At 35.0% G+C, this 72,089-nt stretch overlaps 2 pseudogenes; both read left to right on the top strand.

Annotated features, from left to right (window-relative positions):
• The first annotated feature begins 24,596 nt into the window (after positions 1 to 24,596).
• On the top strand, positions 24,597 to 53,824 carry LOC110217934 (large ribosomal subunit protein eL33 pseudogene; annotated as a pseudogene).
• Positions 53,825 to 54,759: 935 nt separating this feature from the next.
• Positions 54,760 to 57,839, top strand: LOC110217933 (protein aurora borealis pseudogene; annotated as a pseudogene).
• The last annotated feature ends 14,250 nt before the right edge of the window (positions 57,840 to 72,089 follow it).

Raw genomic sequence — 72,089 nt, 5'->3', positions numbered from 1 at the left:
GGGATGGATCTAGTTGCCAAGTAGTCCATGAGGTAGTAGAATTACCAAGGGTGGTAAGTAGCCTGGGGCCATAGGAAGGCAAGATAATAGAAGGGAAATTGGATGTAGCCATAATGAAAGGCCATTTGATGGGATTATAGCCTCAAGTGAACTCCAGAGATTTGGCTATTTGGGAAAGTCCAGGTTTTTTTCCTTTTTGGGGTCTAGATCCCAACCCCATCATTAGGCACTGATATAATTACCTATAGGCTAATACTAACAAAGCATTGCCTGACTATTATAAATCTAAAGCTTCCTTTGCCTAGAGGATAGATAGGACAATATGTGTGATTATATCCCTTCAAATCTTTATGTCTCCTTCAAGAAATCATTAGTGAGATGTGCTTATTGAACTAAAATTAGTATGAACACCTTCAATTTTCACCTCTACAGAGGGCTATATACTTTTATCACTTCATTCAATAATCCAAAAACCCCAAGAGGAATCCTTATTCTATTTTCATAGATAAAGCAACTGAGCCTTAGAGATGTTAAATAAGTGCTCAAGGTCATAGTTAAAACTTACCCATTTCGGGATTAGAACCTAGATCTTCTTAGTCCAGTTCTTGATACTGCATGGCCTGAGGCAGCATGATTCCAAAGAACATAATATTTGGAGTTATTGGACCTCAGTTTAAATTCTGCTTCCAGTTTTGTGTCACCTTGAAAAAGTTGATGCTTTTTTTGTTGGCCTTAATTTTGTCCTTTATAAAACAAGAGATTTGGATTCAATTTCAATGACACTTTAACAGATGAATTTTGTGATACTACCATTGTAATACTTTCTATCTCCAAAAAAGCTACATATATGTGCCACTAAATTTTGTTATGCCATTATTTCATTAAATGATAAATGAAGGAATTTTTAGCATTATTATTTTTATCATTACCATCATTATAATGAGTTGGGAGATGGCTAAACTTCTGTCTCCAAAAAAAGTGCACTGTGTAGAGAAGAGAGAGGAAATGTGGGGAGGAACACAGGATTAGGAACCATCACTATCTAGGTTGCTTATATTGAAAGGAATGCTATTATTTCTAAGCTTAGTAGAAAATTCCTAGAACATAGTTGGTAATGATGGTTATTGACTCAACTTATATTTGTATTGAATATTCATATTCAATATTCAACACATCCTATTCATGTGTGGGTCCATGCAAAAAATCACCACAAAACGTCTTTAGAGAGATTTTAAATGGCTTTTATTGTCCTATGGAAGGCCTTTATGCTAAAAGTGCCATATTTCATAAATTCATTACTAAGCACCTACTAGGTGGCAGGTAATGTGTTCATACATTGGATGGAATAAATAAAAAAGATAGGTGATCCCTACTTTTTCATATTAAAATTATTTCATTTTTTATCCAATTACATATAAAGAAAATTTTTAACATTCACTTTCTATAAAATTTTGAGTTCCAAATTTTCTCCTGCCCTTAATTCTCTCATAAAGGTCTCATTTCTCAAACATATAGATAATTGAGTCAAATTTATAAAAATGAGAGCCATTCCCCAATTTATAAATGATCAAAAGATGTGATCATTTTTCAGATGAAATAATCAAAAATGTCTATAGGCATATGAAAAAATAATCTAACTCACTATTGATTGGAGAAATGCAAATTAAAATAATTCTGAGAATTACCTCATAACTATTAGATTGGTTTATAGGACAGAATATGTGAATGAGAAATGTTGGAGAGGATGTGGGATAAATGAGACATTAATGTAGTGATTCAACCATTCTGTAGAGCAATTTGGAACTCTGCCCAAAGGGTTATAAACCATGCATATCCTTTGACTTAGAAATACCACTACTTGGTCTTTATCCCAAAAGAGATACAAAAAGAAAAGAACGTACATGTACAAAAATATTCATAGCAACTCTTTTATTAGGGCCAAAAAAATAGAAATTGAGGGGATGCTCATCAATTGAGAAATGGTTGAACAAGTTATAGTATGTGATTATGAGTGGATACAATTGTAGTATAAATAATGATGAGTAGGGTGCTCTCAGAAAACCTGGAAAGACTTATATGGGCTGATGCAAAGTGAAGTGTACCGTGTACAAAGTAACAGCAACATTGCAAAAAGATCAGCTGTGGATGACTTAGCTTTTCTCAGCAATACAATGATCAAAGATAGCTCTGAAGGCCTTATGATGAAAAATGTTATGAAGCTGCAAAGAAACAAAAAAAAAAACAACCTGATGGTGTCTAAATACAGATTGAAGCATAAAGTTTTGACTTGTTTTATTTTTCTTGATTGTTTTTTAGGTCTATGCAAAGAACTGAGTCAAAATTATAGGAATACAAATCAACCCCAATTGATGAACACTCAAAGGATATGAGCAGGCAGTATAAAAATGTTATTAAAAAAAATTAGTGATGAGCTTATGATGAGAGAGTCATCTTGTTCTTTGGAGCTGAAACTAAGGAAGGCAGCAGAAAATGGTATTGGGTCATTAAATTATATTGTCTCACATGTATCTATCTACTTTGCTTCTATATGCACTTTTTAGTTAGTAATGTATAAATGAACATTTATGCACATATGTGTATGTGTAGGTGTCTGTCTATACAAACATAAATATACATATTGTTAAATTATTCAGGTTGTCTCCTATACCTGAAACGATCTCCACTTTTACCTGATTCTCTTAGAATATCCAGGTCCCTTTAAGGTTCAGCTCAAATGTCACTGAATTTGGGATGTATTTCCTTACTCCCCCATGTTTTGTGTTCATAGACATTTACCATCAGCTTCCTCTTCTTCTCCTTTGTCATTTCATAACTTTTTTATTCCTTCTCCCACTCACTTTTTCTTTTACCCCAGTAGCTAAGAAAGAGATGGCCCTTTCCCTTTTGAAGACTAATCTCTCCACATGTTCCCTTAATTACATTTACTTTCATCTTCTCTATCATATTGTTCTTTTATTAAAACCCCCAGATTCTCATACTATACCTCCCTTCAATTACACAGCCAATTTCCTTTGAAAAGCCATCTAAAAAAGCTGTCACTATATTGTCTCCTATTACTCTTTAAGTAAACTGCTGTAATTGGGTTCAGACCTAAATATTCAACTGAGACTGATCTCTCTAAAGTCACCTATTAACTTTTAACATCCATATCTTGTGACTTTTTTCTCAGTGCTCATCCTTCATGATCTCTTTGCCACATTTCACACTGTCTGACAACTTCTTATTCTAGACACCCTTTCTTTTCTGGCTTTTTATATCACTGCTCTCCTGGTTCTTCTTCTACCTATCTGTTACTTCTCAGACTCCATTACTTGGTCATCATCCATTTCTTTCCCACTAAGAGTGGGTATAACTCAGTTCTCTGATGGAGGCTTTTATTTTTATCTTTATACCCTTTCATTTGGTGACCTCATCATCTCCTTTGATTCAATTATCTCCATCTAAATGACTTTCAAACACATATATCCAGCTGTAATCTATATCTTGAGTTTAAGTCCTATATAATAAACTACATACAGAATATTTTAACCTAAATGTTCTGGTATTCCTCAAAATCAACATGTTTAAGACAGAATGCATTTTATTTCCACACAAAGTCATTCCTCTTCTAAATGTCCATGTTTTTATTAACAGCATCACTATTCTTTTAGGTGCTCAGGCCCACCAATTTGAGGAAATCTTCAATTCTTCACTCTCAGTCATGTCACATAACCAATTGATTGAAAAAAATTGTATTATTCCTCTCCAATTTCTCCTGTATACATTTCATACTCTACATTAACAAAACTACTATAGAGGAAGCCATCATCACTTCTTACTTGTTCAACCTTAATAGCTTCGTAGTTTGTCTCTGTTCTTCAAATCTCTATTATTCCAATCTATCCTTCACATGGCCACCAGAAAAAAAAAAAAAAGCAAACAACTTTCCTAAATAAGGGGTCAGACTACATATTCCTAATACATATCCTTACCACTATCTACAGTGCTTGATGCGTAACAAATGCCTATTGAATAATCTCATTTGTTACACAGAATTCAATTAGATTGAAAAACAAAATAATTCAGATATTTTAAAACAAATTAGTTTTAAAATTATTTGCTTAAAATTGTATGAAAAACTTGTACACTCTTTAGCACAATTCATATATTAGTAAAAATCTCCTATTTGAATACGTTCAGTGCATGTACAAAAGTGGAAAAGAATGATCTATCTTGTTTTGGCAGGTGAATGTAAAAGGGTGACCTAATAGGTCTTTTTCCAACTCAGTGATCCTATAAAACAAAGGTTCCTTCTGTCTGCACCAGTGAATGTTGAGATGGAAATTAAGATCCTTTTGTATTATTCAAAATGACTGACCTTGGTCTCCTGCCTAACATCTACTTTCTCATTAAAAACATCTGAGGCAAATATTCAGAACTGACAGAAATATGTCAAGCTAATGTTAAAAAACCAAAAAACCGCAATCTTTATTTACTCTAGTGACACTATGACCATGTCATGACAAACAGATAAGTTATATCTTCTAAATACTTGCAAGCAAACTAAATATATAATAGGTTGTCGTGAAAGACAGCTTAACTGTTTGTTTGCTTAATACCTAAAGAGCTGATTTTTTTTTCTCAACATGTGGTCCCTTAGAAACAATTTTGTTGTAACCTTGCAACCCTTGGGTGTTAACTGTTTATTGAAACACAATCCCTGTTGTTGACAAATTGCATTAGTGAAATTCTCTGCAAAGTGAGTGGTGGCATAAGGTTAATATAAAGAAGCTATTAATGATGATAGAGAATGAAAGAATATTAATAGTAAATAATACAGGTAATTTTAAAAAGTTAAAATAGGTTAAAATATTTAACTTTTTTTAGAAAAGGATGATGTTGCATGGGAATGTCTGCCATATCAACAAAGGGAACATGATTAACTTCTACAACATAAAATTTTCCCAAAATTTTATATCATGCAAATAACATATTTTGTGAGAATAAAATTTTTTTCTTGTAATTTGATGTTTAAAAAAACACCTTTGGTTATAAAAATGTTGCCCCTAAAATGTCCTTTTTCCTTTACTTACAGCAAAAAGTTCAATTTCCTCCATCTAAATCCTGTGTCATGCATTTAAGGGATTATCTCAGGCACATTGAAGGGAGTTTTTATTTCTAAAAACCAAAGTAAGTTGAGGTTTTCTAGGTCATTTTTACTAATCATTGGCTCATACGAGTCTGGTAACCCAGGAGACAAAATGATCGAGAAAATTAAAAAGTAGTCAAGATACATGAAATGCAACTGAAAGGAAAATGTATAATGCTCATTTTTTATTTTACCAAGTTATGATGATTAACATGCGTTCATAATTAGAGTTATAACAGGAAAATCAATGTTCCAGGTGTATTTAGAATTATTAATAGTTTCTTCCTATTGTACCTTAGACGTGTTTTAAAACACATTATTCTTAGGCTAACGAGGAATTCATGGTAAGTGTATCTTTAGATCAACGTGACTTTTACAGTAAGCTTTATTCCAGGGCATGCATTACAATATTCACATGGTCATAAGTGCTTGAGTGACACATTGCTGCTAAATATAACATGCTGTGTGCAGGCCATTACTCAATAGGTCTGACATAGATCATCCATCAATTTTATTTACTAACTTTAAGAAACTGTTTTTATACAAAATTAATAAATGCTTACAATACAACACAGAAAAGCCTAAAACTAGGCATTCTCCTATTTGACATAAATGGGCTTTTCATTGAAATTGTCTTTTCTTTTTTTTAAAATCAAGAAACTAAACATTTTTCACTCTTTTATGGATTCTTAGTAGATAAGTTGGCATGGGATTGTCAGAATTCAAAAAAACAACTAATCTAAATGGTGAAGGGAGACCAAATGAGGAAGTGATAAAAGTAGGCCTGGGAACCAACAACAAACATATATCACCACAGACATGAAATCATCATGTTATCCCATTCATCTCAGCTCTACCTGTCAGCATGCACAGTGTGCAATAAATCTTTCCCTTAGCAACAGTTTATAGGATGAGATCACATTTCCAGAACCTATAAATCAAGCCAAAGTGTGACATTTAAAGGAGGATACACTGCTACAATTAGTATTAGAGAACACAAGTAGCACATAAGCTACATTATAGACAGAGTTGTGTTTAGGGAATTGTGGGTTATATGTACTTTTTAAACAAATAAGTTAATATTTATGTGGAATGTGATGAAATTCTATTTTGTGGAGCAGAGTGGGGATAGGAGGGTGGAATAGTTTGAAAAAGGATTTAAATAGCATTTATAAACATCAATTTCCCACTTAAAGGGCTAAGTTTGTACATAGGAGAATAGCTTGCTTTAGTAACACTTTTGAATAGGGAAATGAATGTTAATCTAATGAATCTCTACAGGAATTTGACTGTGTTAAATGCAGTTTTTAATATTGTAGAAATGAACAATTTTATATGGATACAAAAAAAGAACAGATTGGCAAGCAGAATAACTGCCTGTTCCCACTCCCAGTATAATGATGAAAACATTTATTTTGATTTATCTGAGTATTACCTACTAAATTGTCCTTTAAAATATTTTTTTCCAAAAAAATACTGAGTCTGTATAATGATTATCTGCTCAGATGATGTAACTACATATGAATTCTTCATTAGTAAATAAAGATGAAAATAAAGCTCTACATGAAACCCTGCAGCTCTGTTGCAAAAGAATTAGAGATATTACTTAATTAAGGGGAGGAAGTGTAGACTGTTGGATAGAGGGCTATTCTTAAGAGCACGAAGACCTGGTTTCAAATTTTGCCCGTGATATTTATTAGCTGTGTCTCTTTGGAGAGGATGCTTAATATCTATGTGCTCCATATAACAACCTAGGACTTCTCTATTAAGTCAAGGTGATGAAATCTTTCTTAATGGAGCCAGTCTGCATACTAAGCTGCCACTTGCTGGAATTGATCAAGTACTGGGCCTGGAGTCTGGAAGATCTGAGTGAGTTCAAGTTCAGCATCAGACACTTATTACCTGAATGATACTAGAGAAGTTGCTTAACTTCTATCCCCCTTACTTTCTTTGACTGCAAAGTGGAAATAATAATAACACCTAGCTCCCAGGGTTGTTTTGAGGATCAAGTGAGATAATATATGAGGTAGTGTGCACTATGTACCTGGCACATAGTAGATGCTTAATAAATCTGTGATCCCTTCCCCATTATCATGATAAGAATATTGATTCTGACTTAATTGTGTATTACTACTTAATATTACTTTTCAAAAATGTAATGTTTCAAAAAAAATTCTGAAAGCTTGCAGAATAATTGTCCACACAGTGCCTATTTTTTCCCCACCCCAGTTTTCTTATACTTGACCATTTTCCATACTATAAATGTGTAAGAAGTAAAAATCAATCATGTTTTCATGCATACGTGCTTGCACACATAGGCACATACATACACACACACAAACATGTAAACACAAAAAAACCCATTGCTAATATTCCAAAAACAAAAAGAACTTGGAACTTGTATCCTTTTATAGTATATCTAACCCTGAATCAGCTTCATCTTCCATGTCTCAGGTCTCTCTAATATATACCTTCTGGCAACTGCTTTAGTATATTACATTGTTTTTGAACATTTTCTTATCCTTACTGGTTCAGAGTAACTGTCATGATAAAATATTTATCCAACTGCAGATACCTTTACAGGTTATCTGCTGATTGACTATCACAGATACATCTCCTTTATGGGAAATTCTAAACCCTAAGGATCTACAAATATAAATCTAGTTCTTTTCCATGCTCCAAATCACTATTGATGAGAGAAATTTGAATTAAAACAACTCTGAAGAACCACTTCACAACTATTAGAGTTGCTAATATGACAAAAAAAAAAAAGGAAAATGATGGATGTTGGAGGGAATGTGGGAAAACTGGGACATTAATACACTGTTGGTGGAGTTGTGAACTGATCCAACCATTCTGGAGAGTAATTTGGAACTATGTCAAAAGGCTATAATACCATGCAGACCTTTTGATCCAGCAATATCACTGGGCTATATCCCAAAGACATCAAAAAAAAAAAAAGTAAAAGGATCTATTTGTATAAAAAAGTATTTATAGCAGCTCTTTTTGTTGTGACTAAGAATTGGAAATCAAAGGAATGCCAATAAATTGGGGAATGACTGATTAAGCTGTGTTATATGATTATAGTGGAATATTATTGTGCTATAAGAAACAACAAGCAGGGTGACTTCAGAAGAACCTGGAAAGACTCATATGCTCTGATGCATAGTGAAGTGAACAGAACCAAGAGAATATTGTACACACTAACAGCAATATCGTTTAATAAAGATTGAGGATTACTATTCTCAGCAATACTATAACCCAAGAAAACCTGAAAGGACTAATGATGAAGCATACTATCTGCCTCCTGAGAAAGAACTCATATAGATTTAATACAATTTGAAGCATACTATTTTTCACTTTCATTTTTTCATTTTTTTCTTTTATTTGAGACTTTTTGTGTGTATGGAAATGTTTTATGTAATTGCACATGTATAGCCTACATCTGATTGCTTACCATCTCAGAGACAAGGGAGGAGAAAGAAGGACAGACTTGGAACTCAACACTTTAAATAAAAATGTTTTTAAAAATTGGAAAAAAATAAATCTATTTCTTTTTTCACTGTTTCTCCACCTCCATACAAATGGACAAAATATTTTTTCCCTATTGGTTCCTCTAAAGAAGTTCAGGGCAATAAATCTTCCTGATGGTCATTATGTTATTTCTTGCTACTAATTTCCCTGAATGAGATACCTCAAAAATATGAATTTGTTACAGGTGAATTCTTAAAATTGGTAAAAAACTGTTATCTATGATTCATTACAGCAGTTTGAAATATGAGAGACAAACATAACATAGTTGGAAGAACTGAGAATAGGGAAACATGGATTTTAGTACTGATTTTGTCAAGTCCTACTTATATAACTTTGAGGACAGTTAATGATTTGGAGTCATAAGAGTTGGTTTCAAATCTTCGTGCTGCTACTTATTGTCTGTATGACTATAGTCAACTCATTTAATTTCCTCACCTACAAAATTGTCCCACACAATACTGCCTCAAAGTCACTACATCATACTGCCTTTTATATATATATATATATATATATATATATATATATAATGCAGAAATAATGCTGTTTTGGTTTAGTACTAAAGAAGAAATAACTTAAAGAAAATCATTTTTTTTACAGTGAAAAAATGGGAACTGGTTAGGAATAAAAATATGCTTAGGATATTTATGGTATGTGATATTTAAACTTTGTAAAGGAACAAATAGGCATGAAAATGCACCCTTTGACATACCCTTTTCCCCAAAACATAAACCTTATTTTGACTTACAAAGTAAATGTAATTACAGGAAGTATGTGGTATTTTTTCAGTATACTGAAATCCTTCTTGATAAGTGCTAGAATTAGACTTGATAATCTTTAAAATCCCTTTCATTGCTAAGATTCTGAATAAAAGTAATAGGTTCCTTCTGTATTCTTGATAGCTTAAGTTTACATACTGATCTACAATGAAAATAAATTTCAATTCTCAATTCAATTTTTTAATCTCCTATCCATATTGATTCAACAATTATAAATGAATACCTACTGTGTTTCAGTGAATGAGGTAGATATAATGATGCTCTTTAGTCTCAAGTTATTTATAATCTAGTAATAATCTTTGAAAATGCTTATTTGTGCTGTAGAATTTGATTTAATATCTCAATGTTTTGTTAAGTAACTTTTACAGGCTATCTAACTGGAATCAAGAAAAGATAATGAAAGTCATTATATAAGTGATTAATATTCTCTAAAATTTAGAAACATAAATACTTTATATGTTACTATATTACCTAATGAAATGCTCCTTCCGAAATAAATTCTAAATACTTTAATTATTTTAAAGAATATTTTCTGACTTAGGCTAATGACAAAGTATAAAGGAAATATAAAAAAAAGTATAGTCAAATTCAAAATAAATCATATAATTTCAGAATTATCTGTATTCATTACCTGCTTTTTTTTGACATAGGACAAATTAAGTTAAGAAAGAATTTTCATGCTCTAGTTCTTAAATATTCATTCTCTATTTTGGCAGATTATTTTTCAATCTTATTCTTTGATCACTTTCCTTAGTAAGAAATATAGCTTATGATTTTTATATTTGATAGACACATATACATGTGCATAAATATGTAGATCTATCTATCGATCATCTCTCATTCTGCATCTTAAGTCAACCTTCTCTCTGTAATGAATATCATGTTTCATTATCAGTCCTCTGGAATCATGAATACATTGTATTGATCTTAGTACTTGTAAATTTCAAAGTTATTTCTTTTTACAGTATTGTCATTATTGCATAACTCCATTTTCCTTGTTATATTCATTTCATGTTTCATCAGTTTATTAAGTCCTCAACATTGGTCATTTTTACATTATTGACATTATAGTAAAAAAAAATACGCTTTGGCTTTTGCTTGACTTGATACATTTTCATCATAGCTATCTTCTTCCTGGTTCATTTGCTAATTTCAATTTTAGCGAGTTTCAGATTTTAGCCATAGTATTTTAAATGCAAAGTATTCATATTTTTTTGCCTCCATTTATTCAGATATTGTGTTAATATTATCAGGAAAGTCTTTGAGTTTCTTTTAAAATTGTCTAAGAAATATCTTGCTAATCAAATGAATAGTGTAAACATTGTTTCAGAGAATATGTTCAACCTTTCAAAAGTATTTATAGAATTTTAGCATATTAATTGATGCCATTGAAAGCTACAATGTTAATTATAAATAAGAACCCAATTTACTGAATCAGTTCTTGTTACCATTGGTATTTAAAATAACAAATACATACATACATACATACATATGTATTTGTTTGCAGGTATATACATATATAATTAAAATAATTTGTAAAATAATCACTTTACAAATTAATATGCTTGAAGTGTACCTCTGCACATATCTTATATACCTGTAAATTTCTAATTTTTATTAATTTTCAGAATGTAAAATGTCTATTAAATTGCTAAAATTGACATAATAATTCTATCAGTATAGAGTTAAAGGAAAATGTCAAAACTGAATTGAAGAACATTTTGTACTGTAATGATCTCAAACTTCTTAGTGAGAAGTTGAATGTTACTTATTTTAGGAATTATATTGATAGTGAATAAAGAAAGTAAAGCAAGCATTTGCAATCATAACTTCAAGAAATTTCTTGAATATACACAAATAAGTAAGATACAAAGGAGAGAGAGATGAATTCTGAGAGTTTCAAGGAAAGCATTATGGTAAATTTGGGAAGAGAGAGGCACAGTGTAGTCCTGAAACCAGGAATAATTTATCTTCCTGAGTTCAAATCTGGCCTCAGACACTTACTAACTGTGTGACCCTGGAAAAGTCACTTAACCTTGTTTGCCTCAGTTCCTCATTCGTAAATGACTGAAAAAGCAAATGGCTAACTTTAAAAATAATTAAAATCAAAACATGATTTATGCCAAGTTATCTATGGAATATGTCTTCTTCCATTCAGTGATCTTTTAAAGTCTATTTTTTTATCATGATTTCTCCTACATTCCTTAAATCTAAATTTCACATGGATTCCCAATAATATGAATGAGACATTAGGGGATATAATCTAGAACCCTGGGTATTATGTACCTTACCACTGAGGAATGGTACCTCAGTAATCATCAGCTTCTTTTTACCAAATATTCTATTGGTTATAATAATAAAATTTAAGATAATAATTATATAAGTTGCACACACATGAATGTTCACGAAGAAATAGTATCCTAGTTACAGCCTACCTTACAAAATCAAACTGCAGCTGTTTTCAGAATGAAGCCTGATAGACATAAAGTTTTAATAGGACCTATGACAATGAACTAGAAATTTCAATTGATCATTTTTTTAAAGGTTGTTAGCCCTTAATTAAAGAGACATATATCATCAAAGCTAAGTTGCTTTAAGCTGTCATACTAATTAGGTATAATGTCTTGAAACACATACCTTTATTGAATCAATTTTATTATTAAGCATATATTTAAGGTGATTAAAACACAAATTTAGCAGTATAGATAACATTGATAAGGGATATTTTAACCAAAACCATAAAGCAAAATTAGAACGTCTTACCAAGAGAGACTGTTGTCAAATGTACAGAAAACACAAACTTATGCCCCCCTTAATATTTAATAATTGGTAACCTTAAAAAATCATAATGCATAATGAAATTTTAGGAAAAGTAAATTAAAAAAAAGAAAGAAAAGCAAGCTGTATCTTCCTTGTGTTACTATGGAAAAGTATTGTCGGGGGGATGGAGCTAAGATGGCAGAGTGAAAGCAGTGACTTGCTTGAGCTCACCCTAAACCCCTCCAAATACTCATAAAAAATGGCTCTAAACAAATTCTGAAGCAGCAGAACCCACAAAAAGATACAGTGAAACAAATTTCCAGCCCAAGACAACTTGGATGATTGATCAGAAATGTGTATCGCGCAGGGCTGGGAGCGCAACGCAGCGCAGCGTGGGTGCTCAGGCCCCGCAGCAAACCTGGAGTAGACCTCAGAGGACTGAATTGCGGGCAGCTGTGGAGGTTTCCAGACTCCTCAATCCACCAATGCCAAAGACAACTTAGAAGGTCAGTGGGAAAAGTCTGTTTCTGTCGGTGGTCAAAGAGGAAGGCGGGGTCTCAACTCCATTTCCCAAGAGTCTGGCCCTGGGGCGGCAGCTGCTTCCAGAGCTTCTGGCCCACAGACTGAGGGGGAATCCAGTGGCTGATCAGGGAGGGATTGCAGGGATCTCTTTGCCAGTGCTGAGGCAGGAATCTCTTGCTTTGCCCCTGTGTGGATCTGGGTCACAGTTCTGGGCAGCAGTGCTGCGGTGAGGAGGAGCGCTGGTGTGATGGAGCTTGTAGTGGCTGTGGAGAGAAAACCCTCCTCACAGTTACGGGAGAGAAAGGAATACTTGTGGTCACAGGCCAGGAAAGGAGTAAACACCTTGCCACTTATCATACCACCTTGGAAGAACTGAAAATTTATGGGTCCCGAGAAGTATCTCTGAAAATAGCTACACAAACCCCTGAAGCTTGGGACAGTACACTCTCCACATTGCAGGCAGACTCTTACCTTAACAAGGAGTTTAAAACTCAAGTAATTGGCTGGGATCATGAGAAAACAGCACAAAAAGAGTCAGACTATATTATCTTACTTTGGTGACAAAGAAGACCAAAATATACAACCAGAAGAAGACAACAAAATCAAAGCTCCTACATCCAAAGCCTCCAAGAAAAATCTGAATCAGTCCCAGGCCTTGGAGGAGCTCAAAAGGGATTTAGAGAAGCAAGTAAGGGAAGTAGAGGAAAAACTGGGAAGAGAAATGAGAGTGATGCAAGAAAATCATGGAAAACAAGTCAACAGCTTGCTAAAGGAGACCCAAAAAAAAATACTGAAGAAAATAATACCTTAAAAAACAGCCTAATTCAAATGGAAAAATAGGTCCAAAAAGCCAATGAGGAGAAAAATGCCCTAAAAAGAAAAATTGGACAAATGGAATAGGAAGTCCAAAAGATTACTGAAGAAAATACTTCCTTAAAAATTAGAATAGAACAATTGGAAGACAGTGACTTTATGAGAAATTAAGACAGTGTAAAACAAATCCAAAAGAAAGGTATTGCTAAGCAGTAAATGAAACAGGAAAGAAAGCCCCAAAAAACCTGACATAAATATTTTCAGATTTGTCACTACTATTATCCATAGATGGAATCTGAGAGTCACACAATTTCATTTCCAATTGACTTTTCATATGTTAGGTGGATTTTTCTTGGGGGGAGGGTATTAGCCTTTGATATTTCAGTCAAACATCATAAATACTTTGTGATTAAATAAAATCTACCTATTGATTTTCCAAATCCTATTTCTAAGACTATAGGCAATTATATTCTCTACATGTAATACCATAGACTAAGTGGCAATATTTATCTTTACTTCAAATGGAGTGATGAATTCCAAGCATATGATATCAAATGTTTTCTTCTGTTAAGAGAAGACTCAATGGAAATGGGGAAAGATGAGATAGATCTTCTTTTTTGTTGTTTTTTAAATAAATTCTCTAAAAGCCTTTCAGTGTTTGAAGCTATCATACCATACATTTATTTGGATCCTGTAAAATTAGTTTGTACAGATTAATTCAAATGCAAAAGTTGCATGACTATTGTGAATTAAAGTCAATTTTAAAGTCAATGGTATTCATTGAAGAATTAATCTTGAAATGCTGGGTCTTTCTGACTCCTGATCTTGTTGTGCTTGTCTCCTATATCATTTGCCCTTCAGAACTGTAATTAAATAAACCTTTTTAAATTTGTGGTTTTTTAAGTGTAACACTAAAAGCCCTAACCTATACCAATCTAGAGGTAAATTCATTAGAGCCACTTGCACTCTGAAATAAGAACTGGACTTTATCTAGCTAATCTGGGGAGGAATACAACAGACCACCATCTGGTGCTTGTGCAAATCCATAAACAAAATACTGCACTGTCAGTTAATCATTTCCAACTTTATTAGTAACTTACCATTTTGGTTTCTAGTTGCAGATGACTCAGATTGAATGTTGTCTTGTACTACCAGGGATTATTACAAATTAAATAATTTTGTTCTGAAATTTAGATGAAGACAGTTGAGAGGGATAAAGAGGGTTCTTGAGTTGCCAAGGAAACATGACTGCTGAGGGTTTACTGACACCATTAGATGCTTTTGTGCAGAAGAGGCTGTCAGTTCAGGAGAATAGAATGTGAGCCTGCTGATGCAAGGAATGCATTTAGAATGTTATTTATTGGTTCTAAGATAATCTTTATAAAGAAACAATACAGATTGCTTTTTTTTTTTTGAGAAAGAACTCTAGACCTATAATAAAAGAGACCCTGAGGAATTTACACCATGGAGAGCTCAAATAAATGAAACCTAACCTCTGTCTTCGAGTTTATATAGCCAGTATTCCTCACTACTATTGAGATTTAGGGAAATTAGAATCCCTTCTTATTTCTGCGATATATATTCTAATGCTTTAGTTTTAACTGAATTTTATACAGATAAAGCATATCCATACTTTTGCTAGATAAGTACGAAACATCTATGTTGTGAGTGTACTTTGAGGCTAATTCTAAAATAAATTTCAAAACATATGTAAACATTTTCAACTGTTAAAATCTTTATCATTATTGAAGTATATAATGTAGAATTTTATTTCAACATTCAAACTGAACATGTGTGTCACATGAAAATAACTTCCAAATTTTCATTTTCTGCAAAATGAGGTACTATAAAAAATATTCTAATTATTTCAATAAATCAAACCATGTAAAAACACTTTCTCATGGAAACAAACAAAAAAAAATGTGTTCTGTGTGCCAGGCATCCTACTAAGTATACAAAAGAAAAGGTAAAGATTTCTTGCCATCAAGGCACTTAAAATCTAAAGAAGAAGATAAAATTCATACACACACACACATATGCATATATGTATATGTATATAAAGTATATGTATATGTATATATATGCATGTGTGTATACATATATATGTGTATATATGTATACACATATACATATATACATACATATCTATATGCATATAAACATATATAATAAAATAGAGACAATCCACAGAGGGAAGGCACTAATCTTGAACGGACACAGGAAAGATATCTTACAGAAATTAGGATTTTGGTTGAGACTTGAAGAAAGCCAGGGAAGTCAGAAAGTAAAGATAAGGAGGGAAAGGCTTTCAGTCATTGGTGGAAAAGCATTGAAAATATACAGAGTCTGGATGTGAAATTTCTTTTTTGAGAAATATGAAGGAGGACCCCTGGGTCATAGAACATGTACATGGGAGTAAGGTTTAAGAGAATTGTAAAATTAGAAAGGAATTAGTTTATGAGGGCTCTTACAAGCCAAATGGATAATTTTGTATTTTACCGTGAAAATAATTGGGGATTACCAGAGTTTATTGAATAAAAGGGTGACATGTTCAGACTTGAAATTTATGAAGATCACTTTTAATAACTGAATGATAGATTGGAGTGGGGAAGGACCTAAGCAAAAACTGGAAATCTGCTGCAAAAGTCTCTACATGGACTTTGGCCTACAATGCCCTACATGGTAACAGTGTGAATGGAGAGAAGTAGGTGTATCAGAGAGAGGTGAAAAAGGAAGAATCCATATGACCAGGCAGCATATTGGATATGAGGGTGAGGGAGAGGGAGCTGTTAAGGATGACACCTAGATGTTGATCCCAGGTGATTGGGAGGATGTTGATACCTTTAGAAATCCTAGAAAGAGTGAAGAGGGTTGGAGGAAAAGATGATCAGTCAATATTTGCATGTGAAGAATTTAAGATATTCATAGTGTATATATTTCAAGATGTCCATTGTGTAGTTGGAAATAAAAGACTGGAGATCAAGAGAGGTTAAGGATGTGGAAATAGATCTGAGCATCATTTGTATGGAATTAATTGAATCCATGAAATTGATGACATAATCAAGCAATATAACACAAAAAGAGAAGGTCCAAGATTTGGGGGGATACTCATATTGAAATGGTTGCTGCTGCTGTTGCTGTTCTTGTTTGTCCTTAATTTTCAGAAGAGAACTAATGACTGGTATAACCTAGTTAAAGATCAGCACAAGCAACTGAATAGTAATGGTCAGATAGGTAGGACAAGAACAAAGGGAAAGCATTATTGGGATATCCTTGAGAAAAGGGAGTTATCAAGGAAACCGTGATTCAGAGTGGGAATGCTGCAGACATCAAGAAGGATAAAAATGGAGAATCCATTAGTAACTGCGGAGAAAACATTTACATTTGAATGACATAGTTCAAAGCCAGACTAAAGAGAGTTTAAAAAGGGAAAGGAAAGAAATTCGAGGCACCTAATTTAAATTGCTTTCTCAAGGAGGTTAGCCAAGAAAAGGAACAAAGGATGATAGCTATCTGGGTTGGTTAGATCAAATTAGTTGTTTGTTTGTTTGTTTGTTTTTTAGCTGCTACTGCTATTGTTATTGTTTTGAACATGGGGATGATGGGGTATGGGCCCAAGCCCAGACTTTCACCTCTCACACCAAAAATAATTTGGATCTCATTTGTCTGTGGGCCTAGAAAACCCTTGGACTGTCCTTCAATTCTCTTACTTCATCAAGGAAGTCTCTAGTGGTTGCCTGAGGATATAATCCCATCAAATGGCCTTTTTTTAAATCACCAATACTCAATCTCCCAATTCTTTGTTACCCTCAATTGAGCCTAGCTCTCTATGGTGTATTACCTCTCCATGCCCATGGCTACTTCCTACCCCTGACCCTATTCTCAATCTTCCAGTCACTCCCTTCAAGATTTTCCCTAGACCCTCCTCCAGTCACCCCAGCTTACTGGTCACTCCTATCAAAATACCTCTCTTTCCAGACCCCTCTTCCAGTCACCTCAAACTACTCGGCTGCTCCTAGACTCCTCCCACAGTCTTTCTGTATATAAGGTGCATCTGGCCTCCATTAAGGTGCTGAGATTCTTAAAGTCTAGCCAACGCTGTGATTCTTAAAGTCTAGGCAATGCTGAGATTCTTATAATCTAGCCAAAGATCATATTCTTTAAGAGTCTAACCAAGGGTTTAGATTCTTAAAATCAGTCTTTCTTGCATTAGCAATACAAATGCTTAAATTCCTGAAGAGTCTGGCCAATATGGCAGATCATTCATAAACTTGTCTTTGGCTGAAAGAAGGCTTGAGTTGAATTCATTAGTGCAGGACCTGTGTGTCATGATTTTGGGGTCCCAGTACACCTAAACCCCTAAACCTCAACAGGGAGACATAAACATATTTGCAGACAGTAGGGAAGCAGTCATTAGACAAAGAGTGGGAATAATAGAGGAGGCAATGTTGGTAAGAAACGGTAGAACAGAATCACTTGTTCTTATAGAGTAGTTCGCCTGCTTGGACAAAGAGAAGGACAACACCTTTCTTTTGAGATATGGATCAAGGAGAAGATAGTGGAGGAAAACATTTGAGTGACATGAGATGGGAAGGGAAGGAGTATAGAGAGATTTCAGCAAATGGTATCATTGCTTTCCATGAAATATGAAGCAAGGTTCATCAGCTAAGTGAATAGGGGGGTAAGAGAAGTCATTTGAAACTATTCTCTACAAACTTACTAAATGAACTCTAAATTGACATGCCTACTTAAGTTCTTTTCTCATTCCTTAGCCTTTTTAACCTCATTACAGTATTTGACCCAATTTGCCTCACTGTAGTCCTACTGTTTACTCTGCCAGAGTATTGTTGACTCAGTTCTCTTTTAATCTCCTCCTACTGCTTGCTCCATATTAAATCTCATCTGGTCTTTCATGATCAATATCCCCCACTTGCTTACTTGTATATTTTCCCAAGGTTTTGTCCTGAGCCCTTTTCTCTTGTCTATTCTTACTTTCTCACTTAGTAAACTCATCATCTTTCTTGGACTTAATTAACATCTTTATGCAGAAGACTCTGAAATCCATATGCTCAGCTTTTTTGTTTTCAGCCAAAGACAAGGTTTATTAAAGAAAAACCACCATATTGTCCAGACTCTTAAGGAATCTGAACATTTGTGAGTTATTGGCTAGATTATAAGAATCTGAACACCTTAATGGAGACAAGATGGGCTTTATATACAGAAATACTGTGGGAGGGATCTAGGGAGGATCTTAGTGGGAGTGACTGGGAGGTTGAGAATGGGATCTAGATGGGGTCAGGGACTGGAAGTAGCCAGAGGGCATGGGGAGATAATAGACAATAGAGGGCTAAGCACAATTAAGGGTAAGGAAGAATTGGGAGATTGGCCATAGGTGACAAGGAAAGGCCAGGTAATAGGATTATAGCTTCAGGCAACCACTAGAGACTTCCTCATCAAGTGGGAGAATTCCTGGAGAATACTATTGAGGAATGGGACCCAAAGTATTTTGGGGTAGCGGGTGAAGGTCTTGGCTTCAGAAACTGCTTCCTGCTGGCAAGGGAGGTAGAGCTGTCTCTACTTCTCTGGATCCCATTCAAAGGGTCAGACTTCAGGTCCAGTGGGCTAGAGACCTTACACTCAGTCACAGGTTGGTATATAGCCTGAGTAGTCATCTGGAGTTGATGGCTAGGACCCTGGAGGAGACAAACCTGTCAAAGAGGTTAAGCCAACAAAGACCAAACAGCCACAAAAGCAGTGTAGAGAAAAGACAATTTCCCTGGTGGGAATTGAAGATGACTACGGCAAGGTAAAAGTGTAAAAGGGAAAGAGCATGTATGATTTCACCTCTTTTTATCCTCCGTATCCTGTGGAGGGGGCTAGAACCTTTCTAGACAGAAGCTTGAGCTCCTCCAAGGATTCACAGGTATATTCCAGAGTCTCTGGGTACAATTTGGGCATGCCCAACAGAATTGTTGGGTGGTTTCTCCTAGCTTAATGACGGTCAGATGGTTTGTGAACAGAATGACTTAGGCAGCCACAGCCTCAGAGTCTAATTGCTTTGAAAAATAAGCAACTGGCCTGTGGTTGATATGGTTTAGGGGTTCAGGGGTCCTGGGACCCCTAAATCACAACATGTGGGTCCTGTCCAAAATAATTTGACCAAGCCTTCTTTCAGCCAAAGACAAGGTTTATTAAAACATCCATCATATTGGGCAGACTCTTAAGGAGTCTGAACATTAGTAAGCTATTGGGTAGATTTTAAGAATCTGAGCAGTGGCTAGATGATAAGAATTCCAGCATCTTAATGGAGACAAGATGGACCTTATATACAGAAAGACTATGGGAGGGATGTAGGAGTGGCCAAGTAGTCTACTACGTAATAGAACTCCAGTGGTGGCCAAGGGAGAATGGCTCCTAGATAGGATTAAGGGTGGCAAGTGGCCTGAGGCCATAGGGAGGTATAGAATTATAGCCTCAGGAGAAAGCCAGAGATTTGGCCACAGGGGAAAGTCCAAGTTTTCCTTTTTTGTGGTCTAGATCCCATCCTCATCAGGGTCAGTTCCTAAGGACAGGGTTAGGACTCCCAAAGCTTGTCCTCTCCTTTTATCAGCATACGGAGTGAAAGGTTTTTCTAGATTGGGTAGAGTTAATGCTGGCATGGTGGTCAATTTAGTTTTCAATGTCTCAAAAGCTTTAGCTTGGTTGGGGCTCCACTCTAGATTGAGTGAGTGAGTGCCTTGACTAGAGTCATAAAGTACCTTAGCAATAAGACTAAAGTTAGGGATCAAGAGTCTACAAAATGTAGCCATGCCTAGAAAAGTTCTAAGTTGTTTCTTAGTGGCTGGGACAGGGATACACAGGATTGTCTTTTTTCTCTCTAAGGTTGAGAAGCAAGAGGTGAGAGTTCTTGGCCCAGATACACTATCTGGACTTTGTTCAAAGAGATGCTATATTTGACTTTAATCTCTCTCTTGTGTTCTAGTCATACATGTCAAACTCATCATTGAACATTTTGATCTGAATGTCTTTCTTACAACTCAAACTTCACATATACAAAATGGAATTCATTATATGTACCTTGATTCAAATCTTTCTTCTTTTCTCCCTATTTCTAATGAGGACATCACTAGCTTATCCAAGTCTATAACTTCATTTTCATTCTCAATTTCTCATTTTCATTCACCTAACATTTGCATTTGATGAGGTCTAGAGGTTTAGGGTGCTGGCACCCCAAGATCATGACACACGGTCCCTGCCTGAATGAATTTAACCCAAATCTTCTTTCAGACAGAGATAAAGTTTATTAGAGATAAACCATACAGTCCAGACTCTTAAGGAGTCTGAATATTAGTAATGCCCAGAAGGAGGAGTGGGCATGAGAAAGTCTCAGCCTTTTGGGCGTGAGAGAGTCTCAGCATTTGAATGGGGGCCAGGGCGGATGTTATATACACTAAAATAACTTTGGGTAGACAGACTAGGGTCTGGGAAAAGGGTCTAGGTGAGAATTCCAATTGAAAGTTCTGAGAGACTGAATAGACAATGAGAATAGATAGTGAAGGGAACTGGAAGAAAGAAATTTGAAAAGCATCTGCATAAGATCAAAAGGTGGGGCTAGGGCTTTCAAAGGGAGATAAGGAACTCTTTGAGACCTGAGTAAAAAAAAAGTTTAAGGGCTTTCTGGAGCCCTTAGACAAATGAGAGCCAGATTCCCTTTGGGACAAGAGGCAAAGGTCTCAGCTTGGGCCCATACCCCATCATTCTCTCCTCAAACAAATGAGACGCAAATTCTTTTGTTGTAAGGGGCAAAGGTCTCAGCTTCCTGCTGGCAAGGAGCTTATAGCTGTCCCTGCCTCTCTCGGTCCCTGTTAAGGGGTCAGACTTCAGAACCTGGCAGATGCCAGGTTCAGTGGACTAGAGACCTCAGGCTAGGTCAGAGGTTGGGTATACAGTCTGAGCAGTCATCTGGAAGTTGATGGCTCTGACCCTAGAAGAAAGGAACCTGGCAAGAATATTTAGTATTTATGAACCAAACAAACACAAGAGAAATATAATCAATAGGGGAATAACAATAGGGGCCAGTGTGGAATGAAGCCAGGACTCCTATGGAAAAGATTTTGTAGCACTGAGGTTATTGTGAATTTCTTGCATTCAACCAACCTTTTAGAAAATACAGTAAGTGCAAACTCCTCCCTTCCAGAGTTGTTAATTTACATACAACAAGATGTGTTTGCTAAAGCACATACACCCCCCACTGGAAGCAAGGCAGGTAGTTTAGGGCTATTCTATTATCTAGAACTACTTTTGCTAAGGAATCTAGAGGTTTCTGGATTTCCTGAAAACCATAAGCTGTCTCATTTGCCAACTGGTGAATAGTCTCTGTAAGGTTAGAGAGAATACATTCACATTGTAGATGACTATACCAGGGCTTGAGATATTCCACTCCCTTTTTAAGATACCAGAGGATATTTCCCCAAAATCCATATTTTGCCCCTAAATTAGAGACTGTGGGCTGTGGGGCATTGAAAATGGATAAAGGGGGTGCTAAAAATCCAGGGGTGCACTCCCCAAAGTCTTTGTAGGGTGTCAAACATTGGGTGACCAAGATAGTAGTTCTGGCTCTTGCCATGTGTTGGCATTTAGTTTCATCTCTTCTCCAAAATTCTTGTTAGTAGTAGTATCTGCATAAGTAGTACAGGGCAAAAAATCAGTAGAAACTCTTACAAGCCCTCTGTCTACAGGGGTGTTACCTTGTCTAGTGGCCTTGGAGATTGTCTCCCAAGTAAGGGAATATTCCCTTGTGGAGAAGCAAGGTGTTGTTATAGAGATGATGAGGATAGGATCTAGACCCCAGAAAGGAAAAACCTTGGACTTTTACACATGGCCAATTCTCCAACATTAGCCTGAGACTACAATCCCATCAACTGGCCTTTCATTGTGGCTACACCTAATCTCCCCTCCATTGTTTTACCTACCTATGGCCCCTGGCTATTTCCCATACTTAATCCCAGCATTGTAAAGGCTCCAGGAGTTCTGTTCACACCAATTTATGGACTTACTGGCCACTCCCATCCAGATCTCCTTAGGCCCTTCCTCCCATCACACAAACTACTTGGCCACTCCTAGATCCCTCCATCGGGCTTTCTATATATAAGGTCCATCTTATCTCCATTAAGATGCTGGGATTCTTATGATCTAGCCACTACTTAGGTTCTTATAATCTAGCCATTTCATAACCTCATTTCTGGAAAAACAATCTAACTTTAACCATTCTTTATTCTTCTAGACCAATTTAAACAATTAAACTTTACTTGCCTTGGAATTATCATTTAACAAATTAAAAGGGCCAAACAATGTGTTACGAATGTCAACAAATGTTAATGTTCAGATCATTTAAACCATTAAAGTGAAAAGATTATTTTTGTTAGATACAAAAGTTATTTTACATTTTTTAAAATAGACAGATGTACCCCAAGCATATTTTTATATGCCGTCTCATGTACTTGACCATTATTATTCAATCATATTCTAGACCATTAGTAGTAGGACGTTAGAAAAGAAAAGTACATCTTCCCTGAACCAATGATACAAAATATATCATAAAAAAAAGTTATAAAGGAATTTTCCTTTGCTTGCATGACTCTAGTTAAAAGCAGTTATGAAAATCAAAGTTCTAATTTCAGAAATTAAAATACATGAATTTCACATCATTGTTTAATCTTTCTGCTGTTGGTCTGATGAGACTATAATTGCCATGCATGATTTGAATTTTACATCATTATATTATCCACAGTTTTAAATGACAGGATATTTTTCTGTCTTTAGAAAATAGCATCTTTAGAAGCTGAATATAAATGTTCTCAATGGATATGTACTGTACAGTACAATTTCATAGCTGTGTGCTTTTGCTGCCACAAATGACCCGAAGATACTTTTCTCTATGGTAGAGAGGAGTACACAAAGTGGCAGCCCTAAAGCGCCATTCCTGTAAAGTTATCATTCACTTGTTGAGTATTTTCATAAAAGGGAAGCCCAACTCTATTCTCTGTTGGATTCCTTAAATTATACTGCAACCATAATTTCAAAGGAACACTGCTAGCTAGAATGATATAACTGAAGAAATTTCAACTCCTTGGTTAAGACCTCAGCAACTGAATTGAATTTGTCTTAGTGGCAGTGTGGGACACTTAGTTGCATCCAACACCTACTGGACAAATCTATAATTCCCCTAGGAATGATTCAACTTTTAAAGGAATTAAAAGCAAAACAAAATAAACAAAAATCAACAAAAAGGAAAGAAATAGTATGCAACTCAACAAAGAAACTCATTTGGCATGAGTGCCATGATAAAAATACTTGTAAAATGTTATCTAGAGTGAAGCAAAAAGAGACAAAGTGAAGACAGTCTCTTTTATACATGAGATCATCTCTTATTGAGTTTCTGAGTTTGTTTTAGGTTGAATCTGTGTGCCAAATACAACATTCTAATTATTAAACATTATGGAGCATCACAAGCTTAAATTCTAGGCAACAATCTAAAAGCTTCAGAAATGACTTTTCAAAGCTCCAAGATAAATAGTTCTCTTGCTTAAAAGGTCCTGCCGTAAGCTGTTCCTGAGAGCATGCTCTGCATTAATGCCTCATCCACTTCAGGCTTGGAATTAGGCTTAAATTCCATGACCTAACACACTGATGTGATCTGCTAGAAGTCACCAGCAGAGGAACTTCACTAATCAGATTCTACTACCTCAGTACATCAGTGATTTTATTGTTGTGGGCAATCCCTCAAACAGTTTACGTTCTAAACCACTCATACCTTCCATGTAATCTTGGATCACCTTTTACCATCAGTCCTCCATAGATAAATGACTCAAAATGTTGGAGATATTCCTCTCTTCCCTTTACAATTTCATGGATATCAATTCAATATTTAAGCTGTTCAATTGTTATCTCTTCAATATTTATGAGGCGTATTTCCTTTCCTAGTTATATGTCTTTAAAATTATCATTTATAATAATTTATAACAATTTGCAACATTGAAAACATGCATGATGTAGTCCATGAGGCAGATGTTTCTTCTGATATTAATGGAAAAATGGTATTTATTACCCACTTGTTTTTGTTTGTTTTATTTTCCATGTCAGGGCAGGAACTGGACCTCTGGTTTCATTATTATAGAGGCCTTGAAGATTAAGTAATTATCTCTCCCAATGTAGGTCAGTACCTTCTCTTTAACTTACTGTGTAAGAGAAGACTAGAGGACAGTAGGATTCGGGGAGTAGCCCAGGGTTACATCGCTAGAATGTGTCAACTTGAGTCCAGTTCTTCTTGTATCAGAGGCCAAAACTCTATCCAACATAACAAAAAATTGTTTTAACTTTACTGATAATGTAAATAAAGCTGAAAAAAGGATAGTTTAGATATTTCTCTCTAAGAATGAACATCCAGTGTCTTGAGATATTAGGAAGAGGGCATTCTAATTTCTTCATTATTTTATTGATAATAAGGCATCTTTGGCTTGGGGAGGAAGGAAGAAGGAAACAAGCATTTTTAAAATCCTACTATGTGCCAAGTCTAAGAGCTTTGCAAATATTATCTCATTTATTCCACAAAACAAGTCTCAGAGGTAGATACTATTATTATCCCTGTTTTATAATTGAACAAAACTGAAACAAATAAAGATTAAGTGACTTGCCCAGAGTCACACAGCATGTAAGTAAAAATCTAAGGCCAAAAGTTTATGACATCGTATTTGAACTTGTGTCTTTCTGACTCAAAGACCAGTGCTTCCAATTGTGCCAACTAGCTACCTAGATTCCTAGATAGCCCTTTTCTTTGTATCCTCGGTGTATAATGCATACTTTTTTGAATAATTGACATATACTTTATGAATTAAATAAATGTGTGTTGCTGCTGCTGATCTAGTAAAATGACTTCATTTTGTATAGGAGCTCAGAGAAGATGAATGCTTCATATAATTAGTTTCTTTATGGATGATGTTGTTACCTGGAACTTGGTTTTCCTAACCTGAAGTCTACTGGTCTTTCAGTTGCACTGCTCTGCCTCCCAAATGTCTTAAAATGTCTCAAAGCTTTCAAGGCTTCACAACTGTTAATGTCCATGGCCACTCACTTTATCCATAGCACTTAGTAGAACGCCTGTCTCATAGTAAGTGCCTAATAGGTGCTTGTTGATTGATTGTAATTAGAAACAATGGTTCCTCTTATTTGCCCTGAAATTCTAAGATGTTATCTGGACTCTCATCACACAAAGTATGTTGTATTGAGATCATCGTGCCATTATTATCTGCTAACTTAAATGGAAAAAATGATTTGTTCTTTTTAACATTTGTATTTATGTTTCTGAAGAAGGAGGCATACTCATACTGATGAAATTACAAATCTTTGAGGCACTGGAATATTCACATGTTTAACATTACTGTCTACCATAAATAAAAGTTTTAAAGAAGGCAAATATTTGTCTCTTCTACTTTTCATTTCCTGTTCTTCCTGTCAATTCTTTATATATTTCTATCAATCTTATCATATTATTTCTCTTACTCTTAGATATACTTTTTGAAACATGCGTGAAGTGCCCACGTATCCAAGGCATAATCTAACCAACTCCAGCTGCCTCTCCTAATGTCACTCTGGCTATAAATGAATGGCACAAATACTGCCTTATTACTATAAGTTGGTAAACCTGGAATTTATCTCTGACTTGCTTTTCCTCATTTTCCTAATATTCACCTATTGTATCATGCTTATTCTTTTTCTGCAATCTTTTTATTTCCATAATCAATAAAGTGGTTCAAGTTCCTACCACCTTATCGCTATGTGACTGTAATAGCATCTTAAATAATTTCCTCTACCCTCTAATCCTTTAACTTATCAATTACAGTAAAGTACTGTGTTTATTATATCACTAACTAACTCTATGGGCAAACTAACTTACTATAACTAACTTTATAAACCTCCAAAGAGTAAGGATTTCTTTGAATATAAGATAAAGTAACAGAATTGTTGAATTGAAAGGGACCTCAGAGGTAATCAACTGCAAATTCCTCATGACTTACAATCCCTTCTAGTACATTCCTGAATAAGTAGTCATCCTGTCTTCCCTCCACTTGAAGACTAACTTTGACTGAGAACCCAATACCTGTCAAGGTAATATTTTCCACTTTTGAATAGTGCTAATTGTTAGGTTTACATTCCACTGAGCTACTCCCCCTAGTTCTATCCAGTGAGGAGAGCTCAACAAATCTAATAACTTTTTTGATGTGATAAAGCTTCAAGTCCTTATGTTCTCATATTAAGACATGCTCCACTTATACTTTAATTTGTCATAGTTCTTTCTAAATGTGACAACCTAAATTGAATACAACTATGTAGATAAAACTTGACTAGGGCAATGGTAGTAAAAAAATTCTAGACCCTATGCCTCACTGAATGCAACTATAATTTATAATAGGTATTTGTTATTTATTTTTTAAAACTACCAAGACATATTTTAGGCTTGTCACTTTGATAAGTTTGAAGCATAAGTTATCTATTTATTATCTTAATGATCACAGGCAAGTCATCTTGCCTGTCTAACTTTCATTTTCCATACCGAACAACAGTGCTTGACATATTACTACTGCCTTTAGTGCTTTAAAATGTAAAAAACTCTTTTATCACAACTCTATGAAGGAGGTAGTATGGGTCATATTTCGCAGATGAGGAAAATGAGGCTTAGAATGATCAAGTTACATATTGCTGTCATAGAGCTAGTAAGGGAAAGAGCCAGGAATCAAATTCAGTTCTCTAGATTCCAAGTCTAAAGCTAATTCCACTAACTTCATGCTGATTCTGACATCAAGAAATACTTCTTAATTACTTTCAGAATGGCATATTTTTCTACATGAAATCACAGATTTCTGAGGATTGATCTTTTCTCATTACCTTAGAGAATAGTTTTGGTATTTCTTTATATTTATTAACAACAGAAATCAAAAGTTTCCAGTCAGATAATCATAAAACCCTGAATTTATGGTAGTTGAGGAATATGTTTTATTCTAGAAAATAGGCAGTGTTAGTTGGCAAAGATTTGAAGTTCCACATAAATTCATTCAACATTTATTCACTTCTTTTTTTGCTTATGTTTACTTATAATGGAAGGTAACTGTTATAACCATGTGTCATATTCATGTACCCTACATTCAAATGACTATTTTCCAGGAGCTTCTAGATGACCCAAATGACTTTCAGAAATTATAATATACTGATCCAGATAACTATTCAATAGCAAATGTAATTTAGTTGGAAATCAATAAGCCATGAAATGAAGGCTATCTTTAAAAAAAATTATGATTCTTGTATTTGTAGGAATACATATGTAAGACATCTTAATAAACAAAATTATCTCTCTTTTTGGAATGAAATTTGATTATGTTACCTTGGATCATCTACAGAGATTGTATTGACTTGATAACCTCAATAACCTTTGAGAGAAAATAAATGGCACACTGTACATTATCTTGCTATAATTAAACCATTAAGCTTTCAAAGGAAAAGACTTGGTTTAACTTAAAATTGAAGGCAGAAAAATGGCAGTAAAGTGTGTTCAGCAAATTATGACAGACTTTGAAGAATAGCATAACTGACAGAAATTGCGGAACAATTCTGGTAATGGAAAATGGGTGCAATTATGCCAATAAGAATTGGGCTAGTACTTAATAATAGACAAGCTCACTGTGTATAGAGAATTTAGATGTCCTTTACTAGTCTCAGTGGACACTTTACAACATAATCTCCTTCCCTTCCCCAATTCCAATGCCATCTTTGCTTATGGGAAAAGTATAAAATAGTTTTCTATTTCAAGTAAGAATTTGTGGATGTATTTTCACCAAACCATCAAAAAGTACTCAGTAGTGTCTATGCTTCCATGAAAACAAACTGCATGAAATGTTTAAGGAGAATCTAATCTTTAAATGACTTGTTCAATTGTTTCAGTCGTGTCCAACTCCTCATGACCCCATTTGGGGTTTTCTTGGCAAAAATATTAAAGTGGTGTTCCATTTTCTTCTCCAGCTCATTTTAGAGATGAGGAAACTGAGACAAACAGGATTAAGTGACTTGCCCAGTGTCACAAGTTTCTGAGGCCATATTTGAACTCAGGTCTTTCTGACTCCAGGGAAATCACTCTATCCAGTGCACCACTTAGCTGCTTTAAATGACTAGTATTGGCCATTTATTTATTTATTTTTTAAAAAAATCCATTGCAGCACAAAACAAAGAATAAATATTATGTACTTGAATCACCAGGGAATGGTATTTTTAAAATGTTCCCTATATTGTTGTAGAGACACATATCTTTAATAGAAATCATAAATAAACATGTATGTTTTTTTCAATGCAGAATTTTATGCTCTTGTGATATGCAAATTTTGATTGAACTTTTGAAGTTATTTTATTTTCTTGAAAAATAAAAATTTAAATTTATGGCTTTTTCTGTTTTCTATCTTGAAAGTGTATATCAAATGTTTACCTACAGAAAAAATCCAAAAAAAAAGTATTTAGCAAATTTCCTACAACATATACTATAGCTTTAGGTATGAGATTTTTCATTATGAAAATTTAAAATGCTCAACTCATAATAAAACCATTTGATAAAATCATTTTTGAAATCAGTTCAAATATGAGAGAAGCCTTGAAAAGCTCACCAAAAAATACAATGGAGTAGATCCTCAAGGGCTTTGAATATTTATAATGGATTTCATAATACTTTATATTAGCATGACTTTGGAAAAGTTATTTAACTTTATTTTAGAATTGTAATTCATACCAAAGAGTTAGTCCTGGAATCATGATTGACCTTGGGTAAACATCAGCACACAGAATTTTTTTTTAAATGTATCAGTATCAATCTTCTAACAAGATATTCATCACTCACTTATACATCCTTTTTTCCTTATCAATAAAAGATACACAAAGTTAAGGTGATCTTTTAGGCTTTGTTAATCTCTTTTGTTTAAAGATACAGGAGAGAATTCTGGGAAGGTGGCTGAGTAGGACAGAAAATTTCAAGCTCTCAAGATTTTCCTCCACAAAAGAGATAACATAGCACCTCTGGGCGAACATAGAGTGGTGAAAAGAAATAAGAGTGAGGGCAGAACTGGGGTCCTCCTGGGACAATCAGAAAAGATTTGAAGAAAAATCCCAGGAGGAGATTTAGCCCCAGTGAAGAGAAAACACCTCCAGGCTATGGACCCCTTAAACAACAATTAGCAAGCTCTGGGGTTAGATCCACTGGGAGACTGCCTAAGCCATAGGAACTTTTACTAGTGATAGTGAGATTTGAATCAGACCTGGAAAAAATCTAGGGAACCTCTGCTGATAAGGAACACCAGACCCAACTGTGCTGGGAAACTTGGTGGGAGTGAGAAGGAGCCAGCACAAGCCCCAGTGAATGCAGAAGCAGTGGAGCAGGACCCTATTGGTTGTCTGTGGGCACTTATGGAAGATTAGAGTTCTTGGTTTGAGTTCAAGGTCAGAGGGGAGAAATGAAGAGCATCTGAGGCCAGAGGTAGCATTCCCCATAAGCTAGAACTAGAGATGATTATGAAAACTAAACTATTACAAAAAAAAAAAAGAAAATGCACAGGTGAAAGAGAATGAATCCAACCATAGAGAGCTATTATGGGAATAGAGAAGACTCAAGTTCATCTTCAGAGGAGGATACTGAAGCAAAGAAACTCTCTTTTACACCAAAGAGTTATATCAAATGGTCACCTGCCCCAAAAGAATTCATTGATGAACTTAAAAATACTTTAGAAATCAAATGATAGAGTTTGAGGAAAAACTAAGACGAAAAATGAGAATAATCCAAGAAAAATAAGGTTATGAAGAGAAAGACAATCAAATAGAAAAGGAGATCCAGAAGCTTAAGGAAGAAAATAACTTCTTGAAAATCTGAATTAGGCAAGGAGAAGCCAGTGAAGTTATAAGAGATGAAGAAATAAAAGAGCAAAGTATAAAGAATGAAAGAATAGAAGAGAATGTGAAACATCTCATAAGAAAAACAACTGATCTGGAGAATAGATCAAGAAGAAAAAAACATAATAATAATCAGACTACCAGAAAGCAATGGTGAAAAAAAGAATCTTGATGCAATAATACAAGAAATAATTAAAGAAAATTATCCTGAAGCATTAGAACAACAGGGTAAAGTAGCAATAGAAAAACATACACCAAGCACCATCTGAAAGAGTTCCTACAAGGAAAACCCACAGGAATATTGCAGTCAAAGTCTGAAACCCCATCTCAAGGACAAAGTATTATGGAGCAACAAGAAAAAAACTATTTACATATGGCAGTACCACAATTAGAATCACATAAGACCTAGCAGTGGGGACACTAAAAGATCGCAGTTGAAATACTATATATGAAAAAACAAAAGAACTGGGCTTCCAGCTGAAAATACATCCAGCAAAGCTAAGCATAAGTCTGAATGAAAAAAATAAGGGACATTTAATGAATTGTCAAACTTTCAGGACTTGGTCAAAATACAAAAAAAAAAAAGAAAGAGAAAAACAGCAACCTTGAACTCAATAGAAGATCTAACATACAAGAGCCAAGAGAAATATAAGGTACATAGCAATGACCAATTACAAGGGACTCAATAAGGATGGAATGTTTCCCTTTCATGTACATAAAATGTAAAGCCTATTTCTAAGATTGTTACTAGTAATTAGGTAGCTTACAAGAAAGACTGGGGTAGACCTGAGTATATATGACTTCAAAAAGCAAAACTGCTTGAGAATAGTTAAAAGACTAATTATCTTGTATAAATGAGGTGAGATAGAAATAACCAATACATAGGAATTAGATGGAGGAGGCGAGTATTAGTTCTGGAAATCTACTTTCATTGAGAATGGGTTCAAGAGGGAAAATACATACATACATACATACATACATACATACATATATACATATACATATATATGTATACACACACACACACATCTAGATGAGTATAAAAGTCTTGTATATTTAGAAAGAAATAAAACTCTAAGGGTTTGGAGTGGGGGAGAGAATAAAGGAGGGTTCTTTAGAGGTGAGGGAATAGGTTAAAAGGAGATATGGAAGGGTTTTTATATTAATGGGAATGGAAAGATAAGGGAGGGTTTTCTAGAGGGAGAGTAGGATAAGTAACAGGATAACAATGTAGCAAGTAAAAGTAAATTAGAAAATTAGGAAAGATAGGAAAAAAAGAGATACACACAAACATAAAAACAAAGACTAGGAGTAGAATATCTTAGGAAAAGTATATGTTTACATATTTTGTATACATGTGTATATATCTATACGTGTGTGTATATATCAATATTTAAATAAATCCACACTTAATTGTAAACTCAGAGTGGGGTGGAAGGGGCAAAAAAAATGTAAAAAGTGTACAGAAGAAAACAAAATAAACCCTATAAGGAAGCAAAGGAAAAATAGGCAGCTTTCAACAGTACATGCAGTATTTAATATATAGGTTTTCATGAAATGGAAAGTTATTGCTATATATTCTGAATCCTGTTCTATGTTCTGCTGTGCACATGACATTTTTTTCTTTTCTTATTTATATTTTAGTACTTGCCCTAAATAAATAAATAAATGAAAGACACATTACAAATCCCCTCTAAGCAACTAGGCTTCATAAGCCTTTCAAAGACTTAGTAATATATATAGTAGAAACAGAGCTACTTAGAAAATATGCCGGGACTTCTAAAGCCCTAAAATGATGCCTGAAATCAAGGATATAGTATTCTGTTTCAGAAAATGGGGGATAGATAAGGAGAAAGCTAATGAAGTCTGCTTAGTAGTTAGGAAGACAAGATGAAATTTCAGCCATTTAACAAGCATGTATCAAGGACCTATTATGTACCAGGTATTGTTCTAAGCATGGGAGATACAAGAGAAAGGTAAAAAAGAGTCTGATTTCAAGGAATTTACAGTTTGATTGGGGAAGGGAGGATAATATGTAATCAATTGTATACAAAAAAAGATATGTGTAGGCAACAGAAGACGAACACTACCACAAAGGGAGTATTGAGATAGTCTTCCTGTTGAAGATGAGATTTTAACTGGGACTTGAAGAAAGCCAAGGAAACCATGAAATCAAGATCAGAAGGAAGTGTATTCATGTATGGGGAAGAACCAGTGAAAATGTATGGAGTTAGAAGATGAAGTGTCTTGCAGGAAGAACAAGGAAGTCAGTATAGCTGTATGATAGAGTATTCTGGGTTCATTAAGATATTAGAAAATTGGAAATGTAGGAGGACAAATTATGAAAGACTTTGCATATCAAATGAGGTTTTTGTATTTGATCTTGAATTACTGGAGGGGTTGGAGGTAGAAGGTATAACATTTTTAGACCTGTGCTTTAAGAAGATAAATTTTACAGTTAAATGGAGGAAGGGTCAAAGTAGGGAGAGTTGTGGGTTAAGGAGACAAAACAAAAGGTTCTTGCAATATTCTAAGCACTAGATCATGTATACCAGCACCAGAGTGGGGGCTACATGAGTGAAGTCAAACAGGCTTGTAACTCCAGTCTATTGCCAAGGCTTGGCACTTTTGCCTTCATAATATTTCTCACATACACCCTTTTTTTTTTATCACCTTTGCTACTTCTATCATTTTCTCCCAACCATTGTCCCTCTGCCACTCTGTTGTCAAAGTGAAATTCTTAAACCCAGGTGAACCCCTACCCTGTAAGCTCCAATGACTCCCTATCACTTCCATTTCTCTGCTGTTCAAAGAGCTTTATAACCTGCTTCTCTTCCTTTCCAGGCATTTATACTATGCAGTCCAGTGGCATTGGACTATTCATAGTTCTCAAGTAAAGGAAATACCCTCTCTGAACATTTTCACTGTATATCTTCCATTTCTAGAATGCTCTCCCTTCTTATTACTATGCCTTGATGCCTTTAAGCACCACTTGAAATCTGACCTTCTACATGAAGCCTTTCCTATTAGTCTAATGCCCTCCCTTTGTTGATTATTTCCAATTAATCCTCTGTATACCTAGTTTGTACATAGTTGTTTGCCACGTTGTCTTCCTCATTAGATCATTTAGTTCCTAGAGAGCAAAATCTTTATTTTTTTGTTCCCAGTGTTTGGCACAGTTCCAGATTACAATAGGAGCTTAATATATGTTTATCAAATGACTAAATAGATAGGATTCAATGGTTCAGGATGGCAGAGTAGTAGATTTATATAAGGGATTAAAGGGAACTAGTAGTAAAGCTTAGGAAACCTCATCTGATCCAATACACATACTAAAATTTTTGAACATTGAGGTCACAGTATTCAGACACAGACTACATAGAAAGTTAGGTAAAGCAGAAGGCATATAAGCTTATGTGTAATTAATCAGTAACTTTCAACATGAGACAGCAGAGCCTTCCAAATCTTTGGTGAATGTATAAAAGGCTTCTTCAGGTGCTTGAAGTCACAAAGTCAATTCAAGAAGAACGTATGGATGTAGTCATACTGACCTAAAAAAGAACAAGGGTTGATACATAAGAGGGATCTATCTAGGCATCTAGATATACTTGATCAGAATAAAAAGCTGGCTGGAAACAATGCATTGTTACAGAATAGAATCCTTTGAGGGAAGACCAATGAGCACAAAGAAGTTTGTGATGAGAGTAACCTGTCTCAGCTGCCTCACAGATAGGTCCTTGAGGCAAGACAAGTGCTGCAGCAAGTCAATCTGATTAAAATGTGAGGGTTCAGGACAAGACTCCTGGGAAGCAGAACAATGTCACCCTCCCCACCACCTTTGAATTCACCCTCCACCACCTGGCAAAAGGAGAGGGGAAGGGCAGCAGCTACAGCATGGGCCCCACTGGCAATGATGTTGGGCCCTGGGTCAACCTTCGCTTGGAAGCATCACCCAGATTCAGCATGCTATTTTAAAATTGTAGTTTTAACTGTTAATGATGAGATATCGATTCTCTATATAAAGTAATTTGGAAACACATTTAACAAAATTGAAGTTACCTAATTGGTAATGAGTTTGTTTCAAGTTTCAAATCAGTGAACTTTTTGTATCTTTTATGTCAAGTAACTTTTCATAATTTGGTTACCACTAAACTAATTTGGCTATTGTTGGTTATTGTTTTAAAGTGTGAATTTGCCAAAAAGCTTGCGTGGGTTTTGGCTTGCTGAGAATTTGCAAGTATATAGAAATATTATCTGACAATTGGCTTTTTACACCGGAACAACTTTAAATTTGATATGTAAATCCTGGAAAAGTTTTTCCTAAGCTGTGGCTAGTGAAACTTGCTCTTTGAGGTAAAAGCTCATGGGATTTTATTTTGACTTATCTGATGGATCATAATAATCCATTGATAGTCAATAATCCACCATCTGAGAGAAATGCCATGAGCTACTTAGAGAGAATGTGATACTGGTGTGAAGTCAGCATCACAAAAAGCTAAGAGAACAATTTTAACCTCAGTCTAGGATGGGATCCTCCTGGATCAGTTTCCTCATTAGTTTTTTTTTTTTTTTTGAAAAGGAATATTACTCACCTGGCTATCCCTGAGCCTGGCTATGAGGTGGATTTGATACTGCATGGTTGGAAAACTGAATTATCTGAATCCAAACAGAGCTAAGGATGTTTTATCCTGCCATATTTAGGCCCTAAATCTACTCCATGCTTTATCCTTTTATAGCAAATTTCTATAATCAGAGCAAGTGGTCAGTAAAAGATCAATGCAGTTGTTGGTGGAGTTGTGAAATGATGCAACCATTTTGGAAAGAAACATGGAACTATGCCCAAAGGGCTATAAAAATGTGTATACCCTTTGACCCAGCAATAGCACTTCTAGGTCTATATCCCAAAGGGATCATACAAATGGGGAAAGGACCCACATATACAAAAATATTCATAGCAGCTCTTTTTATGGTGGCAAAGAATTGGAAATTGAGAGGATGCCCATCAACTGGGGAATGGCTGAGTAAGTTTTGGCATATGAATATAATGGAATACTATTGTGGTATAAGAAATGATGAACAGGCTGATTTCAGAAAAACCTGGAAACACTTGTATGATCTGATGCTGAGTGAAGTGAATAGAACCAGAGGAATGTTGTACACAATAACAGCCGCATTGTGTGATGATAAACTTAATCCTTCCCTGCAGTACAAAGATCTAAGATGTCTCCAAAGGTCTCATGAAGGAAAATGCTATCCACATCCAGAGAAAGAACTATGACATTTGGATGTAGATTGAAGCATACTATTTGCTATTTTTTTTCTCTTCTCTTGAGTTTTGTTTCATCTTTCTTCTCCTATTGGTTCTAATTTTTTACTTACAACATCACTAATGTGAAAATGTGTACAATAAGAATGTATATGTATAGCCTATATGACATTGTGTGCCTTTTTAGGGAGGGTGGAGTGGAGGAAGGAGGAGAAAAATTTTGAACTCAAAAGCATATGGAAGTGATTGTTGACAAATCAAAATAAATTAATTAAATAAAAAGCAATGCAAGTGCATGAGATCTTGCTGTTTTGACCTGAAAGTGTAGTCATTTAATAACCCCAAATGACTGAAACTAAATGAAAAACATCTTCATTTTAGTTTGGGGAAGAGAATTTCAGTTATAATTGAAGTGAAAGTATCTTGACAAATTCATTTGTGTAACTATTGAACCCAGGGGTAGAAAACTTTTATCTGCAAAAGTGTTACTTAAACTTTTGAAAAATTAACAAGATCAAATAATTCTGCAGGTCAAATGTAAATGATTTTAATGGGGCTTTTACACTTTTACTTCTCCCTACATCTGGGCCCTGCAGTCTTTTCTGTCTTCCAGACTACAAGCCATTCACCTACAGTTGGTAGTGAATAGTGGGTACCAGCCAATGTCCCCCCATTGTCCCCTGGATTCATCCTGTGCTCAGTTCCAATCAACCTCCTCTTCGGGCACCCCCTCAAGGAAGGGACAGCTTTACTCCCCTTGCCAGCAGGAAGCAGTTTCAGAAGCCAAGACCTTTGCCCCTTACCCCAAAATAATTTTGGTCTCATTGGTTTCAGGGGGAATGATAGGAATGGTATCTGAAGTCCTAAAGGGAAAACACCATGCCTTTGGGGTCTTGATTCCCAAAAAAAGGAAAAACCCAGGACTTTCTCACATGGCCAAATCTCTGGCTTTCACCTGAGGCTATAATACTATCACCTGCCTTTCACTATCTCCTATTGCCAATCTCCAGATGCTCTCTTACCCTTAACCTAACCTGGCCCTCCATTGTCTATTACTTTCCCATGACCTTTTCCCACCATTAATCCTATCTAAGATCCATTCTCCCTTGGCCAGGCAGTCCATGTCCCTGCTGCTCCAGTCACCCAAAACTACTTGGCCACTTCTAGATCTCTCCCACAGTCTTTCTGTATATAATGTTCATCTTCTCTCCATTAAGTGCTCAGATTCTTAAAATCTGGCCCACTTATATTATTGATAGTGTGGCCGATATAATAGCTCTTTAATAAATAACCTTGTCTTTGGCTAAAAAACAAACAAACAAAAAAACAATCTGTGGACTTATAGTTTGTGGCCCATCTCTGAGGATGGTTGTGGCCAAAAACTTAATCATCCTGGGGCCAACTTGTTGATGTGCCTCTTTCTTAACTCATTTTTACCAGGTTAGTCATATATGTGTGTATGTACACAAACACATATGTGTGTGTATTCACATACACACAAACACACCTATAGATACAGATTATATATAGATACACATCTAGATAGAGATAGAAATATGTCAATAAGACAGATATCTATTGATCTATATCTATAGATCTGTCTCTCAATCAATCAACCTATCTATCTGTCTATCTATGTATCTATCTGTCTATCTCTCTACCTAAAGAATCTAACAGATCACATATGTTAATAGTAATAAACCATAGGCTTGAAGAGATAATGACCATTATTGTTTTATTATTTATGTCATTTATAGATACATTGCACTGGAGATATACCAACAAGGCTCTTCATACCTATGTCACAATCAGACCTCTAGGGGCAGCTAGGTGATGCAGTGGATAGAGCTCCAGCCTTGGAGTCAGGAGGACCTGATTTCAAATTTGACTTTAGACACTTAATACTTACTAGCTGTGCGACCCTAGGCAAGTCACTTAAGCCCAACTGCCTCAGCAAAAGGCAAAAAAAAAAAAAACAACCCTCTTTTATGAAAAAAATCAAAAAAACTATTATGCCCCAAACAACTGATAATGGTGATGCTATAAGACAATGTATATACCAGTCTGATCTTATACTCTTATCATCTTTCTACTAAGAGGGAAGCACATTTTATTCTTCATCTCTATGCCCCTTCCTTTTAATAATCCTTTTAATTATCTTTTCATTCAAACAATTCTTTTTTTTAATGATATATAGTTAACTGTCCATTTCTCCACTTCCATTTTTGTCAACCACCCAAAGAATTTAGACAATAAAATTTAAATGCTCCAAAATCAGCCATGTCATATACTTCCTTATGCTTATGAGTATTAATTGTCCATGAGATCAAAGGGGAGTAAATCAGTAGAGTTGAGGGCAAAAGCTAGAGGAAATTATAAAATATTACAAAGTCTTGAAGACACTTCTGTCATTCCTTTTTGAATGAACGAATGCATGAAAAATTGTTTATTATATGCTAAAGTGGGATGCTAAATCGTCAATCATTGCTGTACAACAAATAAAACATCAAAGACAACCTCTTCCCTCAGGAAGTAAATGGAGGAACACAAGTGTGAGTGTGTGTGTGTGTATGTACCACACACACACACACACACACACACACACACACACACACATATATATAATACACAAATAAATATGTTTGTCTGTATATCTATGCATCTATACACATTGTGTGTCTGTGTGTATGCATATTCTTTTGAATATTTCCATTTTTCTTTCCTCTCATGCATTCCATCTTTCCTTGTGCATCTAGCCTACTCCACACTATTCAGAATTATCCTATTCTGGGCAGTCCTCCAAATGATGATGTTATGCTAGCTCCCTCACCCCTTTCTGCTTTAATTCTTCACTTTGCTATTGTGAACTATGGAAACATTGCCTAAAAATCCCAACCAAGCTGATTTAAATCTTCCTGTACTTATGTCTGGAAAGTGTGTTTTAAAATATGACAGTGCCCCTCAAAATAATAATGTCTGACACAAAGAAATGAAATTCAAAAAGTGGAATTTCAGGCATGTTAGCACAAATGTGGGTATCCTAGCCAACAGCCTACAAATCACATCAAATGCCCCTTGGCTCTTTTTAGGCATTAAATTATCCCTGAGATGTATTTCACCTTCTAAGGAAACTATGAAGGAAATCAAGGGATACATCTGCCTTGTTCAGGGAATGCTTTTACTTAATCTGCTTGTATTTAGTTTTTAAGACAGAAGATATCTTTCCATTTCCTAAATAAAAAATGCAATTTTAATATATCTGGTTACAATTAGAGTATCATAGTTCAGAAGTTTGGAAGACAAGTTATTTAAACAAATTGAAATATGAAAATTTTCCAATGAATGATTCAGTGAGGTTGTGAATTAAAAGTTAGGCACATTATTTTAATAGCACAAATTTTCAAGCACAAAAGTCTCTTTCTACTCATGATTATTTTAGCTTCTTGTTAGCTTTTCACAGTAGGAGCTGCCCCACTGCACACCCAACTAGCCAGCTCCAGTTGGACAGTGCAGCTCCTTCCTTCCTTCCTTCCTTCCTTCCTTCCTTCCTTCCTTCCTTCCTTCCTTCCTTCCTTCCTTCCTTCCTTCCTTCTTTCCTTCCTTCCTTCCTCCTTCCATCTTTTCTTCCCTTCTCTCCCTCTGTCCACATACAGTATCCTTTACCTATGAGTACTCTATCCAAAGGAATGCAAATTTTGATCACTGAAATTTTCCAAGATATCTTGGGGTTTACTGGCTAGATTTCTTTCTTTAAGACCATGCCTTAATCCCAAATCACTCTGGCTCTCACTAATTGGCCACCAATAGGTCCCAGCCCAAACCTTACTTGGTCATTGTTTGGGGCCTGCTGGCTCAGAGTAAATGTAAATAGCAATTGTTTCTGTTTCAGCCAGAAACGTTGAGTGTTTTCCCTCTCAGATTGATATTTTTTTTGACTAGGTAAAAGAGGCCATTCTTTCCTCATTTCTTACCTTGCCTTAATCACTGAATGGGCAATGCCTCAGTCAAACTGAGACCTTGGAAAGACCCTACATTAAAAAGGCCAAGGTCTCCCACTGCATCCAGGGCCATCTCCAGTCATCCTGATCGATATCTTTCCACTGGAACCAGATGGCTCCAGAGGAGAGAGTAAGGCTGGTAACTTTGCACAGCCGTCCCTCCCTTAAATCCAATTCACTTGTTCATGAATTTTAATTTATGGAAGCCAGACCCAAAGGACTGTCTCAAAGCACAAATTAATGGACTTTTCTAGGCTTAACTATATATGAAAATTTTGATTTAACATTGTCCATGGATTTTTGAAAAAATGAGGCTAAAACCTGTCTTTCCTTATCAAAATTCACCATTGACTACTGGTTGAATAACATCTTGATGGAAAAGTTATTCTCCACATTTAAAGTCACTTTCACCTCATTCTGCATTGAAATTACTTCTGGATCATATGCCTAATGTGCCCTTTATCAATCAAATAACTGTGTACTGAGATTTTCCTAAATTGATAGGGAATAAAAAAAAAAAAACGAAATTTTACAGATTTTCAATTATCTAAACTTTCTCCTTCTTCGTGAATCTTATCTTTTGCCCTTAAATTTATTATCTGTAAGGAATATACATAACATTCTAGAGACCATCTGCTAAGTTCTTTAGTATTTAATAGATAGCTGTACTATATTGAGCTTTTCTTGACATAAAGCTTCAAGTAACAGCTATCTGTAGCCTTGTGTCAAAGTAGTTGTTGCCTAGTCACCACATCACTGTTCCACCTCTTCTTATTATACTTGCCATGAATGAGAATTTTAGTTTTTAGTGTTCTGTTGAGGTTCTTTTGGTAATTTTTTTCCATTCAACCTATCTTTGCCAATATTCTACAAATAACCTGTACCCAATATTCAATTCTCAAATACCTGTTGGGTCATTTATAGTTAAATTTTTCATGAATTTTGCTGATCTATGTTTTACAGTTACTCAGCAATGCTATCCCAATATCATATTTGAAAGAACAGGGATCTGCATCAGGTAATAGCCTTGGATAATAGAGAGGGCTTTTATTGATTTCCAGAAGCCAAGATGGTGGAGTAAGCAGTGACTTGCTCTCCCTCCTGGTTGACCTCTAGAAACCCAGAAAATATTGCCCCAGGAAAAATCTTGGAATGGCAGAGTCAGTAGAAATATGGGATGTGGCAGGTTTTATTTATTTATTTATCTACTTATTTATTCATTCTTTTTTTATTTATCTGCTCACTCATCCATTCATTCATTTATTATTTATTTTTCCATCCATTAATTAATCAATTAGTTCATTTATTTATTCATTCATTCATTCATTCATTTGTTTGTTTGCTTATTTATTTATTGTGGGAGGCTTGGGGGATGAATGGGAAGGTACTTCTCACTCTGGTGGAAGGAGAACAGTATAGAGCAGGAGGTATTCTGGCAAGTCAGTGGCAAACTCTACATGATCAAACCAATGGGAGATCTTGAGCCCCAAGATGGAAGGGCAGGCAAGCTCCACAACCCCCATGTGCCTTGGCACAACCAGGGAACCAGCAGACTCCAGCTCAGAAAACCACAATAAAAAAAAAAAGAGCCAGCATCTTTCAAAAAATCATCAAGTAAAGCTGCCCTGAGGTTCTAGAACCAGAGGGTAAAATGATCATGAACGGAATCCACCAATCACCTCCTGACAGAGATCCCAAAATGAAAATGCCAAGGGCTATTGTGACCAAATGCCAGAATTATCAGGGCAAGGAGAAAATACAGCAAGTAGCCAGAAAAAAAAAAAAAAACATTGTGAATATCATGGAACCATAGTCAGGATTATGCAAGACCTTGCAGTTTCTACATTAAAAGACTGGAGTGCATGGAATACAATATTCTGTAAGGCAAAGGAGCTTGGATTGCAACCAAGAAACAACTACTCAGTAAAACTGAGCATAATTTTTCAGGGGAGGAGATGGAAATTCAGTGAAATAGGGGACTTCCAAGCTTTTCTGATAAAAAGACAAGAGCTCAACAGAAAATTTGATCTTGAAATTGAAGACTCAAGAGAAGCATAACAAAGTAAACAAGAAAGGAAAACAACAACAACAACATGTTATCCTACATGGAAGACATGAAGTGTTCTTTAAAAAAGATAAGCAGCATCTATGTAAAAGCATAAGCAAACTTTATATGCAATGGGCATAAGCTAGAAGTATTTCCAAGAAGATTGGGGGTGAAACAAGGATGTCCATTGTCACCACTGTTATTCAGTATTGTACTAGAAATATTAACTTAACAATAATAGAAGCAAAAGAATCTGAAGGTATTAGAATAGGCAAAGAAGAAACAAAGCTATCTCTCTGCAGATGATATGATGGTATGCTTAGAGAATTGTAGAGAATCAAAAATACTTGAAATAATAAACAATTTTAGCAAAGTTGCAGGATATAAAATAAACACACACAAATCATCAGCATTTAAGCTCAATAGCAAGAGATAGAAAGAGAAATTCCACTGAAAGTTGCTGTAGACATTATAAAATACTTGGGTATCTATTTGTCAAAACAAACCCAGGAATTATACGAACATAATTTCAAATCAAATAAAGTCAGATCTAAATACCTGGAAAAATGTCAGTTGCCCATGGGTAGGGCAAACTAATGTAATAAATATGACAATTCCACCTAAATTAATTTACTTTTTCAATGCCATATAAATCAAACTACCTAAAAATATTTTATACAGCAAGAAAAAATATTAACAAAATTCATCTGGAAAAACAAAAGATATAGAACATCAAAGGAATTAATAAAAATAAATTCAAGGGAAGATGACCCAGCCATAAAAGATCTTAAATTGTATTATAAAGAAGTAATCATCAAAACTACTTGATACCAGCTAAGAAATATCATGGTGGTCTGTGGAATAGATTAGGTACACACGACACAGTAGTCAATGGTAATAGTATTCTAGTGTTTGATAAACCCAAAGATTCCAGCGTCTGGGATAAGAACTCACTATTTAACAAAAGCTGCTGGGAAAAATGGAAAATACTATGGCAGAAACTAGGTGTAGGACAACATCTTATACCCTATACCAAAATAAGCTGAATAAATGGGTATATAATTTAAAAATAAAGGGTGATAACATAAAAAAAACCAAAAATGAAACACTAGAAGAGTAAGGAATAGTTTGTTTGGTAGATTTATGGAGAATGGAAGTATTTATGACCAATTATGCAATTATGTATGTATATGTATATGTATATGTATATGTATATGTATATGTATATGTATATGTATATGTATATGTATATGTATATGTATATTATATGTATGTGTATGTGTATGTGTATGTGTATGTATATGTATATGTATATGTACATGCATATGCAGTTGAAAAGTTTTGCACAAACAAAGCCAATGCAGGCAAGATTCGAAGGGAAGCAGAAAATTGGGAAACAATTTTTACAGCCAGTGTCTCTGATAAAGGCTACATTTTTGAAATATATACAGAAATGAGTCAAATTCCCCAACTGGCAAATTGTCAAAGGATATGAACAGGCAGTTTTCAGCTTAAGAAATTAAAGCTATCTATAGACATATAAAAATGCTCTAAATCACTATTCCTTAGAGAAATACAAATCAAAACAACTCTGAGGTACCAGATTGACTATCATACTAATCAGATTGACCAACATGAGGAAACAGGAAACTGATAATTGTTGGAGAAGATGTGGGAAAATTAGAACACTCATGCATTGTTGGTAGAGTTGTGAACTGATCCAAACTTTATGGAGAACAATTTGGAACTATGCCTAAAGGGCTACAAAACCATGCATGCCCTTTTTACCCAGCAATACCACATCTAGTTTTGTATCCCAAAGAAATTATAAAAAAGGGGGGAAAAGGCCCACATGTACAAAAATATTTATAGCAGCTCTTTTTGTAGTGGTGAAGAATTGAAAATTAAGGGGATGCCCATCAACTGGGGAATGGCTAAACAAGTTGTGGTATATGAATGTAATGGAATGCTATTATTCCATAGGAAATGATAAGCAGGTAGACTTCAGAAAAACCTAGAAAGACTTACATGAACTGATGCTGAGTGAAATGAACAGAACCAGCAGAACACTGTAAACAGTAACAGCCAAATTATTTGATTACTAACTTTTATAGACTTAGCCCTTCTCAGCAATGCAAGGATATAAGGCAATTCCAAAAGACTCATGATAGAAAATGCTATCCATATCTAGAAAAAGCACTTTGGAGTGTGAATGCAGATCTAAGCATAATATTTGCTTTTTGTTTGTTTGTTTGTTTGTTAGCTTTTTGTTTCTTCTTTCTCATTGTCCCTGCCATTGGTTCTAATTCTTCTTTACCACATGACTAATGTGCAAGTATGTTTAATATAAATGTATATAGAGAGCCTATTTCAGATTTCATGCTGTCTTGGGGAAGGGGGAGAAAATCTAGAACTCAAAATCTTATGCAAGTGAAAGTTGAAAATTAAAAAAAAATAAATTTATTTGTTAATAAAAATGTGCTTTACATTCTTCCAAATACAATATGGTCTACTCCTTTTCTTCTTTTCAATTCTAGACTTCACTTACCATCTGTCTGCATACCATGCTATTTGTGAAAAATAGAAATAGATTTAGTGTATTTGTTTGAATCCAGAGAATAAATTAAATCAGTCATTAAATATGATTCTTAGAAAACCTTTGGTATTCCCCAGACAGGAAATATCAAGTCAGTAAGCTATCAAGATGAGAGCCATGGCTGTGTATGTCAAGATGCTTACTAAACAAATCAATGAATCAGAAAAAAAAGAAAAAACAATGGAGAGAAAGAAAGAAAGAGAGAGAGAGAGAGAGAGATCCTTTCCTTAAGAAGCTTCCAATCTAGTGGGGTAAATAATCTATATAGGTGAGTAGTGACCAGGAAAGAATGCTGTCATTGGGGCAGGCAGAAAATGGGGGAGGTCTGTGAAAATTGGCAGTGGCAGATAGATGGTAAGATGACCTACATATTTGGCTGGATAGGACATGAAGCCTACTAACAATCTAAACTCACAGCTCAAAGAGAAAAGCATGTTTAAAGCAATTTGCACCTATGCAATTACTAATCAACTCTAAAATGGACAGTAAAAGGTCTCAGAAATATCTTAAATACAAAATATTTACCAAACTGATACTATAAAGTAGATATAATAAAATGAAGACTCCCTGCTCAAAATAGAGCAATATGATTAACAAAGTTTCTCACATTATATAATAAACAGGTTAAAAATGTAGAGATCTGTTTTTGGAATTAACAGACGTAATTTACATTTTTATAATGCAGTAAAGATTCAAAAGCATTTCACACACATATACACATATTTCTTTGTGTGTTTGTGTGTGTGTGTGTGTGTGTGTGTGTGTGTAATTGTAGTCAATCTTCTCAAGAATCTTGTTAGGTAGGTCCTACGAGTAGTATTAGCCCCATTAAACCATTCAAACTCTACTACAGAGGGCACAACTCTGATAGACAGCCCACATTGTTTGAATGTCAAAAGTACATTTTCCTAAAAGACTATTTTATGGAGAACTCATACAAGGCAAGTGCTCACAGTGATCAGAAGAAATGATACAAGTACACTCTCAAGGTCTTTCCAAAAATTTTGCAAGCAATTGTGAGACATGAAAGACACTGGCAAAGGACTGCTTAGCATGGCATGCCTGCATCAAAGAAGATAATGAATTGTGCTCTATGAGCAAAACAGAATTGCACTAGCTACAAAAAAATGAGATGCACAAATTTAAAGTCATCTTTACTCCAAATGTTCATAAGGACTATTTGTGCTGAAATTGTGGTAGAGCATTCCAAGCTCATAATTTTCTAATCAGCCACAGTCGGACAGACTGTACCTTGCCTCCAACATAATGATATCATTTTGGTCCTCTTTGAGGATGAATGACAACCAACAGAGAATTTGAGAAAACTCAAGATGAGATAGATTAAATGATTTGCCCATCAATCCTTCTAGGAAGTTGAAGGCAATAATATAAAAAGCTGTAAATATGTAACAAACAAAAACAAAACCCATAGAACTTATTGAATAAATAACAAGACACAACCTAGTACTAAAGGCTTACTATCTTTCATATACCAGCATATGACAAATCTCCATATTATAGATACAGATTTTAAGATAACCTGGAAATTAAACCAATGAGCTTTAATGGAATGAGGCCATTATTACACAACAAACTGATGCCCATAATCACCAGGATATAACATTAATATGTAAACATTTAGAAGTGATGTTTTAATTGATATCACCATACCAAATACTTATAATATTCAAGGTAAATGGAATGGAAAACTTTCAAAATATAGTTCTCTAGAGGAGATCAAAATCACATTGAAATTGGATAAGGTACATATCCACATTATCCTATCTGCTACTGGAATTGTATCAATCATGATTTGAATAATCCTGCTGAAGGTAATCTTATATTTCATTACTTTTACTCATCAACAGAAATAGTTGCTTTACCTTCCTATACAATAATCCATAGTAAACTAGATGTAAAAGAACGATAGTAGGATAGCCACTTATCACAAGACTATTTTCTAACTGAATTCCATCCAAAAGTTGGAAATAAAAAATATCATAGCTGCTAGTGTTGTAAACAACTACTGGTACTAGTATGGCTATGACTATGACTACTACTATGACTACTATGATAACAACTACTACCACCACCACCACTACTACTACTACTACTACTACTACTACTACTACTACTACTACTACTACTACTACTGCTACTACTACCACTACTACTACCACCACTACCACTATTACTGCAAAATAAAATATATTTTTCTCAAATTAAGGCGTATCAATGGATGCAAATGTATAAATTCTAACCATTTTATGATTTGTCCTTCATTCTTGACTACATTGCAAAAATTATGGTGCATATTAAGGCTTTTCCAGATTTTACAATAAAAACAAGTCAATCTTCATATTCTGTTACACAGAAGAATTAAAAAAGGTCATGTTGTGACTTTCATTTCAAGTAACTACAACAAGAGCCCTTTTTCAGTTAGGTAATCCATTACTGAATGTGGATTAATGACTATCCAACTTTAACTTTTGGTTTTTAAAAGTATTACTGAAGACATAGAAGCATCTTTATAGCATTATTTATAGAAAACAGACTGCTACATGATAATCAACAGTAATGAAGACTGGAGTGGCCAAATAAATTGTAAATAAGTTAGGATTGCACTAAGATAATAGATAGATAGATAGATAGATAGATAGATAGATAGATAGATAGATAGATAGATGATAGATAGATAATTGAATAAAGTTGGTCATGATACATCATATAAATAAAATCAAACACCAATATCGAAGTGTAGGTCTGACTCATAAAATCTGTCGGCTATATTTCCTTTTAGTGTATGTACTGAAGGAGAAATACAGAGCCCTAGGATATGTGAGCAAATAGCATTTCAGTGTGAATCTCCTAATTGTGGAGGGTGAAAACGGATTCTTCCTTTCTAGTCAGAAAAGATGACATTTGGTAACCAGGGGACTTGTTCAACTTTCAGATTTTGGCCTTCTTCAGCTTTCATGTTTACTTCACTCTCTCCAGTAATTTCCACTTGGAGGAGAACACTATGGTACTTTTTCACAACTTTAAATATTTCCAAATTCAAACATATTAACACAATTTTTTCTTGAGCATTTTCATCATGTTAGTTTCTGATATCCTACAACTTTAAATGAATTCCATATGATTAATGCATACAATTGCTATGGAATAGAATTAAGGGAATGGTAAATATTATTTGAATTATAAAGACATGAGAAAGAGCTCTGAATCTGGAGGCAGAACACCTGTATTTAAATCCCAGCTCTGCTACACAATAATTATGATGACCAATATCTTTATAGTTATACATTTCTAATGTGAAAAGTGTTTGCTTAATAAGCAAGAATAGTGAAAAAGTCACCCTTTGCAGCAACTCACTTATTCTTTTTTGATTAGTCATTTGACCTATTAGATTCCTCCTTACTAAATGAAGGATTTGGACTAGATGACATCTGAAACTTTTCTTAACTTTAAATTTATGATCCTGGAAAACTAATAGTGACAAAGAAAATTTCCTAAAAGAAACCACAATTCCCAGGTTATTTTGTGTGCATTGATTTTTGTTTTATTTTGTTTCATACTAAGAATGGGACTACTTGGGAATTTGGGAAATGTGTATTTTTTGGTTTTTTGGTTTAAAGATATAAAACTCATTGAAATAATTTCCTAAGAGACATAGGTACATATAAAAAGAGTTATTTGTTAAAATAATTGTTGGAATAATCAAATAAGAAATTAAAATCATTTTTCATGTGCATTTGCATATTTCAGAACAACAAACTGGGGGTCATATTTGCTTTTAGTTCTGTGTTGCCCAATATCAGATATGATATGAGTATCAGGGACTTAATATTTTAAAATGTACCATAACTCTATTAGTTCATGGCTAAGCTAAGGGAAGTTATATTCAGAAAACACCCTTTATCATTGCAGTCCAACACTTTCTGTGCAACTTATTTTAGAAAGTTGCCTAAAGAACTTTGAGTAAAAGGAAAGGGAAATAGTGTATATGTTTGTTAAGCACCTGCTATGTGCTAGGCATTGTAATAAACACATAAATTTAGTAATTCATTTGGTCCTCATAAGAACCTTAGAAGGTAGGTCCTATATAGCCCTCTACAGTTGAGGAAACTGAGAAAAATGGAAGTTAAAGTGATTTGCCAAGACTATACAACCAGTATGAGTCAGAAGATGGACTTGAATCCAGGTCTTCCTGAATCTGTCAACAGCTCTCTATCTTTACTACACCATGCTTCTACACAAATAGGATTATATTTAGTCATTCATTCAATTCACTAAATCTGTGTTTATGCCATCTTACAACGATTCTGGGGTGGGGGAAAGGAAAATCTTTTTTTTCCTGTCACATTGATTTCTTCACGTGGATCAGAGAATAAGTTCGGATATCACCTATCTTCAGCAGCATACAATGTGCACTCCTGTCTTTAGTAATTTTTAACAGTTTTCCTATTCTTGTCATTGAATTTTGGCATTTACCAGTTTGCCTATTCCTAGCACTGATTTTTGACCCAAGCCTTCCATCTGTTCTTGTGTAATAGAAACCTCTTAAATTCTATGTAGCTATCATTTTCAACAATGTAGGCAAGTAAACATTCTTGTTGTATTAGCATTTCTTAAAACAGTATTTTAACACTAGCTTTTTAAAAAATAATGTATATAATCTGAAAGTATACCTCAAAGAACCTGACAGCTCTTGGACTTTGCTCAGTGCAATAATGAAATCATTTCCTATAAGAAAGCTATCTGGTATTCTAAACAGTAAATCATCATGTTTCAATTTGGTTAAAAAAAAAAGAAAAGAAAAGAGAAGAAAAACCTATTGTTAGCATTCAAGTCAACTTAATTCAAAGAGCATTAAGTAACCACTGTTCACTTGACAATGTGCTAGAAGGTGAAGACACAAAGACAACAATCAAAGTAGTCCTTCCCCTCAATCAGTTTCTGCAGGGGGAAGATATTGTACAGAGATGAATAAATGCAAAGTCTAAGCAAAATCATTAAAAAGCAATTTCCTGAGTAGAGTATTAACAACTGGAAGTGATGGAAAGGGATCAAGAACGTCCTTATATCAAAGGTAGCATTTGAGAATTTGAACAAGAGATTCCAGCTAAAGACTTCTCCATGAGCAGGAAATACTTTTTCTTTGGTGCTATTGTTGTCAAAGTTTAAATGCAAAGGTTGTAGAAAACAAGTTTAGTCCTTAGATGCTTTTAAAGAAATTACCTTTTTTGAGGGCAGCTAGGTGGCACAGTGGACAGAACGCCAGTACTGGAGACAGAAGGACCTGAGTTCAAATCTGGCCTCACTTACTAGCTGTATGACCTTGGGCAAATCACTTAACCCCAAATGCCTAAAAAAAAAGAATTTAAAAAAATTACATTTTTCAAAAGTGCATGTAAAACAATTTTTTTCCTTCTTTTAATATAAATTTATTTATTTTTAGTTTTCAACATTCACTTCCACAAATTTTTGAGTTCCAAATTTTCACCCCATCTCACCTCTTCCCCCACCCCAAGATGGTATGCATTCTCAATATCCCTTCCCCTACTCTGTCCTCACTTCTATCTCTCCCCCCTTCTCTTATCTCTTTCCCCTTCTATTTTCCTGTAGGGCAGGGTAGATTTCTATATGCCATTTCCTGTATTTTTTATTTCCCAGTAGCATGTAAAAACATTTTTTAAAACATATGTTTTTAAAACTTTAGGTTTCAAATTTTCTCTCTTCCTCCCTCCCCATCCACCCTCATTGATAAGGCAAGCAACTCAATATAGGTTGTACGTGTGCAGTTACTCAAAACACTTTGTAGTAGACATGATGTGAAAAACGAACTCTATTTCCCTTAATCCTATTCTGCCCTGCCATTTATTCTATTCTTTCTTTTGACCGTGTACCTCCTCAGAAGTATTTACCTCTGATTTCCCCCTTTCCAGATCTGCCCTACTCTCTATCATCCCCCCTGCTCTCTTGTCCCCTTCTCCCCCTATTTTCCTGTAGGGTAAGTCAGCTTTCGATATCCAATTCAATGTGTATGTTATTCCCTCCTTAAGCCAAATCCTATGAGAATAAGATTCACTCATTCCCTCTCACCGTCCCCCGTTTCCCCTCCACTCCAAGAGATATTTCTTTTCATTTTTTGTGTGAGATAATTTACCCCATTCTACCTCTCCCTTTCTTCTTCTCTGAGTAAAATCCTCTCTCAACCCTTAATTTTATTCTCCAGATATGAGCCCTTAATCTTCAACTCATCCTGTGCCCTCTGTCTATCTATCTATCTATGCATGCAATTTTTTCCTCCAACTACTCTAATAGTGACAAAGGTCTCATGAGTTATAAATATCATCTTTCCATGCAGGAATGTAAACAGTTCAATCTTGATAAGTCTCTTATGATTTCTCTTTCCTGTTTACCTCTTCATGTTCCACTGGAGTCCTGTATTTGACAGTCAAATTTTCTATTCAGCTCAGGTCTTTTCATCAAGAATGCTTGCAAGTCCTCTGTTTCACTGAATGACCATTTTTTCCCCTGAAGGATTATCCTCAGTTTTGCTGAGTAGGTGAGGCTTGATTGTAATCCTATCTCCTTTGCCCTTCAGAATATTATATTCCATGCCTGATGGTCCTTTAATGTGGAAGCTGCTAACTCTTGTGTTATCCTGATTGTGTTTCCACATTACTTGAATTTCTTCCTTCTGGCAGCTTGGAATATTTTCTCTTTGACCTGGGAATTCTGGAATTTGGCTAATATTCCTAGGAGTTTTCCTTTGGGGATCTCTTTCAGGAGATCTGTGGATTCTTTCATTTCTATTTTGCCCTCTGGTTCTAATATATCAGGTCAGTTTTCCTTGATAATTTTTTGAAAGATGACGTCTAGGCTCTTTTTTTGATCATGGTTTTCAGATAGTCCGGTAATTTTTAAACTCTCTCCTGGATCTATTTTCCAGATCAGTTGTATTTCCAATGAGATATTTCACATTGTTTTCTAGTTTTTCATTCTTTTGGATTTATTTTACAGTGTCTTGATTTCTCATAAAGTCACTAGCTTTCAACTGCTCTAATCTAATTTTTAAGGAAGTATTTTCTTCAGTAATCTTTTGGACTTCCTTTTCCATTTAGCCAATTTTTCTTTTCAGGGCATTCTTCTCCTCATCGGCTTTTTGGACATCTTTTGCCATCTGGGTTAGGCTATTTTTTAAGGTGTTATTTTCTTCAGTATTTTTTTGGGTCTCCTTTAGCAAGCTGTTGATTTGTTTTTCGTGATTTTCTTGCAATACTCTCATTTCTCTTCCCAGTTTTTCCTCTACTTCCCTTACTTATTTCTCAATACCTCTTTTGAGCTCTTCCAATGCCTGGGATTAATTGATTCATATGTTTCTTGGAGGCTTTGGATGTAGGAGCTTTGACTTTGTTGTTTTCTTCTCGTTGTATATTTTGATCATCTTTGTCACCAAAATAAGATAATATAGTCGGCCTCTTTTTTCACTGCTTGCTCATGATCCCGGCCAATTACTTGAGTTTTAAACTGTTTGTTAAGGTGCGAATCTGCTTCCGAAGTGTAGAATGTACTGTCCCAAACTTCATGGGTTTGTACAGCTGTTTTCAGAGATACTTGTAGGGACCTGTAAATTTTCAGTTCTTCCAAGGTGGTGGTATAATAAGGGGTGAGTTGTTTACTCCTTTCCTGGCCTGTGACCACAAGTACTTCTTTCTGTTCTGTAACTATGAGGAGGAGTTCCTCTCTACAGCCACTACAAGCTCCACCACACCAACGCTCCTCCTCTCCTCAGCACTGCTGCCCGGAACTGTGACCCCCCAATCCAAACATGGGCAAAGCAAGAGGTTCCTGCCTCAGCACAGGCAAAGAGATCCCTGCAATCCCTCTCTGATCAGCCACTGGATTCCCCCTCAGTCTATGGGCCCCAAGCTTGGGAAGCAACTGCCCCACACAGGGCCACACCCTTGTGGAACTGGACCTGAGACCCCACCTTCCTCTCTCAGCACCACAGCCAGAAACAGACTTTTCCCATTTGCTTTCTAAGTTGTCTTTGGCATTTTGTGGATTGAGAAGTCTAGAAACCTCCACAGCTGCCTGCGATTCAATCCTCTGAGGCCTGCTTCAGGTTTGCTATGCTGTGCTGCACTGTTCTCCCAGCACTGCACTATATACCTTTCTGATCAACCATCCAGGTTGTCTTGGGCTGGAAATTTGTGTCACTCTGCCTTTTTGTGGGTTCTCCTGCTTCAGAATTTGTTTAGAGCCATTTTTTATGAGTATTTGGAGGGGTTTGGAGGAGAGCGCAAGCAAGTAACTGCTTTCACTCTGCCATCTTGGCTCCGCTTCTGTAAAACAATTTTTAACATTTTAAAAAAATTTTTGATTTCCATATTGTCTTCCTCCCTCCTTTCCTCCCCTCCTTTCTACTTAGATAGTAATTTTATATAGGATACACATATGCAACCATGTAATACATATTTCCAAATTAGTCATACGGTGAAAGAAAACAAAGACCAAAAAAAGAGAAAAAAACAAGAAAAAAAATGAAAAATGCTATACTTTGATTTACATTAAGATGCCATTACTTTCTGATCTAGAGGTGGATAGCATTTTTTACCTTGAGTTATTTAGATTTGTCTTAGATCATTGATTGATGAGAATAACTAAGTCATCTACAATTCATCAATGTAGTTTTGCTGTTGCTGTGTACAATGTTCTCCTGGTTCTGCACACTTCATTTTGCATCAGTTCATATAAGTCATTCCATATTTTTCTAACACAATCTTGCTTGTTGTTTCTTATAGCATAACAGCATTCCATTACAGTTATTACAATGATATACTACAACTTGTTCAACTATTCCCAATTGATGGGCATCCCCTCCATTTCCAATTCTTTGACACCACAAAAAGAGCTGCTAAAAGTGTTTTTCTACCTATGTGTCTTCTCCCTACATTTTAAAAAAATCTCTTTTAAATACAGACCTAGGTTTTTCCCCCATCTTGGAGCTGGGGAGGCCTGCTGGAAACAGGACTTCTAGAACAGCAAATTATTTGGGAGACTGTGGTCCAAGGCCATTTTTGCTGGCTACAAGCGAGGCCTTTGAAACTGGAGGGAACATGCAGCTCTTCTGAAAATTGAAGGAGTCTATGCTTGAGATGAAACTGAATTCTATGTGGGCAAGACGTGTGCTTATGTATACAAAGCCAAAAACGACACTGACTCCTAGTGGGAAACCAAACAGAACAAGAGTTATCTGGGGAAAAGTTACTCAAGCTCATTGAAATAGTGGAATGGTTTGAGCCAAGTTCAGAAGCAATCTTCCTGCCAAGGCCATTGGACACAGGATCCAAGCAATGCTCTATCCCTCAAGCATTTAGAATATGAAAACTGATTAAATAAAATACACATTTTTTTAAAAGAAAGAAATACAGACCTAGTAGTTGTATTCCTGGGTGAAAGGATATGAACAGTTTGATTGCCCTTTGGGAACAATTCTAAATTGCTCTCCATAATGGTTGGATCAGTTCACAACTTTACCAACAATGTATTAGTGTCCCAATTTCCCCACATTCCATCCAACATTTATTTATTTTTTCTTTTCTGACATATTAACCTATCTGATAAGTTTGAGGTTGCACCTTAGAGTTGTTTTAATTTGCATTTCTATAATCAATAGTAATTTAGGGCATTTTTTGTCATATGATCATAGATAGTTTTGATTACTTCATCTGAAAATTACCTGTTCATATCATTTGATCATTTATCAATTGAGGGGAGACTTGTATTCTCATAAAAATGACTCAGTTCTCTATATTTGAGAAATGAGGCATTTATCAGATACAACTGAAGTAAAGATTGTTTCCCTAGCTTTCTGCTTTCCTTCTAAAATTGTCTATATTGGTTTTGTTTGTGCAAAATCTTACAGGCTTCCAACCCCCTGGGCTATGTTGTATATTTTGTGCCTTTCCCTTCCTTTCTCTAATCAACCTGCTCTCAGTTATCATTTTATAAAGAGTGCAGAAAACTAATTCAAGCCATAAGAGCTTTGGAAGCTTATGTAGCTTTACTGTTCCCCTGGAATATTTGCATTTTATAAGATTACAATGCTTAACCCAAAGGAATGACTTGCATGTATATGAATATAAATTGATTCATTTTTCTTATGCCTTTTAACAATTATATATATATAAGAAAACTATCACCGATATTTATATTCTTGATATTTTGTGGTGTGTATGATTATATGACTTTCACTTTTCAAAGAATGCTGCCCCCCCAGAGAACCCTCTGTTACGACAAAAAAAAAATAGACATGAAAAACAAGCTGACACATCAGCCATGTATTATGACATATGCATTATTCTGTGCCAATGATCTGCCAAAGAAGAAGAGCTATTTCAGCATTAGTTATCTGGAATCAAACTTAGTCACTGCACTAATCCAAACTGTTTTTTTTAGCGTTGTTTTTCTTTTATATGATTTTATCCATTGATTAGTACCACACAAAATAGGATTAAAATGAAAGTTATTTTGAAGTGATGGTGTGCATACACACACACACACACACACCACACCCACACCCACACACACACACCCCTATACATATATACAGAGACACATATGTGTATATGTATATGTATATGTATATGAATATGTATATGCATATGTACACTACCAGTTAGTTGTAGGAGCCCTGTGGAAAAACCAAGCTCAGGCCAGTTTTTTCCCATTCTATTTGGGGAGTTACAAGAAAAAATAGCATGGAAAGCATAACAAGTCCCACATTTCCACAGCACCCACTACAACTATTGCTTCAACAACATTCTCCCCAATTGCTTTTCAGGTAGGAAAAACACCACTATCTGAACCAAGGAAGTTTACCTTTCATTCTCCTGATGTGCCAAAATCTAATGGATTATCAACTCCTGTACAAGAAATCCTTATATAGATGGCTGCTTTCTAATTAAAAATTCATCTCCTATGAGACTTGGGACATACAAAGGAGGTACTTATTACCATACTTCATTCATTCAGATACCTTTTACTCTAGAGCATCATACTGAAGAAGAAGAAAAAGAAAATGTTACTCCCACAGACTCCTCTTTATCATGATTGGATACTGCTGGACTACATCCATGACAGCTAGATGGGGATGCTTTTGGATATGGCACACATTTAATTGTGACTACCATGTCTATTACAAAAGGTCAATCCAGTGCTTGTGAGAAAGAATTGTAAGACATTGAAGATGGAAAGGAGAATAGCTCTATAGGTGTAGGTGATCCTATAGAGGTAGCAGAAAGCATTTGGGTTAAGGATACAGTTTGTAATGGGAGTTTACCAATGACTGCATTTACAACAGGCATTGCTTTCAGTATTGAAAGCTCTCATATATGCACGTCACCTCTTGCAAAAAGCAGTCTCATTCCTTGTGAAAGCAGTAGCATTCAAGTGGATAGTAGCTATAATAAAAAGACTTGTGGGAGTGGTATTATTGATACAATTGGAATTGAAACAAAGAGTTTTTGTAGAGAAAGTAATCCACCATCTCTTGAAGTTCAGAATAAATCTCAAGTTCTTGATGCAAAGTAAGAATATACAGCACAAAGGTATTGGAGGAAATCCACATATACTTTAGTGAAATCTTTGTATCAGAACTGCAGATATTTTAAAAAAAAAAGATTTTATTGTTGTTCAGTCATTTTCAGTTACATCTGACTCTTCTTGACCCCATTTGGGGTTTCCTTTGCAAAGATACTGGAATGGTTTGCCATTTTCTTCTCCTGAGGCAAACAGGATTGAGTAGCTTGTCCAGGGTCATAAAGCTGGTGAACGTCTAGGGCCAGATTTGAACTCAGGAAGATAGGTTTTCCTGACTCTGGGCCTGCATTCTGGGCACTGCACCACCTAGGTGCCCCAATATATGTACACATGTGTATGTATGTGACTGAAAGCCATTCCCAAACAGATAAATGAGCAGACAGTTGTCAAAAGAAGAATTGCAAACCATTAATAAACATACTGGTTTTTAATTTCACTATTAAATACCTTTAGTAACCATGTAGAATGCTCCAAACCACTATTAATAAGAGAAATACAAATCATAATAACAATAAAGTTTCATTTCACACCCAGCAAATTGGTAAAGAAGATAAATAGTCAATGTTGAAGAAATTGGGGAAAGATAGATTCACTAATGCATTGTTGATGAATCTGTGAATCAGAACAAACATTTTAGAAAATAATTTGGACTAAGGTGACCTAAATGTCTATACCCTTCCACCTAGAGATTCCATCACCAGATGTTTACCCCAATCAATTCATTTATAAGAAGAAAACCCTCATTTGCCCCCAAAATATTTATAGCTGCACTTTTTGTGATGGCAAATAATTTGGAAACAAAGTAGATGCCTATCACCTTGGAATGATTGAACAAGGTGTGGTACACAAATATAACAGAATAATACTGTTCTATAAACAAGTACAAATGTGATGAATACAGACAGGCATGAGAATACTGACATGGACTAATGCAGAGTGAAGAAAGCAGAGCCAGCATAATAGTATACACAATGGCTACAACTATGTAGATAGAAAGAACAATAACCACAAAACCAAAATTGAATGTTACAAAACTACAAAAAAACAAGAGTGACCTAAAAGAATAGATAAGAAGACAACATCATCCCAATCCTCTACAGAAGTGGGGAGTCCACCAGTGTGGAAAACTGCACATATTTTCAGACATTTTAATGTAAATCAATAAAAAATTAAAGCACTTATTCAGCACTTACCGCTGTTTTAAGTGTTGGAAATACAAGCAGAAAATGTAGGACAGTCTCTGCTTTTGAGAAGCTCACATTCTAGTGGTGGAGACAACACATATGGAAAGTTTCAGCTTCAAATCAGATGGAAAAGTTCTATGGTCTTAGTGTGCAGCAGCAAATCAGATGTTATTGTCTCTTTTGAAATATCACTTCCAAAAAATTTACATTTAAATCATATTGGTTTCGATTCAAACCATCTGCCACTGCCAAGGACTTTAGTGCAAGAACTTTCTTTTCTTGGTCTAAAGTAACTATAACACCTGCATAAGCAGTGACCAAGCTGTGTCTTACAAGGATGATGGCTGAGGGCACTGTTCTAGAAGCAGTGCTATTCCCAAAAGCTCTTGGGTTCAGTGTCCTCAGCTGTTTCCCTTTGATTCTGAGGGGAGATGTTGATCAAGGTAATGTGGTAGGTTTGCCTTCTTGCTTGGCACTTGCTGCCTCCTATGTCTCCCTCAGGGTGCCCTGGTGCTTCGGGCAGGCTAGCTTGCCAGCTCTTTGTGTGGCAGATGGTTGGAAGTTAGTGGGGATTGAAGGCCTCTTCTACAGAAGAGCCTCTTCCTGAATGCTGCTAGGGAGGGTTGGCAGAAAAGGAAGCAGGACTGATTGTATGGGAAAAGCTACTCCATCCAGGGCTCCTGGGCAGATCTTCCTGTTGGTGGAATTAAGTCAGATGTTACTGATGGTGGTGATGAAAAATGAAGCCCTCTCTACACAATTGAATTGGTCGGTTTGTCTAATTATTTTCCCTTTGTTTCTCTTTTTTTTTAATATTTGTTAAAAGGTAGGCTCTCTGGGAGAGAGAGATAGTGATACTGGGTAAAAATTGGACAATGTAAAAACACAGTATAGAAATAAAATTATTTTTAAAAGAAAAGAAAAGAACTGAATACTTAGACACAAGGATTTTAGATTTTCCCAGCTACAGAGTTTCTTTAAGTTAAGGAACATTGTAGATGAGTTCTAGGGAGTTTCCTAGTTCCCTAGGTTATGTGAATTGATGATATTTACACAGATGATGAATATATGAGATATGATTTGATTCCCTGTATTCTTGCCTTCAAGCAACTAAATGATAGGAAAATAAAGACAAAACTTGAAGTTATTGCTGTTAGGAAACTGGTAGATAAAGGAATCAAGTAGATGGTAGTGAATATATTATACACTTAATATATACCAGGAACTTCAAGAAGCTCACATTGTAATAGGAATAGATGGGAGATAATGTATAGAAAGTAGCTCATATGGGGGTAGGGAAAGTCTAGAGAGAAAGGAGAAAAGCTAGAACAGAAATGACCATGGATAGCCTGATCATTTGCTGAAATAATGCTCCCAGGCAGTTTCTCTCTCAATTTCTAGTGCAATATAAAACTCCCTTGTGAGGGCTATGGAAGAAGTACATGCTTTTCCTGGCAGAAAGGTATCCTTCATGACAGCCAGAGATGATGCTCAGTTAATTGATCTGAGCCTGCCTTTGTGCTCCTGGGTGTATTTTATTTTCTTTCTTCTGTTTCTTCTTGTTTCTTTCCTGTTATGATCAAACAGTGGTGCCAGTTATATGGCATGGTGGATAAAGCACTGGACTTGGAGTCAAGAAGACCAGAGTCAGAATCATACCCCAGACATTTACTATCTATGCGACCTTGGCCAAGTCACGTAAGCCTTTATCTCTTTCAATCATATTTTCCTATTCATTTAAATAACAATAATAGTAGCACCCTATTCCCAAGACTGTTATGATTATCTAGTAAGGTACTTTGAAAAGTGCCTTAACAATTTAAAGCACTACATAAAAACTAGGTCTTTTTTTTTAATCACTTGATGGTCTTTTCTGACCTCTGAGAAATTCCAGAGGTTCAAAGATTCTGGGACCTTTGGTTGGATCTGTTTAAAGTAAGTGGATTTTTTTGTTTGTTTGTTTGTTTTTGTGAGACAAGTGGGGTTAAGTGACTTGCCCAGGGTCACACAGCTAGCAAGTGTCAAGTGTCTTAGGTTGGATTTCAACTCAATTCTTCCTGAATCCAAGGCCAGTGCTCCATCCACTGTGCCACCTAGCTGCCCCTGGATTTTTTTCTTTTTTGATCAAAGACGACCATCAACATAAGGAGGAGCTGAATCCCTGAGATTACCAAGAGACCTGGAAGGAATTATTTGATTAATGTGTAAGCTAGATGCAAGTTAAAATCCATTATATTGGTAGGAACACCACAAAGATGGTAACACTTGGAGATATAGCCATATACTTCAAAGTAGCAAAGAAGGCTCAAGTATATCAGAAGTTAGAATCCATATGGTTGGAAAGCATGCTTTAGCAAAACTTCTTCTTTATTTGCCTAGAATTTACAATAATAATTTGCAAACAAACAAACAATAGAAGACATTACCAGAATTGTGTCTAGTGAAGGATGTGTAAATATGTATAGTTGTCCCTTCCACATCACTGAAGTTAGGTGTGTGTTGCTCCCCCCACCTAGAAAATCCATCTAAAAAGGTTTTTTTTTTTTCAAAATCCTTTTGTACCAGAGAAGTGTGATATTTTTTCTTTTTCTTTTGTGGGATGATTCATAGATACCTTAATACACTTGAAAGGATAAAATGAGGACTTTATAAACTAAATTAATATTCAGAAAGATAAATTGAAAAGGCTACTAATGTGCACAATAAAAGAGAAACCTGGGCTTCACTCCTTCAAAGTTTATTTTTCCTAAGTATTTGAAAGGTGAAAAATCACAAACTATATGCACATTCCAAGACTAATAATGACAATTATGTTGAACTCTTTTTTTTTATAAAACAAAATTTATTTAGTATAACCTCTTGTTTTAAAGACCATCTCTCTTTTGAGATTCATAATAGTCCTCTGAGGGTGCAGAATAATAATATCCTTTTTTTAGATAAGAAAATTGAGGCTCTCAATGTTAAATAAATTACTTAGGTATTTGAGTCAAGTCCTTCTGAGCTAAAAGTCCCTCATTCTATCTGCTGGACAACACTATTTCTCCCCAACACTTTCTAAGAGACATATATGGCACTGATTCCCAAAGCAGGCAGATACAAAAAAGAAAAAGATATCTTTTGACCTATAGTGTAACTAAATAATGAAAAATGTTAAATGCAGTGTTGTCAACAGGATATAGCAAAACATCAAGATACACACCAGGTATTCCAGTAGGATTACTATCAGTGTCCTAATAGATAAAACATCAGGAAAACAATTAATATAATTAATCATATAAACAAGAACATAAATTATCATAAAAATAGATGTGGGAAATAATTTAATAAACTATACCATTAATTTATGCTAAATTTTACTAAAAAGAATAAAAATATTTTATTATTTTAAAATACTTTATTTTAGTCTGAAAATGTCATTGTTCTTCCTGGAGAAACATGAAAAGCTTATATATTAAACAACCAAGACAAATACTAATATACAACACTTTTAAGGAACATGTAAGAAGAATAAATAATTGAAATAAAAATTCTTTATGCATTACTTGACTAAAGTAATGTAAAGTAAAGTAAAGTATAGCAAGGGACAATTTAACCCAGACTGATCTATAGATTTAATACATTTTAATAAAAATGTTAATTGGATATTTTATAGATATAGATATAACAAGATAATTTTATTGAATAAGTAATGTTAAAGGAAATAAATTAGTAAAAAAATAAAACATTGCAGATTTAAAAAATTATAATTCATATTTATGAAATCTACAAAGTATAAATTTAAAAAATTTAAAAAAATACACATTGACTAATGACCTAGAGCCAAATGTATATGATGAGAGTAGATCAGTGTTTAATAAATCCAAGATTGCAAACCACCAGGGAAGGAATTTATTATTTCACATAATGGGAAAACTTGGATAACAGTTTAGTGAAAAATGGGAGTAAGGTAACATTTCAGCACATATATCATAATAAATACTAAAGGAATCAACAATATACAATTTTAAAATTCATTGGAATGTTCACCCTCAAGAGGTGAACAAATCTTGGCCAACAGTTAGATAAAAATATATGATGAGACAAATGAATCTAATTCACACACACACACATATGCACACAAATACATATATGTGTGTATGTGTATATATACATACATATATACATACATACATATACATAAATAAATAAATAAATAAATAAGTATAAATATATGTGTGTGTGTATACACACACACACACACACACACACACATACACACACAATGAAACTAACCACTGAGCTTCCAGTCCTCAGTCTATGCACAGGAGATTCCCCTGTCTCTATCTATCTATCTATCTATCTATCTATCTATCTATCTATCTATCTATCTATCTATCTATCTATCTATCACTGTAGATGTTTGGTGAGCCTGCTCCTAGAATTTCATGATGATGTTGAATAAAGCATGTACAGGTATTCTTTAATATTTCCAGTCTGTCTGCTGCATAGTGAAGAAGGAAACCATTGGTTGGCTGTTAAGGTGAAACTGAGAGTAAATACGTAAGGCTCCAGCAAGAAAATTCACCATCTTGCCATACTGCTGACAGCAAGTTTTAAGTTATTCTCCTATTGTAAAACTTCAAGTCATGAAACACTATGTTCCAAGAAGAATTTAAAAAAAAAATGATCTACACACAGAGAGTAGAGGAGAAAGATGTCCTGGATTCAAGAAGGTTGTCAGCATATTAAAATAATAAACTTTGAAGTAGAGCTATAGTAAATGTTTCCCTCAAGGAAATTTACAAGTAAAAAGATTGACAAATCATGTGAAGAAAGAGATAACGGATGACAGTTCAAATGTATCATTTTTTTTGTAGTGTCAAGATAAAGTGAGAAGGGATGCTAGAAGATGGAGTAGACCTCCTCTAAGAAAGGACAGAAATTATACCAGATGGACATTATATACGTCCATACATATATGTGTGTGTGTATGTATGTATGTGTGTATGTATGTATTTATCAATTGAAAAAATTTAAATTCATGAGGTCACAGGTTGATTTGAACCTTTGAATATACTCATACTCATATGAGGAAATCTAGAAAATAAGGAAAACATGTCATGCATACCTTCATAGACATGCATAATGGGAGTATAGACCACCAACTGGGGGAAGGAGAAATAAATGAAGAGCTTGAGAAACATATCAAAAGCTGGACACAGAGGGATGGCACGGTAGTGGTAGGCTGTTTTCAGTCATTTCACTCATGTCCAACTCTTTTTGGATGCCATTTGGTGTTTTCATGGCAAAAATATTGGAGGGATTTGGAATTTCCTCCACCAGCTTATTTTACATGTGAGAAACAGAGGCAGAGGGTTTAGTGACTTGCCCCAGAACACCCAGCTAGTAAGTGTCCTAGGCCAAATATGAATTCAGGAAGATGAGTCTTCCTGACTTCACACCCAATATACTATTCATGGCTTCACCTAGTAACCCTAAATAAGATTTAAATATAACTTAATCCTTCAAGTACTGAAAAATTTAATAAGAGAAGGTACTATTATTGAGATAATTCTAACTAAGGTTCATTGGGGATATAAATGACAAGACATCTGGAAGGAACTGAAAACTTTATAATTTGTGAAAGAAGAGAGGAAAGAGGGATATTATGTTTTCTAAAAGAAAAAAAATTAAAGGTTCAAAGAGAGCATAGTTAGGAATCTGGGAGCTAAAATTCTTCAGAAAAAGTGAAGTAATAAAAATGAGAAAATTTTAAGAATATGATTCTGAAGATGCCATAAAAAAGCAATCTGATGAGAAAGGAAAGGAATAATTTTCTAAGGAGAGCAATATGGTTGTAAAAGGAACTCATTAGCCAATCTATTTTAAGTAGATGTGTAAAAAAAAATAGAAGCAAAAACAGATAACTAAAAATGATAAAAATATGGTGACATAACACTGGAAGAATATTAACACTGAGGAAAATTAAGCTAAGCATAACTAAAGTGTTATTATATGCTCATTTTTTTATTCTTTTTTCAGTTTTTTTATTAATTTATTTTTGAGAAATATAAATTGAAATATGATGATCAAAGAAGGAATAGTACATCTTCTACCTTGTATAGAATAATAACAATAATAATAATGGACAGCAGAGAGAAAGTAGATTTGTTCAATTTATTTTTCCAAAGGCAAATGATCTTTGGACTGGATTGGATAGAACAAAAATGGCCAGTAATGAATTATACTTGAGATTATACATATATACATGCATACATACATATACACATACATACATACATGCATATATATGTATCCATGTATATATGTGTGTGTATGTGTATGTAAGTATATATATATACTTGCATACACACACATATACATGGATACATATGTATGCATACATCTATGTATGTGTGTATGTAAGTATATATATGTATACATATGTGTATATATGTATATATGTATATGTGTGTGTGTGTATACACATATACACATATACACATAATGCAAGGGCTGGCTGTGGCAGCATATATTGGGGGATCATTTCCATTAGGATTTTGTGCTAAGGAGGATAGAAGGTCTAAAATGAATGGTGTCTACTGGCATAGCCAGCCTATTCATTAATTTGCATTTTTATGCCTAAAGTATGCAGAGAGATAGTAAGAGAACATCTAGGTGTCATCAATAATTCTAATTCTAAGTCACCACACCAGGATGGATATAGTCAAGGTTAGTTAGAGACATAGCAAATGTTTATGCTGAGTCATCGTCAGGGATCTTAGTCTGTGTATTTTGAACTGCTAGGTCAAGTTCTCAAGATATGAAAAGTAAAAATGTCAATTTTTTTAAAGGGAGAGGGGATAATCAATAGAATCTACAGATTATAAGTCACTAAGGTTAGCTGTGATTCACAGAAAACTTCTAGAAAGTATTATCAAAGAAGGAGCTAACTAGCAAAAGGAAGTGTTGATCACACAGAGTGAATATAGCTTTATCCGAAAAGGTCATGGCAAATTATACTAATTACCTTTTGTGATGGGATCATTAGACTTGTTGGCCAGGAGACTGTTGAAGATATCATTCATGGATATTTTAACTAAGAACTTGATAGATCTTCTCAAGCAAACTATGAAAAGATGGAGCTATATATTTTAGACTATATGAGATTTGTCTATTAAGAATTGGTTGAATAGACCCATAGAATAGTCCTTAATTACTATGCCAGTTTAGAAGGAGGTCTCCAGAAGTGATCTCTCTATATTGCCTTTTTTCCCCCCTCTCTATATTGTTTAACATTTTGACTTGAGATGAATAAAAACAATAGGTGGCAGGGTTTTTGAATTTACAAGTAACCCAGAAGTTGGAGAGTTAGCTAACATACTAGATTTTGACAGACTAGAACACTGGTTATAAACTATTAATATTAAATCACATAGGACTAAATGTAAGGTATCATATTTATTCATAACATATGAACTTCACTAGTACAAGATCAAAGAAGTGTGACTAAGCAGCAATTAATAAAAACAAAAAATGATTTAAGGTTATTAGTGAACTACAAGATCAATATGAGTCAATAATGCGATATGACAGCTCAAAAAGCAAATGCCAGCTTAAGCTGTATTAAAAGAGGGCTAATGCATTCAAAGAATTTAAAGCTAATGTGATGATTGTTCTACCACATTCAGTCCTAGTCAAAGCATGACTGCAATGTTTTGTTCCATTCTAAGTGGCACACTTTTGTAGGAATTTCCGTAAAATGGACATGTGCAGATTGATGATGAGAACATAGAAGGGCTTTGAAATCATGCCAGATCAATTGAAGGAGCTAGGAATGAATGATTAGACTGCAGAAGACAAGACTTAGGTAGGATTTGATAACTCTCTTCATTTGTTTGAAGGGCTGATTTGTTTTAAAGAAATTGAACATATGCTTTTTGATTTCACTTAAATGAGTATCTGAAATATTTCATGTAACTTTATGAAATCAGTCAAACATTAAATGGAAATACATAGAATTTCTTTTGGTTCTATTTGAAGTTCTATTCATTGAAGACTATAACACAAGTAATAATCTTCCTTAAAATATAGGAATAGAGAACAGCAATTCCTCCCACTCCTTTAGATAAATTTTAATTCATTTAAAATCACAAAATCTTAATAATTCAGATGAATATTTAGAAGAGGATAAGGTGAATTAATGAAAAATTAAATCACATATTTGCTTAAATGAAATATGCTATTCATTTATATATATATATATGTGTATATATATGTATTTATATTTATATATACACATACACATTAAATGTCTACTATTTACCTGATTCTGTTCTTGGCATATACATATAATTTATTAATATTAAACAAAGCATCACTCAGGGCACAGCCCATTAGATCTCTGGTGGTAATTGATAAATGAAGAGTTGTAAATCAAAAGTTCCTAAGCTATTTTCTCCGTTTGATGTTGAATATGGTATTTTAAAATACTTTAAACATTTACATTTTAAAGACAGATAAAGTTTCCTCTGCAACCTTATTTAGATTATAAATGTGCTTACCAAATGGTGTTTTCAAAAATATACTTGTCTAGCCACATCCAAATCATCACTAATTCTCAATGAATCAGACACTGAATTAATGAGTTGTTACTATGTATCACATATTCTGCTGGAGTGTAGTCTCTTGTGATACTACATAACTCTGGATGTATGGGGGATAACAGCCGAAAAATCTTTTGGGATGTGCAAACTTATTGTTTGAAGTGAAAGTTTTATTTCACCCATCACACATACTTTTCAGGATTAATGAGATAAATTCCTGATGCTGAGGAGTGGGGAGTGAGTTAGTGATCACAACTTTATGGGGATTTAGGATGAGAGAATTTGAGATCTTGTAGCCCTGTGTTATTTGAAGTCTATTGAAAGATGAAAGAGTAAGACAAGAATGAATAAGATAAGAATTCTATTTTAGACATCAACTGGAGTGACTCTTGGAAGTGAAGCCCTAATGGTAGTGGAATTATTCTCCACTGGCTCAGTCAGAATGTGTTTAGAATGATACTCAACAGCAAAATGGAGAATATAGACTTTTTTCTAAATCAACCAAGCTCATCAAACACATCATCCATTCCTTCATACTCCACCCCCGATGGACAGTTGCACCTTGAAAGATTGTTTAAAGAGATCAGAAAACTTTAGGAGAAAGATAGGAGGTAAGAGAGTAGAGATCCCTAGCTATTTGACTTTACAGCCAATGAAAGATAAAATCATACATTTTTGCCTTACTTTAGTTGCTGTTCTTTGGTTGCTAGTGTCCCATTTGTCAGGAAAAAAAATGTGTATATATGTATGTATATATGTATATGTGTGTGTGTGTGTGTGTGTGTGTGTGTATGTATATATTTCACTGCAACAATCTTTTCACTCCCAAACCCTCTGCTGCTTGTGCTGTCAACTCCCACCCTTCAAAGGACTCCTTCATTAGTCCCTGGAAGATGGTAACTTAGCCAACATACAGATATATTAAAAGCCTATTAGACAGACTTGCAAATAATTAGATGCATTAATACAGTAAAAATAATGTTGAAATCAAAGTCAGGAAGACCTTGTTCCATATATTGCCTCAAATTCTTAGCTTTATGACTGTAATCAAGTGATATAACCTCTCAAATATCATTTTTTTTCTTCTGCAAAAATGGAAACGCTACAATTTCATAATCACCCTAACAGAGCCATAGTGACAAAACTCTATAAATTTGTCAGAATTATTTAAATTTTCTGGGAAATGAAGTGAACTTTTATGCAAATATAAACAATAAGAATGACAATATTGATTAGGAAATTTGAGCCTTTTAATTATTATTTGAATTTTTAAACTTTCCACTTCCAAACATTTCTATTTTTCAAAAAATCAAATGTCCCTCATACATGAGGGGATAAAGGTTTTTTTTTCCTTTTTTGACAAGTATCATTTTTTATCATGATGACTTCTCCCAATTTCAAATCAGAGGCTTGGATTAAATAAACACAAACAGGGGAAACCCCTCTTTGTGTGTATTAAAACAGCTTATGCTCATCTTATTGGAGTGATGTATAGAGAATTTTCTCTTTAATCATGTTTCTGAGAACACTTTCTGCCCTCAACCTATGCTAATGGATGGGCAGAATCAGACTGGATTATCATGACATTTCATAAATAACATTTCCATGATGATCAAAAGGAGCTTAAAGAATGTGAGTTTTGGGGACATGACCTCCACTGATTTTACTTACACAGCCAGATCATCCCGTGATTGCAGGTTTGCTCTTCTTCATTTCCACTTCAGTACTGACATTTTCTCCTCTGATACTTTCACAGGCAGGAAATGCCATGAATTTACATTTCATGAACAAGAACAATATAGACAGTATTTTTCCATTACTAAAAGGGTCATTATATTGATATTCATATTATGCTAACTGATTTCCTAAATTATAAAATGATAATTTTTAACAGATTACTATACACTTATTTGATTATATAAAAACTGTTCTAGACACAAGGGTTTCTAAGAAAGGAAATTACCCCTGCTATGATGCAAGGTATTAGGAGAAAGGCTATAAACTTTAGCATAGCTTTTTTTAAAAAATTTTAATCATTAGGAAGCCCTCTACTTATGATCATTTGGTCCATGAATTTTCTATGTGTAGGCATACCTAATTCCATTCTTCTAAAATCACCTCTTCATTTGAATTTTTACTTTCTCACTAAGAAAGACATTTAAGTATTTGGACCCATAATAGAACGTACATTTATGCAGGGCACTCAAGCTAGCAATGTCTCATTTGTTTTCAGGCTACATCTTCCGTATCCTCGACAATACTCACATAATGGCATTATCTGTGACTCCCCCTCAGTTCCTTTTCATTTTCCTTTTATGTGTTGTCTTACTCCATTACAGTAAGCTCTGTGATGGCAGGGCCTGGTTTTTTTTTTTGTTTGTTTGTTTTGTTTTGTTTTGTTTTCTACTTGCATTTGTGTTCCTAGCACTTAATACTGTGCCTGGCACATAGCAAGCAATTAATAAGTACTTCCTGACTGATTGACTATGCACTATACATTAATTTTGATAGCATATCCAGTTACAACTAATGTCAGCTAGGGTATCAGACTCCCCAAACCCACCACTACTTGTCTTCATAGCAGAACAGGAGTGCTGGTTCAACTACTACGTGTCTCTTACTGATCCCTGTATCTTGAACAGTGGAGGAAAGTGTTTCTTAAGGTCAAAGACAAAGGGAATGAAGAATCTTGAAATTGGGATGCCTCCTCAGATTTCAATGTGCTTTGCAGTCACACCGTTTAATTTCCTCATGAGAAGTTTGTGTCTCCTTCTGTACTTTACATGGGCAAAATATTAAGAAATATCCACTACATGCATGTCAGCTATTATGTAAAAGGAATTAACTTAGGAAACAGATACACAATGATGAAACACATGGCCCTAACCCTCAATGAAATTATAACCTAGAATGGAAGACTTCTAGTAAAGTTACCTGACCAGTAAGAAAAACAAAAAATTAAATTTTCTTTAAACTCCCTTACAGAATATTAAACATCACTAAAACCCATTCTCTATCCTCCAAGAATAACTTGGAAGAATCAGGAATAGAAACAAATAAAAAAAAGTGAAAGAACAACCTGGCAAAGGAGAAATTGGAAAGACAGTTACTTCCTTGAAAGCTATTCAGTAGTCCTATGACCTCATCGGCAGTACCTACTTTGTCCTAGTGTGCTAATCTTCTGGGCACCTCCACATACTTTCTCCTACCTCCCTGATAAATCAGATTGAAAAATGGGGAGTTCTGGTGTTCTTTCATACTACCATCCCCTCTGCTATGTCAAGCTCTGACATGTGACCTTAATCCACACAATCTAATCATAGCTGGAAACCCTGATTTCCTGACCCAATGTCCTGCTTGAGGGATACACAAACATTGGGTGTAAGTTTCAAAGAATGAAAGCCAATTTTGGTATTAGGAAACAGCAACAATGACAAAACAAAACAAAACAAAATTTTCTAGCAATTAGAACTATCTGAATGTTGACTGGGCTCCCTTGGTGGATTTTCCCTCATGGGAATCTTATTCAAAATTTAGATAAGAATTTGTCTTTTCTGGTGTATAAGAGTAGGTAGGAGATGACTTCTGAGCTCATGTCTAACTCTAAAAGTCTATGATTCTAACTCTGCCCTACCACTCCCTAAAGTGATACTATCCAGATGGCTCAATGGATAGAACACTGGGCATGGAATCAAGAAGCCCTGAGTTAAAATCCAACCTCAGATACATACTAGCAATGTGACCTTGAGCAAGTCATTTAACCTCGTTTGGCTCAATTGACTAGAGAAGGAAATAGCAAAACACTCCAATATCTTTGCCAAGGAAGCTCCATGGACAGTGTTGGCTTGCTATGGTACACAGGGTCACATATGACTGAACAACAGCATCCCAGAGAATCAAGCCTGAGTGGACAGAATGCTTGCTCTAACTTTTTCTTTGCCCCAATGCTGAATAAAAGACAGAGAGGATCCAGACCACCCATCTCCACTTCAGCCACAGACAACCTAATAGGGAGGCACCCTATATCCTGCATTTGAGGAATAAACCTCTTTTACTGGTTCTAAAGCCAGGATAGATTGTGTCTTTAAAAGTTGCCAGAAGGCAGAGCCGAGATGGCAGAGTAAAGCAGTGACTTGCTTGAGCTGTCCCCCAAACCCCTCCAACAACCTATAAAAAATGACTCTAAAAAAATTCTAGAGTAGCAGAATGCACAAAAGAACAGAGTGAAACAAATTTCCAGCTCAAGACAACCTGGATGGTTGATTAGGAAGGTCTGTTGCTTCAGGCTGGGAGAGGAGCACAGTTCAGTGTGGGCCACACAGACAAAGACCCTGCAGGCCTTATCAAACCTGGAGAAGGCCTCAGTGGACTGAATCTTGAGCAGCTGTGGTAGTTTCCAGATTTCTTAACCCCAAAACACCAAAGACAACTTAGAAGGTCAGTAGGAAAAGTCTGTGACAGCAGTGAGAGAAGCTAGGTCCCAGTCCCAGTCCCTGCCAGGTCCTAGGGTAGCAGCTGCTTCCAGAGCTTCAGTAGCTTCAAGCCCACAGACTAAGGGTGAATCCAGTTGCTGATCAGAGGGAGATTGCAGGGATCTCTTTGCTTATGTTGAGGCAGGATTATCTTGCTTTGACCATGCTTGGATCTAGGTCACAGTTCTAGGTGATGGTCCTGAGACAAGGAATACTGGCATGGTGGAGCTTGTAATGGTGGTGCAGAGAGAATCCTCCTCACAGTTGCAAGGCAGAAAAGAGTGGTTCTGGTTACTCATAGACCAGAGCATAGGTTAGGAAAGGAGTAAACACTTTGCCTTTGATCATACCACTTTGGAAGAACTGAAAACATACAGGTCCTTAGAAGTATCTATGAAAAAAGCTGCACAAAGCCCCATGAGCTTGGGACAGTATATTCTCCATATTGGAAGCAGACCCCTACCTTAACAACGAGTTTACAACTCAAGTAATTGGCTGGCATAATGAGCAAATAGTGCAAAAAAAAATAAGATCATAGAATCTTACTGTGGTGGCAAAGAAGATCAAAACATACAACCAGCAGAAGACAATAAAGTCAAAGCTCCTACATCCAAAGCTTCCAAGAAAAACATGAATTATTCCCAGGCCGTGGAGCTCAAAAGGATTTTGAGAACCAAGTAAGAGAAGTAGAGGAAAAATTGGGAAAAGAAATGAGAGTGATGCAAGAAAATCTTGAAAAACTAGTCAACTGCTTGCTAAAGGATACCTCAAAAAATACTGAAGAAAATAACACCTAAAAAAATAGCCTAGCCCAAATGGCAAAAGAAGTCCAAAAAGCCAATGAGGAGAAGAATGCCTTAAAAAGCATAATTGGCCAAATGGAAAAGGAAGTCCAAAAGCTCACTGAAGGCAATACTTCCTTAAAAATAAGAATGGAGCAAATGGAATCTAATGACTCTATGAGAAAACAAGACATAGCAGAACAAAACCAACTGAATTAAAAGATAATAAAAAATGTATTCTTCTGGTTAAAAAAAAAGAATAAAAAATAGAAGACAATGTGAAATATCTCATTGGAAAAACAAGAGACCTGGAAAATAGATCCAGGAGAGAGAATTAAGAAAAAAAATTGGTGTATCTGAAAGCCATGATCAAAAAAAGAGCTCAGATATTATCTTTCAAGAAATTATCAAGGAAAACTGCCCTGATATTCTAGAAGGAGAGGGTAAAATAGAAATTGAAAGAATCCACTGATCACATCCTGAAATTGATACCTAAAGGAAAACTCCTAGAAATATCATAACCAAATTCTAGATTTCCCAGGTCGAGGAGAAAATATTGCAAGCAGGCAGAAAGAAATAATTCAAGTATTGTGGAAACACAATCAAGATAACACAGGATTTACCAGCTTTAACATTAAGGGCTTGGAATATGATATTCCAGAGGACAAAGCAGAAAGGATTACAACCAAGAATCACCTACCCAGCAAAACTGAGTATAATCCTTCAGGGGAAAAATTGATATTCAATGAAATAGAAGACTTTCAAGCATTTTTGATGAAAAAACCAGAGCTGAATAGAAAATTAGACTTTCAGATACCAGAATCAATAGAAGAATGAAGAGGGAAGCAGGAAAGATAAATCATAAGGGTCTCATTCCAGTTGAACTGTTTACATTCCTACATGAAAAGATGATATTTGTAACTCATGTGACCTTTATCAATATTAGGTTTGTTGGAAAGAAAAATATATATATGTGTGTGTGTGTGTGTATGTGTGTGTGTGTGTGTATGTACATATA

Source organism: Phascolarctos cinereus, unplaced genomic scaffold (assembly GCF_003287225.1).
Source record: "Phascolarctos cinereus isolate Bilbo 61053 unplaced genomic scaffold, phaCin_HiC Scaffold_5;HRSCAF=322, whole genome shotgun sequence".
Lineage (NCBI taxonomy): Eukaryota > Metazoa > Chordata > Mammalia > Diprotodontia > Phascolarctidae > Phascolarctos > Phascolarctos cinereus.
This window is presented reverse-complemented; position numbering and strand designations above follow the sequence as displayed.